Genomic DNA, 72,089 nt, shown 5'->3' with positions numbered 1-72,089 from the left:
AGACAATAAAAAGATCAGTGGTTGCCAGTGGGGCTGAATGGGTGCAGTACAGAGGATTTTTAGGGAAGTGACTATTCTAGATGATACTCTAATCGTGGATACTTGTCACATTTGTCAAAACTCATAGAAAGTACAACACAAAGAGTGAACCCTAATGGAAACTATGGCCTTTGGGTGATAATAATGTCAGTGTAGTTTCATCAGTTATAACAAATGTACCTCTGAGGTGCGGGAGGTCGGGATGTCGACAGTGCAGAGGGTTGTGCATGTGGGGGGCAGAGAGCATATGGGTACACTCTGTACTCTCTGCTCAATTTTTCTGTGAACCTCAAACTGCTCTGAAATGTTAAATCTATTTTCTGCAGATTGAATAGCGAGACCCTCTCTGCAGACTGATGCTTCTGAAGCCTTGATTCCTGGATGATTAAATTATGACCGACTGAAGCAGCAAAGTGTCATAGCACGTTGCAGAAAATCTTTCAAAAGTCATTTATCTGCTACTTCGCCAACCAGTTACTGAGGCACTGGACTAAGCTCTGAGGGTCTAAAAATAATACAACCCTGAGCCTGGCCTTGAGGAGCTCACAGTAAAGTGGGAGAGACAGACCTGCCAACAGTTGTACTGAGAAGTAGTACTGCCTTAATGCAGTCGATGTAAATTGCTGTGGGAACTCAGAGGACAGATAAAAATTGACCTGGAGGAAACCTCTGGTTAACATTCAGTGACCCATCATTCACCAGTACCTTCATAGGTGCATTTGGTGACAACTCTGCTGGGTATCATACAGGGGAACAGGGGAACAATAGGTGAGCCAGACGACACAGCCCCTGCTGGTCAGGGAGATTTCAGTTTAAAAGGCCCTATTTTAGTTACTGAAGAACATGATATTTAAGCTGAACCAGGAGAGCCTTTCCAAGAAGTCGATCTAATAAGAAAAAAGTTCTGTATGTTCAAATCACAGACGATTAAGAGGAATATCAGGGGTGGTCTGTTACCATGGTTCTCAGACCTAGTCACACATGAGCACTGCAGGGCAATCTTTTAGTAAACACCACACCCAAGTTTCAACCCAGACCAATTAAATCAGAACATCAGGCAACTGGAAGTAGGTATTGGTGTTTCTTGAAATCTCCCTAAGTGATTCTGGTGCATAGTTAGGATTGAAATTGTCTACTAACCTAATCCTGCCTTTCTACTGATTATGAATCCATGTCCAAAGGTTGAGGTCAAGATTACAGAGCTAGTCAGTACAACAAATCCATGATCCACTATACAACTTAAGAACTACAACATCTATCTAATTCACTCCTCCTGGTCCTGGTCCCCCAAATAGTAACCACTATGCTGAATTTTATAATTGCCTTTTTTGTTAGTTTATCCCACACATATGCACAATTTACCTAAATAACACACTGCTTGATATATCTTGGTTTTGTGCTCCATAATGAAGGTATTTACTATATGTAGTCTTAGGCCCTTGCTAATCAAAAATGTGATCTGCAGACCAGCAGCAACAGCATCATCCAAAATCTTGTTAGAAATGCAGAATCTGGGGCACTAGCCCAGATCCACTAAATGAGAATCTTCATTTTGACAGTATGCCTGCATAACAAAGTTTGAGAAGCACTATTCTAAAGACTTGTTTTGTCACTGACATTTATCCAAGCTGTTACATGTAGGTGTAGTTCTGGGAATGAGTACCTAAGATATGTCCAATTTTTTTTATATTATGAAAACTACTGCTATGAACAATCTTATCTCTCAGTGTACATGTGAAGAGTTTTTATAGGATATACACCTCGGAGGGGGATTGATGGGAAATAAACTACATAAATGTTCCATTTCACTGGGCCAATTTGTTTTCCAACGTTCTTTAAGATTCACATACCCACCAGAGTGTGTAAGAGCTCCTATTAATTTACATCTTATCTAATATTGAATATTGTTAAATGTTTTGATTTTTGCCTAATGAATGCATTTATTTTAGTCTTAATTTATGTTTTTCTGATTTACTAATAAGTTTAAAAATAATTTTAAATGCTTTCTCACCATATTTTCTTTTCTATGGAATGCCTATTCATTTACTTTGCTAGGTTGTTTATTGGGTTATTTGGGTTTTCTTCTTGGTGGCTTATAGTTTTTTATGTCTATAGATACAAATGCATTTTCAAGTATGTGTTGCAGATAACTTCTGCTAGTATATGGCTTGTCTTTCCACTTTCTTCATCATGACTTTGATGAACAGAAATTCTAAGTTCTACTGTAACAAAATTCATCAATCCTTCTACCTTGGTTAGTGATTTTTGTCTTTTAAAAAGATATTCTTCTACACTGAGATTTGAAATATATTTTCCCACATTTTCTTCTAACAGTTTTAAACTCCTGCTTTTGAATTAAGTCCTTAATGCATCTGGAATTGATTTTTGTGCTCTTTCTACAGTCGAGATCTTATACCATTTTTTTGGTGTGGAAAAATCAATTGTCCCAGAAAGATTATTGAATAGTCCCTTCTTTCCTTTTTCCTCCAGTTGATCTAGAAGCTTCTTGGATCATATATATTTATCAATCTGTTTCAGGACTCTTTCTTGTTTCATTGGACAATGTGTCAATCCTCACACCAATAGCACAGAATCTTAATCACCATAGTTTTATAATAAACTTGATATCTGGTAGGGCAAGTTCTTCTACCTTATTCCTCTCCTTTAGTATTCTGACAATTCTTGACCCTTTTAATTTCCATATAAATTATAGAAGCAATCTGTCATGTTTCACTCAAAACACTGTTGGGATTTTTATTAGGATTGAATTATAAATTAATTGGAAGAGAATTAATATCTTTTTAATATTGAGAATTTCTTTCCATGGACACTGACCATTAATGTCTTTCAATCAAATGTTATAATCTTCTCCACAAAGTTCTTACAAGTTTGGTTAGATTTATACCTAAGCATCTTCTTAAAAAAATTTTGTTATTGTAAATTTTATTTTTAAATATTATTTTCTAACATTTTATTGACTATATGTAGAAATGTAAATAATTTATAGATACTGTTCTTTAGACAGTCACTTAGATAAACCCTCTCATTACTTCTAATAATTTGTCAATAGATCATTTGAGGTTCCTATACTGACAAGTCATTACATCTGAAAAGCTAAGAGTTTTGTTTCTTATTTCCAATCTACATGTGTGGTAGAGACAGCTAACTATACCATCCTTCTCTCTCTCTCTCTCTCTCTCTCTCTCTCTCTCTCTCTCTATATATATATATATATATATATATATATATATATATATATATATATATATTCTGTTTTTAGTAATAGGACACTATGAGTTTTATCTGGGATCATTGTTACCTTGCAGCTAGGTGTGACCAAATGACCAACTTCAGGGCAACAGGCTATGGGGAGAAATAATATGTGAAACTTCCACATCATAACCTTAAAGACAGGCTGCAATCTGGTTGACTGAAACTAGGATTTGGGGTTGGGCTGTCTTAGAAAAATCAACTGACTCTGTATCCCCAAACAACAGGCAATAAGATTGCTACTCAGAGCCTTTCTCAAGAATCTCCCATTAACTGTTCTCACCAACTGGAGAATGGGAGATAATCTAGTGGCAACACTCAGACTAAGGATGATGTCTTTCCACACCAGACCATCTTTGCAAATGGCTTTAATACAGCTACCATTAAACTGACTAAGAGAGTTATGAGCTGAGCACAAAAGCTAGTAACTAAAAGAGATCTGAAGGATGTAAAAACTACAAGCTGAAACGATCACTGGATATGTTTACTTTTACGTGGAGCTGATAAGAAATGCAAAGATTGAAAGCTATTTCGTTCGTGAGGCATTATATTAATGCAAAAACCAAACCCTTGCCTTTAGAAGTGTAAGAATGTTCAATCCTTAAAGGTACAGTTGGGCCTGAAAACTGTGCTAGCAGGAACTGGGCTGTGTAGATAATGCAGTTCCAAAAAGGCACATTTTCCAATACCTTTTCTAGATACATCTATGGAGAGCAGTGGGAAAGGAAAAAACAAAAGCAAAAATAAAAACAGAGGACAAAGACAAGGAACAATGGAAACTGGACTTACTTCCAGAGAGTAGAACCAAGGGCAGCCAGCTGGGCTAGGCAAGCACCAGCCCTACTGCCAGGGTGGGAGCTGTCACAATTCATGCCCAGCAAGATCTGATGACCTTTGGTGTTCCCCATTCTTTGCTTTCCAAATAGGAGTTTCATTCTAATTATCTTTTCTTATTTGTATTAGTAAAGATAAAGGCTAAGCTGTTATAGAAAAAAGATACCAAAATAGAAGTTTATTTTTTTCTGAGCTAATACTCTAAAGAAAGTGGACTCTAAGAGGCAACCCAAGGTCTCAGGTTGGCAGAGTAGAGCTGTCATCCTTAATACATGATTGTGGCCTCTTTTTCTGATTCTACAAGGAATCTGTCAATTCCTTGCTAGTTCGAAGTCCAGAGTGAGTAACCTGTCTATAAGGAAGTAACACATAAGGTGCACACATCACTTTTACGTATATTGCATTGACTCCATGTTTGTCATATGTCCACACCTCCCTGCAGGGGAGTTTAGAAACTGTGGTCTGTAGCCAAGCAGCCATGTGCCCAACTAAAACTGCACTACTGAAAGGAGGAAAGGGAGAACAAATTCCTGGAGACAATTAGCAATCACATACCCATTATTTTATATTGAATGGGAAGTACTGGCATGAAGGTACTTTGCCTTTTATTTTCTCATCAGTAAACCACAAGAAACTAAAATAAGACCTGATGGAGAGGAATAAGCATCATCCAGATACCTGGATTTTGAACCAGGTGCATTACCTGAATGGGACTTTGGGTTATTAGAGAAGAGTTTTGCTCTATGTGGGGGGGGGGGCCTGTGGCAGTTTTCTCACTTAAGTCTAGGAGGGAAAATGTACAAGGATACTTGTCATTGCATTATTTGGTGATAGGATATGGAAGGAAATCTCTCCTTATCTCTGGGAGAGTAAATACATGAATGTGTTAGATGCATACAATGGTTTACTACATAGCAGAAAGCAGTAATAGATTAGATATATGCATGGTAATATAAATGAACCTTAAAGACATAGTGCTAAGTTAAAAAAAGTGATTTATGCCTTAATACCATTTGTATAAATGTAAAATACACAAAAAATCCAACATACATATTTGCATGAACTCCAACAAAAATATACAAATTAACTCGTTAAAATAATTACTCGTGGTAGGGGAAATAATGAGAGTAGGAGTCAAAAGAAAAATGTGGAAAATTAAAATAGAAGATCCTTATGTATACCAATGTTACCTGCCATGAATTGCAAAGAATGATGAACCACCCTCTGCATCTGAGGTCTGAAAAGAAAAAAGAGTGACTTATGAAAGAGGAGTGGGAAGCAAGTGGTAATTCCACAACTGAAAAAGATGGAGTAAGACGGGTCATATCTACCCTCCCTCCTGAAATAATAAAACCAGAAAAAATGTGTGAAACAATGTCTTCCAAGACACTGGACATTAGTCAATAAAACAAAGTGATCCCTGAGAAACAAGAACAAACAAGGTGACATCTACACTCGCTCTACTAATGAATGGCCTAAAGAGGATTTCCAGGCCACACTGCAGACAAGAACAGGTGGTCTGAGTTGAGACGATATAACTGGAAGTCTCAAGGCCAAGATGGCTAGAGCTTGCAGGACAGAGTACTGGAGAGGAGAAATCTGGACAGAGAACACTGAATATCTGCAGAGGATCCCTCTATAATCTTCAATTTAGTACTGATCAATCAGCACATGCAAGGGAGGACACTCCCCAAAACCACTGGGGAAACACATTCAAAAGGAAAAGAAGAAATGGTATCCAGCACTGCCATGGGATGAGAACGGTACTATTTGCTACCAGCCAGACTAGAAAATCTAACAATTCAAAAAACATCAGTTGTGGTACCCAGAAGGATTTAGCCTAAGTAGTAGAGCAAAATTAGCCCCAAACCAAACATTGCTCTGGTTCCACCCAACAACGCTGACACATTAAGACCCAAAAGAATCAATTGTTTCTAAGTACCTTAACTGTGTCTTGGAACAAATCTCAAGAATATTTATAGGAATAGAAAATATCTGGCACACAACAAGATAAAATTTACAATCTACGACATCCAGTATAAAATGACCAGCCATGCAAAGAAGAAGAGAAATATGCTAAACATAATAAAGAAAAAAATGAATCTCAATAAAAACCATCCAGAAATGATACAGGTGACAGGATTAGCAGACAAAGACACAACTGTATTCTACAAGTTCCAGAAACTAGAGGAAATATTTAACATGTTAGAGATGGGGAAATTTTTTTTTAATTCCCAAATTGGACTTCAAGAGATGATAACTACAATTTCTGAGATAGAAAATACAGTGAACAGATTAACAGTATATTAGATATCGCAAAAGAAAATATTAGTGAATTTGAAGACACAGCAATAGAAACTATCCAACACAAAACATGGAGAGGGGGACTTCCCTGGTGGCGCAGTGGTTAAGAATCTGCCTGCCGATGCAGGAGACAGGAGTTCAAGCCCTGGTCTGGGAAGATCCCACATGCCGTAGAGGAACTAAGCCCATGCACCACAACTACTGAGCCTGCATTCTAGAGCCTGTGAGCCACAACTACTGAACCCACGTGCCAAAACCATTGAAGCCCATGCACCTAGAGCCCGTGCTCCACAACAAGAGAAGCCACCGCATTGAGAAGCCTGCGCACCGCAACAAAGAGTAGCTCCCACTTGCCACAACTAGAGAAAGCCCGTGCGCAGCAATGAAGACCCAACGCAGCCAAAAATAAATAAGTAAATTTATTTTTTTTAAAACATGGAAAGGAAAAAGACAAAAAAAATGAGCAGAGGCTCGGTGAGCTGTTTGGCAAATTCAAGAGACTGAATATATGTATTTTTGGAGTCTGAAAAAAAGAGGATAAGGGGCAGAAATATAGGTGAAAATAATAGCCAATATTCCCAAAACTGATGAAAACTATACATCCACAGACCCAAGAACCTCAATAAACCTCAAGTACAAGAAACATGAAGAAATATACAAGAAAGAGCATCATAATCAAATTACTAAAAACCAGAGCTTAAGAGAAAAATTCAAAGCAGCCACAGATAAAAGGTATGTTTCATCAGAGGAACAAAGATAAAAATGATAACAGATTTCTCATCAGAAACAGTGGAAGCCAGAAGAAAGTGAAGCAATATCCTTAAAGAACTGAGGGAGAAAAAGAAACTGTCAACAACCTTGAATTCTGTCCCCAGAGAATACACCTTTAAAAGGTGAAATAAAGACATTTTCAGGCATTAAAAAATGTGGAAGTGTTTATTACCAGCAGAATGGCACCACAAAGGATATTAAGGAATCCTTCAGGCAGAAAGAAAATGATTCCAGCAGGAAATATCTTCTCTACCAAAGAAATGAAGAGCACCAGAGATGGTAACTACATCGGTAAATATAAAATATATTTTTATTACTTAAGTTCCTTTAAAAGGCAGTTCACTCTTTAAAGCAAAAATAACAAAATGTATTTTGGGACTTAAAAAATATGCTGAAGTTAAATGTATGACAGCAATACCACCATGGTCAGAAACAGAAAAATGGAAGTAGACTGTTGTAATATTCTTAAATTATATGTAAAGTGGTATAATATTACCTGAAAGTAGACTGTATTAAATTAACAATGTGTCTTATAAACTTTAAATGAAACACTTAAAAAATTATAGCAAATGAGGCAATAAAGAAGAAAATACAGAATCATTAAAATGTTCATTTAACCCAAAAGAGGGAAGAAAAACAGAAGAAAAGAAACAAAGAATAGATGGGACAAATGAAAAACAAATAGCAAGATGGTAAATTGAAACTCAACCATATAAATTGGCACATTAAATACAGATGGTCTAAACATCCACATAGATAAAAAAGCAAGAACTCTATGCCTACAAGAAACCGAATTTAAACATAACACAAATGGGTTAGAAATAAATGCACAAAACCCACATAATCATTCCAACACTAATAAAGCTAGAACATAGCTTGAAAGGGATCTTGTTAGCCCAATTTTTAGCAGAGCATAAAAAAGAATAATGGCAGAGAAATGGAAAATAAACAACTTCTTCCCAATTCATTCTTTAAGGCCACTATTCCTCTGACGTCCAAACCTAAGACATTACAAGAGAAGAGAACTACAGCTATACATATCCCTCATAAATATAGATGCAAAAAGTCTTAACAAAATTTTAGCCAATCAAATCTAATAATATTTTTAAAAAGAATGATATATTGTGACCAAAAGGGGCTTGTCCCAGGAATCCAAGGTTGGGTTAGCATTAGAACATTAGTCAGAGAAACTTATATATTAACAAACCATATGATTATTTCAATGGATATAGAAAAATTATTAGATGATGTGAATGTTAGTTTTGATGCCTTGACTTGGCTAGGCATAGCGCCCAGTTATTTAAGCTACACTAATCTAGGTGCAGCTGTGAAAGTATTTTGTAGGTGTGGTTAACATCTACAATCAATTGACTTTAAGTAAAGGAGACTGTCCTTGATAATGTGGGTGGGCCTCATCTCAACAGTTGAAAGTCCTTCAGACCAAAATCTGAGATTTTCCAAATGAGAAATTCTGCCTCAACACTGCAGCATCAATTTCTGCCTATGATTTGCCCTACAGATTTTGGATATGCAAGCCCCTGCAACTGCATGAGACAATTCCTTGAAACAAATCTCTAGACAGATAGATAATTTATACATATATACATTTATTATTTAGTTAATATATTCATAAACATATATTATTTAAAATAGTATAATAAATGTATATTTTTAATTTAAATTCTCTACATATGCAGGACATATATAAAGAAAGAGAGAAACAGAATCTTTTTTTTTTTTTTTTTTTTTTTGCAGTATGTGGACCTCTCACTGTTGTGGCCTCTCCGATTGCGGAGCACAGGCTCCGGACGCACAGGCTCAGCGGCCATGGCTCACGGGCCTAGCCGCTCTGCGGCATGTGGGATCTTCCCGGATCAGGGCACGAACCCGTGTCCCCTGCATCAGCAGGCGGACTCTCAACCACTGCGCCACCAGGGAAGCCCGAGAAACAGAATCTTAAGTATAAATTTTCTGAATTGGTTTGGGATATCTGGAATTGGTCCTCTAATCAGACTATATTTAAAGGCATTAATGACATCACTTCCAGTGGTAAAAAGCACTGATAGTCTGTGGTGTGATGTGGCAAAAAATATACAAAATATCATCACTGGATACTCTAATCAAATACTTATAAAAAGCAAGGTGCTGGGTGACTGTATTTGATACCTAGTTTAGTTAAAATAACAAGGATAGTGAGATTGGCTGGTTGCTCCTAAGTGCACTGGAGAAAGTAGGAAAAGAAAAGGAAGAGTTCAAGGCCTCAAGTTCCCAGCTCAAACACAGCGTCAATTAACTGAAAGTGTCTATGCCATCCGTGAAAGAAAACTGCACCTCCTACAGCTGCAGAACTGAGATTTCTGAAAGCCTAACTCAGAGTCTCATCCTACGAGTAGCTGAATTACAAAGCAAACTGAGTTCTCAACTTCACAGGGTATATACTCTGTTAAACAGAGAGCACTGTCTGGGAAGGAACAGGACCCTGAAGATTGGAATGGGGACATATGGGCAGATCCTGATGCAGCTGGGGATACTAAACCCTTAAATCCTGCTGAGTCTTCTTTGCCAGGAGAAGCAGCCCTTCTCTCCCCGTCTGAAGAGGTTAGCCCAGCTTTGCCTGAGGAAACTGTAATAACCCGTCCTGAGTAGCTGCCTTGCAAGATACCGCTGGCTCTCCTCGGGGCCCACCCCCCAGCATGACCCATCTTTGTTTCTAGACCTATAGCAGGATTCAAATCCCAGCAGGCCTCCACTGGTGAGACACCAAGTGTCACCTGTTAGGAGGTGTACTACACTCGAAAAGAACTGCATGATTTTTCCAATTTATACAGACAGAAATCTGGAGAATATGTGTACTAATAGACATTAAGGGTGTGGGAAAAATGGTAGAATTGGATCAGGTCAAATTTATTGATATGGGCCCACTAAGCAGAGATTCAGGATTCAATGTTATAGCTTCAGGGGTTAGAAAGTTCCCTAACTGTTTGTTTGGTTGATTAGCTGAAACACGGACAAAAAGTTGGCCAACACCACGTGAAAATGAAATGCCAGAACTGCCTTGGTGTACTGTAGAGGAAAGTATCCAAAGGCTTATTAGGGAGATTAGAACATTACAATGAATTTATCACATAAGACCTGCTCGCTCTGTGTGAGAGGGTCCAAGTGACATGCCTTTCACCACAACCAGGGGAAATAAATGGTGAGGGGAGCCCTGGCATCCTTAACTGTGGTCACTCTTCTCTGTAGCCCAGAAATGACAGCAGGATCTACTGTCTCTGAATAAGATACTTAAACGCAATAGAGATAGTGGATCCCATGGTAGCAGGGGTCAAGTGGGGGCACTTAACCGTCAAAGACAAGGTGGGTGTGATTACCATAGGACAGCCGGGTCAAAGCAGTAATCAGAATAATCTGACTCACAGGGACCTATGGCATTGGCTAGTTGATCATCATCCCTAGAGGAGAAATAGATGGGCAATCTGCTAAATTAAGTGGAAGAACTCTAGGTCAAGTGTATAGAAGTCTAACTTGAATCAACAAAACAGAAAGTGATGCCACTTCAATCAATTCTCAGACGTGAACGTGTTTCACCAGGGTGACTGTTCATTAGGGGAAAGGAAAATAATCAGACTTTGGGGGATTACTGGACACAGGTTCTGAACTGTCATTAATTCCAGGAGACCCAAAATGTCACTGTGGCCCATCAGTCAGAGTACGGGCTTGTGGAGGTGAGATGATCAATGGGGTTTTAGTTCAGGTCCATCTCACAGTGGGTCCGATGGGCCCATGAACCCATCCTGTGGTTATTTCCACAGTTCCAGAATGCGAAATTGGAGCAGACATACCGAGCAACTGGCAGGATCCCCACACTGCCTCCCTAGCCTGTAGAGTGAGAACTGTTATCATAGAAAAGGCCAAGTGGAAGCCACTAAAACCACCTCTTCCTAGGAAAACAGTAATCCGAAAGCGCTGTGTTCCTGGATGGATCAGAGGTTGGCGCCACCATCAAGGACTTGAAGGATGCAGGGCTGGTGATTCCCACCACATCTGCATTCAACTCCCCTATTTGGTCAGTGCAGAAAGCAGATGGATCTTGGAGACTGGCAGTGGATTATCATAAACTTCATCAGGTTACATCTGCTGTTCCAGATGTGATTTCACTGCTTGAACATATTAACACATCCCTCCTACCCGTTATGCAGCTGTTCATCTGGGAAAGGCTTTTTTCTTGATGGCTATTAGTAAAGACCACCAGAAGCAGTTAAGCTGGCAACATGCCTTCACTGTCCTAACTTAGGGGTACATCCATGCTCCAGCCTTACGTCGTTAAGTTCGTCCACAGAGACTTGGCTGCCTTTACCTTCCACAGAACATCACGCTGTTTCATTCCACTGATAACATTAATGGCATTGACGAGCTAGCAGGCTAGAACTGGCAACTATTCTAGACTTATTGGTAAGACATTTGCACATCAGAGGGTGGGAAATAAATACAAGAAAAATTCAGATGCCTTCCACCTCCGTGAAATTTCTAGAAATCCAGTGCTGTGGTGCATGTTGAGATATTCCTGTATATCCCAGGCACAATGCCTAGTGGCCCACTTTGGATTTTAGAGGCAACGTATTCCTCATTTGGGTCGTTACTCTGGCCCACTTCCAAGTGACATGAAAAGCTTCCAGTTTTGACTAGGGCCCAGAACAAGAGAAGGTTCTGCAACCGGTCCAGGCTGAAATGCATGCTGCTGTGCCCCTTGGGCCACGTGACCCAGCAGATCAATGGTGCTTGAATGTCAGTGATCAATAGGGATGCTGTTTGGAGCCTTTGGCAGCCCCCATAGGCATTTTTCTAAGAGAAATGAAAGGATATCTCCATACAAAGACTTGCACACAAAAGTTCACACCAGCTTCATCTGTGATAGTCATAAACTTCAAACAATCCAATGTCCACCAATAGGTTAATGAATAAACATGCTATCATATATCCATACAGTGGAGCACACTTCTCAGGTATAAAAAGGAAAAAACAATTGATCCACCTCAAAATAACTACGCTGGGTAAGAAAAGCCAGACACACAAAAATCCACTGTGTATGATTTCATATATGTGAAGTTCTGCAAAATTCAAACTATTCTAAAGTGAAAGAAAGCCTGGGGGAGGGGCAGGGCAATGCTGACAGGGCAGGAGGCAACTTGGGAAGATGACGGATACGTTATCATGACTGTGGTGGTGGTTTCATGGGTGTAAACGTCTGTCAGAGCTTATCAACTTGTGTGGCTTTAGTATGTGCAATTGATTTTATGTTAATTAGACCTATTAGACCTCAGTAGACCTGTTAACATATTTAAATATAATAATTGCATGGAAAAAATGCTTTTATGTTTCCCATTCAGAATGGTATTGTAAGTCAAGGAAATACCTTCCTATCATGGTTTGCTATGCAGTTTCTTTGTTTTGCTTTTAGTTTAAAGTCATGAATGAATATTGAATATTATTACATGCTTTTTCTGCATCGGCTGAGATAATATGAATTTTCTCTTTTAACTGTCAATGTAGCAGCTCATGACTATGGAATTTAATGGAGTGGGCCAAGACAGTGTACCTTGAACTCATCATCTACTTCTCATCCTCTTATGAGCCCAATGCATCAGAAAGTGTCTTCTATTCAGGATCTAGTTGTTCTGCCATGGGAGAGACTATTAGAACACTTAGTATTTTGTACAGCCAGATGTAGAATTTAAGCCTAGGTCTCGTTAACGTGCAGGTCATTGTTATTTCCATTTTTATGTGCCATGAAAACAAATCTTGAAAACTATTAAAATTATCATTGTCGGGCTTCCCTGGTGGTGCAGTGGTTGAGAATCTGCCTGACAATGCAGGGGACACGGGTTCGAGCCCTGGTCTGGGAAGATCCCACATGCTGCGGAGCAACTAGGCCCGTGAGCCATAACTACTGAGCCTGTGTGTCTGGAGCCTGTGCTCCGCAACAAGATAGGCCGCGCCAGTGAGAGGCCCGCGCACCGCGATGAAGAGTGGCCCCCGCTTGCCGCAACTAGAGAAAGCCCTCGCACAGAAACGAAGACCCAACACAGCCAAAAGTAAATTAATTAATTAATTTTTTAAAAATTATCATTGTCTCTTTCAGTATCTTGATCATCAAAATGTGACCATTCAGAGAACCCACAGATAGAAAGGAACTGTTATGGACTGAATTGTGTCCCCCTAAAATTCATATGTTGAAGTCCTAACCCCGGGTACACCTCAAAAGTGACTGTATTTAGAAACAGGGCCTGGTGACAGTTAATTTTATGTTAACTTGACTGGCTACAGGGTGCTCAAAGTAAACATGATTTCTGGGTGTGTCTGTGAGGTGTTGCTGGAAGAGATTAACATTTGAATCAGTGGACTCGGTAAAGTAAAGCATCCTCCCAGACGTGGTGGGCTTCGTCCAATCCCTTGAGGGTCTGAACAGAACAAGAGGCAGAGGAAGGAGGAAGAATTTACCCCTTTTCTCCTGCCTCACTGACCAAACTGGGACATCTCATCTCATCATCTTCTCTGGCTCCTGGACTGGGATTTATACCACAGCTCCCTGGTTCTCAGGTTTTCAGGCTCAGCTTAAATTACACCACCAGCTTTCCTGGGCATCCAGCTCACCGATGGCACATCCTGGGACTTCTCAGCCTCACTGGCAACTCCTCGTAATAAATGTGCAGCTACGTGTACATATACGTATATGTGTATATGTTCTGTTTCCCTGGAGAACCCTGACTAATACAGGCCTTTAAAGGGTGACTAAGGTTAAATGAGTGGACCCTAATCCTACATGACTGGTGTCCTTAAAAGAGAGGGAGACACCGGGGAGGCACCACAAAGGAAAGGCACATGTGAAGACACAGCAAGACCGCCATCTGCAAGCCAAGGATAGAGACCTCCATAGAAGCCAGTCAACAGCTTAACCTTGGACTTCCATCCTCCAGAACTGTGCGACAATAAATTTCTGTTGCTGAAGGTCTGTGGTATATTGTTATAAGAGTCCCAGCAAACTAGTTTGGGAGCTTACTCAGTATTCCTTATTCCTGAAATGACCAGTTCCTCTCATCTTCATGGGAAATTTAGCCATCCTCCAAGGCCAACTCAAATGTCACCTCTTCCATGAAACACCCCCCAATTCTCTGCATGCCCATGTTCTGACACATGTTTTTATAGAACTTTACACATTGTGTCAGTGCCCATCACTAGATTGTGAATCCTTTAAGAAAAGCAACCATATAAAATCCATCTTTAAAGTCTCAATATCTGGTTAATGTCTGTTGGATGAATGGATGGATGGATTTATGAATAGAGAGTGAATGAATAAATAATATGCAATTTTTCCCTGCTGACTTCTGGTGGCTATTTATTTTTCAACACTGTGTCTAAGGCAGGGTGTGAGATGTCACAGCAATGTCCCAGCCCTGCATAGCTTCTTTCAGACGACTCATTTTCTAATTTATGCAAAATGTCCTCCTCCTTTTTTGCTATTTCCATACTTTACTCTCCTCATTATATCATCCATCAACCTCCTGGCCATCCTCCTCATTCATTAAGAACATGTGTACCAAGACCATGGTCCCTCTCCCTAGCTTAGCAGTAGTGACTGCCAATCCTGTGTGGATCAGCCTCTAAAAAACAGATTCAGAGTTTCTTCCTCAGCCCTAATACGTTATCCATACCCTACTTCAGGAACTCACTACTTTGCCGTACCCAGACTTCACCATCACAGAAACGTTTTCATCTGTAGATACGAAGGTTCTGTAGAAAGTCAAATAATGGATCCCCAAAGATGTCCTCACCTTAATCCCCAGAACCTGTGACTATGTTACCATACATGGCAAAAGAGATTTTGCAGGTGTGATTAAGGTAAGAATCTTGACATGGGAAGACTCTCCTTGGTTGTCTGGGAGGGCTCAATGCAATCACAGGGGTCTTTGTAAGAGGAAGTCAGGAAGGTCAGAGTGAAAGAGACGTGACAACAGACGCAGAGGATGATGTAACATGAGGCTGTGAGCCAGGGGATACAGACAGCTGGAAGGGGCAAGAAAGTAGACCCTCCCTTAGAGCCTCCAAAAGGAAGGCCGCCCTGCCAAGTCAGCCTAGACTTCTGACCTCTCGCACTGTAGGAGAATAAATGTACTGAGTTTGTAGTAATTTGGGAGAGCATCATCAGCACACAAACCCAGGCTCCAAGAGACAAATCTATAACCACAGACTCCTGTTCTTCTGGCTCGCTCCCTCTCTCCCAGGACCCCTAACCCTGTTCTCACAACTCATTTCCCTCTCCTATTGCGTTTCCTTCCCTGGACACCCAGACACTGTGAATTTAAATCTGAACAGCTCTCTCCTCAGGATGTCAAGGTCTGAACAACTCATCCTTTCACTTCCTCTACCCAGACACCTCAAATATCACAGCAAACCAGCCTCCTTCCTTCTTCTCTCCTATACTGAGAGGGCTAAACACCTCGGGAGAAAATAGCTCAATAACACATACTGGCACCACTACAAAGTCGTGATACTTAACCTCAGCTTGGTCCTTGGTCCCCCTTCCTTTTTCTCCATGACCTTCATTACTTCCTTCTAATTCTCGTAGCAACAATTCCGAACCATCAGCTCTTCCCAAGTCACCTATGCCGTCTCTACCCCTCTTTTCCCTGCATTACCATGACTCCTCTTTTTGAGAGAAAATCGAGGTGGGACATGAGCTGCCTCCGTCCTGTCCTCTTGCTACAGCACCCCTGCCTTGTTCCTGCTTGTTTCTCACGGCTGCCTCTGCCTAAAAGAACCCCCCCCATTCCCCTTGCTCTCTGTACCCTCCATTCACCTAAAATAACTTACTTCTTTTTCTTTTTCCAACTGAATAGTAAACTTTCTATGAAGACGTTAATGGCACCACGCAATTCCCCAGTTGACCACCCTCCTCTTAGTTCCCAGGTTATTGTACTTCTACTGCAGCTAGCATACCCCACGGGATAACATTTAGTTATATTTATCTACTTACGTGTCTGTTCTGTTTTGGGGGAAAAATTAAGCTCAGAGACTGAGCTTGTCTTTGCCAATAGTTTATTGAACACAGGTTCACCGTGGGAATTGCACAAGCAAAGAGCATACAGGGTAATATCTATTAATAAGCCCACAAAGAAATAACAGACACCAAACAAATGATAAATTACACTCTTGTTCCAGGCAAGGGGAGATGAAAGAAATAAAGACCAAATGTAGTTCAAGCTGTACCTTTATATGAGCTGGTACCTGGTAAAGCCACCGAGAGCTGACTTCCAGCTGCCAGCTCACAACTAGAGTCTGTTGTCACTAGCGTACATTGCTAGGGAACGAGGTGTGGGTGCTGGGGGCAGGCGAGGCTGCTCCAAGGGTTATCACTCCAGGGACCTTCTCAGTGCTGGCGCCACTGCCCAGAGGAGCACCCCTCTGGCAGAAATGCTGTCCCCTCTCTGCCTGAGACCGCTGCACAGTTTCCCACCACTGCCAGCCCAGAGCATTCTGGCCACGGCAGGAGCAGGTGTCTCAGGATCTTCAGAGACCTAGATCAGCAAACGGTGGCTTTTGCCCATGCAGAAACTCTCAGATATTCCTCTAAACTCTCAGTATTTAGAGTCTCAGTGCCCCCCCCCCAGGGTTGCTTCCCCACATGTTCTTATCGATAAGCCCCCAGTGGTCCCTCAGCAGCCGAGCTGCTAAGTGCTTATCAAGGTCAACTGATGAGATGATGTCACAACATACTTTATTCTTATATCAAAACAACTTTACTTCCTAAAACAACTTTTTTGGGTCTTTTGTCATAAAGAAGTGGATTAAGTCAACTTAAGTCACAAACAAGTGGATTTGAAACCATACCAAAACAATACACATGAAAATTACTATACTACCCAAAGCAATCTACAGATTCAATGCAATCCCTATCAAATTACCAATGGCATTTTTCACAGAACTAGAACCAAAAATTTTCAATTTGTATGGAAACACAGAAGACCCTGAATAGCCAAAGCAATTTGAGAAAGAAAAATGGAGCTGGAGGAATCAAACTCCTTGACTTCAGACTATACTACAAAGCTACAGTAATCAAGACGGCATGGTACTGGCACAAAAACAGAAATATAGATCAATGGAACAGGATAGAAAGCCCAGAGATAAACCCATGCACATATGGTCACCTTATCTTTGACAAAGGAGGCAAGAATATACAATGGAGAGAAGTCAGCCTCTTCAATAAGTGGTGCTGGGAAAACTGGACAGTTACACAAAAAAGAATGAAATTAGAACACTCTCTAACACCATACACAAAAATAAACTCAAAATAGATTAGAGACCTAAATGTAAGGCCAGACACTATCAAACTCTTAGAGGAACACATAGGCAGAACACTCTATGACATAAATTACAGCAAGATCCTTTTTGACCCACCTCCTAAAGTAATGGAAATAAAAATAAAAATAAACAAATGGGACCTAATGAAACTTAAAAGCTTTTGCACAGCAAAGGAAACCATAAACAAGATGAAAAGACAACCCTCAGAATGGGAGAAAATATTTGCAAATGAAGCAACTGACAAAGGATAAATCTCCAAATTAATCTCCAAAATATACAAGCAGTTCATGCAGCTCAATATCAAAAAAACAAACAACCCAATCCAAAAATGGGCAGAAGACCTAAATAGACATTTCTCCAAAGAAGACATACAGATTGCCAACAAACACATGAAAAGATGCTCAACATCTCTAATCATTAGATCAAATCAAAACCACAATGAGGTATCACCTCACACCAGTCAGAATGGCCATCATCAAAAACTCTACAAACAATAAATGCTGGAGAGGGTGTGGAGAAAAGAGAACCCTCCTGCACTGTTGGTGGGAATGTAAATGGATACAGCCACTAGGGAGAACAGTAAGGAGGTTCCTTAAAAAACTAAAAATAGAACTACCATATGACCCAGCAATCCCACTACTGGGCATATACCTTGAGAAAACCATAATTCAAAAAGAGACATGTACCACAATGTTCACTGCAGCTCTGTTTACAATAGCCCGGAGATGGAAACAATCTAAATGTCCATCGACAGAGGAATGGATAAAGAAGATATGGCACATTTATACAATGGAATATTACTCAGCCATAAAAAGGAATGAAATTGAGTTATTTGTAGTGAGGTGGATGGACCTAGAGTTTGTCATACAGAGTGAAGTAAATCAGAAAGAGAAAAACAAATATCATATGCACATATGCTAACGCATATATATGGAATCTAGAAAAACAGTACTGATGAACCTAGTGGCAGGGAAGGAATAAAGATGCAGATGTAGAGAATGGACTTAAGGACACCAGGGGGGTGGAAGGGGAAGCTGGGACAAAGTGCAAGAGTGGCATTGACATATATACACTACCAAATGTAAAACAGCTAGTGGGAAGCTGCTGCATAGCACAAGGAGATCAGCTCGGTGCTTTGTGACAACCTGGAGGGGTGGGATAGGGAGGGTGGGAGGGAGGCTCAAGAGGGAGGGGATATGGGGATATGTGTATACATATAGCTGATTCACTTTGTTGTACAGCAGAAACTAACACAACATTGTAAAGTAATTATACTCCAATAAAGGTGTAAAAAAACAAAAAAAAATACACAACAGCGTCTTTCTGGTGGTCCAGTGGTTAGAACTCCATGCTTCCACCATAGTGGGCATGGTTCGATCCCTGGTCAGGGAACTAAGATCCTACATGCCACATGGCCAAAATGTAAAAAAAACAAAAACAAAAAAACCCCACAACAACAGTGTCTCTGTCCTGTAACTAGACTGAGTCCCCTTAGGTGAATTACAGTGTCTTATGTGTCCTGTTATCCCCAGCACTCTGGCAAGACGCCTAGAATATTTTGAGAAATGATAAGAAGGAAAGAAAGAAGGATCTCAGAGATAGTGAATGATGTGGCCAAACAGCCAGCCTCCCCCGCCACGTCCACACACCATCACCACCATCAGACACCGGTCATGCTCCCACCTTCCCCCAGTGATTAATCTGTTTGGAGACTGAGGCCCTTCGCCCCAGACCCCCAGGCAGCAGCTCACACCAGTCAAAATGACAAGTGCGCTGGCATGTTCATTTGCAGATGCTGCTTCATCGCATCCACTTCAAAATCAGGAAGGTACTCTCGGCTACCTCAGTGCTCCAGACCATCTGGTCAGGTGGCACAGCGCCCACTTACAAGGTCAGTTTCTTGCTGCCCTGAGCATTCCAGATTCTGCTGCAGAGTAAACTTCCTCTCTGAACCATCTTGGGGAAGTCTTCAGACTCATCCTCAGTCCCTCCATCATCCATTTCTTTTTTTTTTAAATAAGTTTATTTATTTATTTTTGGCTGTGTTGGGTCTTTGTTGCTGCACGCGGGTTTTCTCTAGTTGCGGCGAGCGGGGTCTACTCCTTGTGGTGAAGGCTTCTCATTGCAGTGGCTTCTCTTGTGGAGCACAAGCTCTAGGCACACGGGCTTCGGTAGTTGTGGCACACAGGCTCAGTAGTTGTGGCTCGCAGACTCTAGAGCACAGGCTCAGCAGCTGTGGCACATGGGCTTAGCTGCTCCATGGCATGTGGGATCTTCCTGGCGCAGGGCTCGAACCCGTGTCCCCTGCACTGGCAGGCGGATTCTTAACCGCTGCACCAACAGGGAAGTCCCCGTCATCCACTTCTTATTTTAGTTCTTGGCTCGGTGGCAGGGACATTTCTGTGTGATCTTCTAGCTGCCCCTGAAGACAATGGAATGGTCTGGGAGGACAAAGACAGCAGCACTCACTTCTGAGGCTCCTTTTCTGTGAGAAGGAGAGCACCAGTGAAGTGGCCAGCATTCTGGGAGCTCAGGAATGTGCCCAGTTCGCTTTGTGGGCACTTTGATGCTAAATCCAACTTTTGCTTTAGAAGTGATAGTCATGAACTATGCCCCACATCTAAACGATGGTTCCCTTTGCATTCAAAAGAGATCTTTACCCCAATAGCAGAAAAGGAGATGAGAGGAGAAGCCATGATATGCTTCCTGTTGGCACAATTTGGGGTTGGAGTTTGCCTGAAGAGTCCTCTAAATATGTGGGGACTAAGGACATCATGATGAAAAGCTGCTAACAGCACCGAGAGTGCTGAAGACAACCATGAACAGCCCTGTACAAATGATACACGTCCCGTGCCAAAATAAAAAGGAAAGCCACATGCACACAGAGCTCCCGGGGACCAAAATGCAGAAGGAAGCTGGCTTCACATGAAACTGGCACCAACACTCTTACACCTGGTCTGTACTACTGTCGGATACTTAATTTTCCCACAGGTAATTCCGTCTGTGTGGACAACTGAAGGCAAAAAACCCAAAACCAAACAGAGCACATTCCCAAGCAAATCTATCAGAAGACTGAACATACATCTCTACCTCTGCTTTCTTTTCCTATATATTTGGGGAGGAAAAGGGAAGAAAAGATGGAGGGGAATAGAAAGGCAGCAGAAAGGCTCCCTTCTCTTTGAGGTCTCCCTTAACCACTACAACCCACGGTGACCTTTCCTTCCCCTCATACGTATAATAATTTGCATTTGACCATATCCCATACTGACGTGCATTATTAAATATTCACTCACGACCCAAGAACTCGTCTCCGCAATTATCTGCAAGGTCCTTGAGGACAAGGACCGCTTCTACTCCTCCACACTACCTATCACTGGGATTGAACCTAGCAGATGCTCAAAAGATTTGATTGCTCGGGCAATGCCACCAGCAAATAACCCCAAATCACAAAAAAAAAGATTTTATTATACGGTATTATGAAATGTTAGGAATAAATCTATCTCTGTGTTAATGTTTTATGCCTTGTATTCAGCAATTCCTGAGCACAAGTTCGCTGAGCTGAGCATGGGTGTTGGGAGAGGGGCGCTGGGGAGTGGGGGGTGAATGTTAAAATGTATCACCAGGCCAACTAAAAAATGCCCACATGAGATTAAAGTAACTGGACTACTACTAAATGGTACCCGGTGTTTGCAAACTTCATTTAATCCCTGGAGCGGGAAGTGAGTCTCTGAGGGTCCTTACCTGCAAGCCTGCTCGCAGGTCCCCACCTCTGGGAAGTGGGCGCACGCCTGACTGGTTCGCGCTGTGCGGTCACGGCGGCTCCTCACCACCAGAGGGAGCCGGGCCGCGCCGGGCCGTGGGGCGCGCGGCGCTCTCCCAACATGCCTCGCTCCCGCCGACCCGGAAGTGGTCGCCGGTTCCCGGCCGGACGGCCGCTTAGAGAGGAGCCGGGGTGCGGAGCGCAGGCGCCCGGCGGCTCCAGCCCGGCGAGGGACCCTGTGAGGCCGCGGAGGAGACGCCGCTACGTTCACTGCAGGCGGGACTCAGCGGGGCGGGGCGCAGCGCAGCGCGAGCCGTTCCCGGGCGCCCCGGTCCTCGGCGTCCGTGAGTGTTCGGTGGACCCACGGCCCTGCCCACCCTCTGAGGCCTCGGGCCGCCGCCCAGGCACCATGAAGTCCGCAGGGTTTTCCTCTAGGGCCGCTCCCCGGCCGGAGGGGGCTGCGGCGAGGCCGAGCCGCCGAGCCACCCTTGTCACTGGACCCTACCTGTAGGACGTCGGGGCCCGCCGCCCGGCTCTCGTGTCCGCGCCGCAGTCGGCGCCCCATCGCCGGCTCTGACATGGAGGAGGGGGGAGCTGGTCCGGGGAGCCCCCTCCCGCCCGCCATGAAGGCAGAGACCGCGACCGCGGCGCAGGAGCCCCCGACCGGGCCCAGCCTCAGTCACCTGCTGAGTAGCCGGAAGCTGGTGGCCCTGGGGGCCGTGCTCGGCTGGCTCCTGATCATCCACCTCCTGGTCAACGTATGGCTCCTGTGCCTTCTGTCTGCGCTGCTGCTGGTGCTGGGAGGATGGCTGGGTTCCGACGCCATCGTGGGGCCTTCGGGTCGGCTGCACCTGGAGCGCTTCATCCCCATGGCCATCTGCCCCCCAAACCCCGAGGCCGAGAGGCAGCTGGAGCAGGAGATCGACCGCACCATCCGGATGGTCATGCGGGACTTCGTGTCGTCCTGGTATCGCACGGTGAGCCAGGAGCCCGCCTTCGAGGAGGAAATGGAGGCAGCCATGCGAGGGTTGGTCCAGGAGCTCCGGAGGAGGATGGCCAGGGTGGACAGCCATGCTCTTGCCCAGAGGGTTCTGACTCTCTGTGGTTGTCACCTGCAGAGCTATCTTCAGGCAAAGGAGGCCACGGCAGGGAAGCAGAGTGGCACAGATGAGCCCTCCCAGCTCTGGGAGGCTTACTGCCAGGCCACCGCCCCACATCCTGCAGTACAGAGTCCCAGGGCTGAGGTCGCCTACACACGTGGCATCGTGAACGTGTTGCTTCAAGGCCTAGTGCCAAAGCCCCACTTGGAGACCCGCACCGGCCGCCACGTAGTGGTGGAACTCATTACTTGCAATGTCATCTTACCGCTGATCAGCAAGCTCTCAGATCCGGACTGGATCCACCTTGTGCTCGTGGGCATCTTTTCCAAGACCAGAACTGGCCCGGCAGGAGGGGGTAAACCACTCTGCCCAGCCAGTGCCCGGGAACAGCCCTCAGTGCCCACATCTCTGCCACTGATCGTGGAGGTCCAGAGTCTAGCAGATGCGAGAGCCCCTTCTCCAGCCCCAGTGCTCCTGAACTGTAGTGAGCCTTCACACCCCTCCCCAGAAGTTGAAGAAGGCCATGAAGCGCTGGAGGGGGATTTGGGGGGAGTGCTAGAAGAGAGAGAAGTAGGAAGCAACGCGTCTCACTCCCTGCAGCCTCTGTTCTTGTCTGAAGATACGGAGCTGGAGTCTCCGTTGTCTGAACTGGGCAAAGGAACCATCACGCTCATGAACCCAGGCACCTTCCTCTCTGCCAGCATTCAGGACTCCCTGTGTGCCCTAGGGGGTCCCCAGGCTCTGGAGTCTAAGGATGACGGGGGATCCGAAGGAACTGAGGGGGCAGAAGCTGAGGAGGGTCCAGGAACAGAACCAGAGACCGGCCTGCGTGTCTCCATGCTGGATTCCTGCCCAGAGATCCAGATTGACGCAGCAGACAAGGACGTAGAGCAGGGAGATGTCACCTCTCTTACAGCTTTGCTGGCCAGTCCGGAAAGGATGTGTCCCCCACGACCCTCGTGCTTAGAGAAAGATCTCACCAATGGTGTGAGCTCCCTAGATCCCGGTCTCCCACAGGTACTACTCTCCTCCTCTCCACCCGGTCCCCTCAGCTCAGCCACCTTCAGCTTTGAGCCCCTGAGCAGTCCAGATGGCCCCGTTATCATCCAGAACCTTCGTATTACCGGCACCATTACTGCTCGAGAGCACAGCGGCACCGGATTCCACCCATACACGCTCTACACGGTGAAGGTAACAGGGTTGGAACCGTGGTCGTCCACTCTGGTCTGGGAATGAGTTGGAAAGCAGAGTCAGTGAAGCTAGTGTTTTGAGGGGGAGAGGCTACTCTTACTTAGTTTGCCATGGTTAATTCAGCCAGCATCTGTATGTGAATGGTCTGAAGCTCATTTGTGAAGCAGAGTAGGCATCTGTCTGATGCCCTCACAACCAATGCTAGAATCGTGGTATACTGAGAGTCATATTTTTCAGTGGTTCCCAATGGATACAGTCTTGTCCAGAGATTCTTTCCAAACTTCTTCCCTGCTAATTTCTTTCTTTTTTTAAGTACTAGTATCTTTCATACTTTTTGTTTTAGGAAGGAAGGTTATTTACCTATATATACCTCAAAAGGTAGCAAGTTCTTCATTCCTAGAGATGTTTAAGAACAGGAGTAGGAACTGCTTGGCAGAAATGATGTGAAGGGGGTTCATGGATCAGGTGGCTGGTTCGGTTAGAGCAGCAGCTCCCTAAAGCTGGTTTTGGGATAGGCTGTCTCCAGGTCAACTGGAGAGTTGTATTTTTAAAAAATACGAATCTTGGGGCCCATTCTTGGGAAATTCTCATTCAGAATCCGTCAGCGCCTTTCTGAATCCGTATTCTGACAGCAGAGTCTGCAGCCCAAGTGATTTTGAGGTGCAGCCAAGCTTGGGACCGTATCAGTATCAAATAGTGTCCCTCAAGGAGCAGACTGTTCCACAGAGAGCATCATAACTCCCAGGTGCTCCAAGTCTGAGAGCGGTAACCTGAATTCCACCTGCATGTCTTATCTAGACCCTTCCTTCTCAGTACTGGTCTCAGGGACTACTTTGCTCATTTCAGCTCATAAGGAATACCTCTCTCTGCCTCTAGAAAAATTTTAAACACCAGCCTCAAGTCCCACCAACAAGGAGATCGTTTCTTCCATCACTTGCCCACAGTATAATACCTTAATCAAACAATAACAGTAACTCACTCTTAATGAAAACAAGCACATATATTGTTCTTCCACAGAATTTATTATATCTTAACTACTCTGTCAAAAAGTCTTCCCCTGTAGGTATGAAGTTGCAGCTCTCATGCTGTTCAGGGTGTTCGCTCTGGGGGAACTTTCAGCACCGTTGTCTTTTCCCACATACCAGCTCTCCAAGCCTAGGAAGACAGCAGACTCTGACCCCTTAAAACATCTCTAGTCTCCACATGACTTCTCCTCATACAGATGATCTGTGCTCGGGAAGAAAAATTCAGCGTCACTCCCAAGAATGATAATTAATTTGCCCAAGGCAAAATAAAAACACATGTTCCTTTAATGCACTCCAGGCAAACAAATGATTTTTGTTAATCGGCTGTTTTGGATTATTTGTTTTTCCCCCAACTAATATAGATAATCACTGCTTGCGTATAGTGACACCACGGTTATCCCCTTATAACATCCAACCCCGTAATTAGGGATGAAAGAGGCAGTGTCATTTTTATCAGTGCTGTACCTTCTTTTTTATCCTTTGTCTTTGGGATTTGAAAATAGTTATAAGTAAAGAGAGTGTTTGCAGGGAGAGCTTTGAGATGGAAGAAGGAGTGGAGGGCAGTAAAACTCATTTTTCACTTCCTAGGCCTCGTCTGTTGGGAAATGCATCTCGTTCCGTAATTCACTCAGTTTGAGTTATTCATTACAACTTAGAGCAACAGACAGATCTAATACGTTCGGGAACAGAATAGGAACATCTTGCTCCCTTTACCCCTACTCTGCTCTTACTGTGTGGCCAGTAAGCTGATGCAGTAAACAAATTTGTTCACCCGACAGTATGAGACGGGCCTTGACGGCGAGAACAGCAGTGGCCTGCAGCAGCTGGCCTACCACACCGTGAACCGCCGTTACCGTGAGTTCCTGAATCTGCAGACCCGTCTGGAGGAGAAATCTGATCTACGAAAGTTCATCAAAAGTCAGGAGTTACCCCAGCCCCAGAATGCCTGCTTGCTGTTCACATCGAGCCACCCTGAGCTGAGAGGCTGGAGGCCTGTTGGTTTGTGGGGAGGGTGGAGGGGGAGAGTGCAGCCTCAGGGATCCTGTGCTCCCCCAGTTTGCTTTGGGTATTTTGGGTTTTAGTGCTGGAGAACGCTAATGACATTCTTTCCGAGGTACTTCTTTGCCACCGAATGCTTTGTTCTGGGGCCCCATCTAATTTAAGCTTAGGAAGGAAACTTTCACAGTCTACTTGTGCCTGTGAGGTAGTGTGAGGTGTTAAATTAACTTTTCCAAATTTATAGATCGATTGCTCTTAGATATTAAAATATTCTCTAGAAATCCTTGCCAGCTTTCCTTTAACAACAGGCTTTTTGGTGTGCTGTTTGGTACTTGTGAGGCACAGGAACAATAAGAAAACAAAGTTATACTCGAAAAATAAGCTAGTAAGCAGCTGCTTTGTTTTTTAAAAAAATGCCAGCGATCACTCAAACATTTTAATAAGTTATGGCATAAATTGTGGATTTCAGTTGCACATTTTCTTTCTTCATAACAATAATTGATACCAAAAATATATGCCCAGTTCTCTACTAAGCACTTTATACTTATCAGCTCATTTAGTTCTCATAACAGTCTATGAGATAGCTACTATCATTATCCCCATTTTACAGAAAAGAAACAAAGAAAGATTAAGCAAGTTGCCTAAGGTCATTATTCTAGTAGGGCTTGGAGCCAAAATTTAAACTTCCGGGCCCTTATTCATAACCACTATAGTGTTTGGCCCCTTATACCTTAATATTATCATTAATAATGAAAGTAGGTTGTCTGTATTATATCCCTGGAGTATATGTGGAACTCCTGAAGTAAAAAAAGTCCGAAAGAGGGGAGGACCCAGGGGAGGGACTCTGAAGGGATGAGCCCCAGGCCATGGGACCCAGCCCCCTCGCCAGCCTCGGGCCGCCTCTCAGCTCCAGCCCGCAGGTGAGGGAACACAAATCCCTGGGAAATGCATTCAACAGTTCTATTTCGTTTACATACAGGATGCTTTTTATATACAGTGGCTATTAGTGAATGTTAATGAATTAACTTTGGTTTTTTTTTAAGATGTGAAGGGTCCTAAGAAGCTCTTCCCAGAGCTTCCATTTGGAAACATGGATAGTGACAGAGTGGAAGCCCGCAAGAGCCTCTTGGAATCATTCCTGAAGGTCAGCACCCTCTGCTCTCGTTCTAGCCACCAGACAGACACCCAAGCCAAGGTGGAGAGAGCTGGGGACCAGAATTTCTCTTTGAAGTCCTTCTTGTGTCTCTTGCAGCAACTCTGTGCCATTCCTGAGATCGCTAACAGTGAGGAGATGCAGGAGTTCCTTGCTCTGAACACAGATGCTCGTATTGCCTTTGTCAAGAAACCGTTCATGGTCTCCAGAATAGACAAGGTACGAGCGGGGCCGCCGTGCTCAGTCTTAGTTTCTCATCAGTGTGGAGGCGGGGGTGGGAGACGCAGCACCCAGCAGTAAGTGGAACACGCACTGGGATTTTCAAGACCTGTTGCCAATATTGGTTGGGTCGTCTACTTGCCGAACGACAGTGAACAGCTAATGAGGATACGATACCACTCCACAGTCGGTGTACACACGTCTCCCAGGGATGTCATGGTGTTGCGATTCCAGGGGAGGGATGTCAGGGTGCTTCTGCATCTCCACAGATAGGTGGGGCAGGAAGGTCTCTCCCGGAGACGAAGGTCATTCCCAGGGTCCGTCACTCAGGAAGGAGCCCTAAGACAGGCACCGAGCTGGACTTAGGTTTGTGTAGTGATTCTCTGCTGGAGAACAGAGTGTGAAAGAACTGTACCTTCTTCAAGATGGTAACTCAGAACCTTTGGAGACTGTAGGAGAAGGACATTTGAGCACCACACTGGAGCCTGTGAGGAGAGGTTGCCAACTGATCTTAGCACCTCCAGGGCAGAAGGCTGAGGTCTCTGCTTATCAGAAAATGCATATGTTTTAAGAGGTTAGAAAACTGACTTTTGTGGCAGAAGAGGCCTCTCCCTCTTCTCATCTAGACTTCAGGGGATAAAGTGATACAGTGGAACTTCATGTGGTGGGAGTTAGGAGACATTCACTGCTGTGAGGAAAAAACTGCAAATCAGAAAGGGATAAACGAGGTCAAATCCCCAGAGTTCCCTGCAGGTGTGTTCATCCATGCTGACGTGTTCCTTCATTGATTTTTTCAACATCTGCCCCGTGCATGCCTACTTAAAGCCACGTACTGTATGCGTTGCTGAGGATACAGGAGTGAACAAGACAGATATGGACCCTCACCACAGACTACCGTCCTGTGAGCCGAGAGAGCGAGTTGTATTTTCTCAGCTACATTATCCACATTCACGCGGTTCTCTGTGTTCTTTCCCTGGGGTGCTGCTTGACCATTTCAGCCGTGCCTCGGCTGTGCTGGCTGCGCTTGTGGAGGACTAACATGGAATAAGGTCAAGCAGGTGCTGGGCTGCTCTGAGCCAGCAGGGTTCATTAATGGGCCAGAGGCGCCAAAGGAAAAGTAAACGTCTCCTTCCATTTTGAAATTTTAGGGTTTCATTCGTTTGTTCTTTTTTCTTTTTAGCAAATGTCTGCATGTCATTTTCCCATTCTGAGAGATAGAAATAATTCTTACTCTTCAGTGAGGATTGTTTCATTTCATCCTTGTGAGTAGAGAAGTTTATATCAATTCCAAATTCCTTAACTTTAACCTGAGTGAGTTTTGTTATTCTTTCTCTAGTTAAAGAAGAGAAATTGTTCGAATTAAGTGAAAAACCAGATTTTTTACTCTGTGTGAATTGCTCTGAGCATTTTTATATCACATATGTTTCTAGAGTGTATTTCTTATTTTGTTAATCTTTTTCACTCTTTCTTTTCTCCATATATTCCTATCTATATTCCTTTCACTTAATCACATCTTGGTGAAAGTATTATCAGTTTGGAAATGGAAAATCATTCCTCTGTATGAGGACTTCCCTGGTGGGTCAGTGGCTAAGAATCCACCTGCCAATGCAGGGGACATAGGTTCGAGCCCTGGTCCGGGAAGATCCCACATGCCGCGGAGCAACTAATCCCATGTGCCACAACTACTGAGCCTCCTCTCTAGAGCCCACAAGCCACAACTACCGAACCCTCGTGCTGCAACTGCTGAAGCCTGCCTGCCTAGAGCCTGTGCTCTGCGACAAGAGAAGCCACCACAATGAGAAGCCCGCGTACCGCAATGAAGAGTAGCCCCTGCTCACCACAACTAGAGAAAGCCCGCACGCAGCAACGAAGACCCAATGTGGCCAAAAAAAAAAAAAAAAAAACATTCTTTATGAAAAGAAAAAAATTGAAAATGAAAAGTATTTCACCAGCCTGTAGAACTTCCAGATTATTATTTATCCCATTGTTTTGGCTTCTTTTCCCATGACATTGTTTGTCTTAACTCTGTGAGGAAGAAGATTTTTATAGCCAGAGAGAAAAGGGGAGAGAGTTTCCACCAAGTCATTAGCTAGTGTCTGTGTGGATAGATAAGGCTCTGCTAGATAGGCCAACCGCCTCCTTGTCCTGGGTGCAGAAAGCTCCTTTGTGGCTTCTGTCTGACCCCGCATCTCTGACCCCACATCTCTGACCCCGCATCTCTGACCCCTGCATCTCTGACCCCTGCAGGTGGTGGTGAGCGCTATTGTGGACACCTTGAAGACAGCATTTCCTCGCTCTGAGCCCCAGAGCCCCACAGAGGAACTGAGTGAGGCCGAGGCAGAAAGCAAGCCCCAGCCAGAAGGCAAGAAGGCTACCAAGTGAGAAACCATTCCCAGTTCTCAGGCTTATCCCCAGTTTTCAGCCAAAGCCCATTCCCACTCTTAGGCCCTAGAAGAGAGGAGATGAGTCATACCTACCAATTTTTATACAAAGCCAGACCACAGACTGAGCCTGAGATCCTGCACAGGCACACTTGGTGAATGTTTGTCTTGCCATGAGAACCTAGGGCCCAAACTCACCAGGGAATTTTGATTAGAAGGAAAATTCTAGAATATGGATATTCTCCTTTTTTATTCCCCTGGAAAGTTGTGATGTTTCTTTCCCTTTAAGAATTAAGGCTTATGACTGATCTCTGTTTGTCATCGTTTCTGGAAATCTTGGCTCAGAATTTGAGTGTATTAGCAGTAAACAGAAATGGGCTAGAATGGACACCTACAGGGCCGATTTTAGTCACTGGCTATTGCTGCTACTCTCTCCTGCACTAGGGTCCCAGGTGCTCTCTGGCAGCGCTCAGAGCCAGCATGTGGAGAGGAAGGGCACCACACTTCCCTTCCTGGACACTTCGTATCTGTATCTGGGCCATTATGAAGGGAGAGAGAGAATGGGGGATGGGGGGTTGTAGAATGTCTGTCTGTCTGTCTGTCTTTATGTTCATGTTTCATGGGCCAGCAATAACACTCACAATTCTTAGCCTTTTTTTTTTTTTTTTTTTTTTACTGGGCCCATATTTGAAGGGTAACCATGGTGCCTGTGCTTATAAGAACCCTATTCCTTGAAACATTGAGGTTAGCACTTGTGGTTTTTTCCCTGGTTTTATTTGGAACACAAGGGGAATAGTGGATGTGCAAAAAGGTGTGAACAACAAGGACAACCTTGGTCTGTGCCACTTGTCTGTTTAATCTTCAACAAATTTTTAATGAGTGCATAGTATGTGCTAGCCACTCTTCTAGCCTATGGGAATACAACCATGACAGACTGGTCCTTATTTTACATTAGCAAAAGTCCTTTCACAAATGCAGGGTAGGCATAGCTTAGTGCAAGTGTTGCACTGTATATTAAGTATTGCAAGAATATATATTGTTTGGGGGTTTTCAGGGCTAGGTCTCTCTGACCCTGAACCATAGTAAGCTCCTAAGAATAAGTATGGGTGTTCTTGGTTTGAGGTATTAATACCTGTCAGCCCTTTTGTATGGGGATCAAGACCATGAATTACATACTGTTTCTGCTCTTTGTTTCTGTACCAGGTCCAGACTGAGGTTCTCATCCAGTAAAATTGCTCCAGCACTGAATATAACTGAGGCACACGAGAAGATTCTCTATCGTCTCCGGGAAGGCAGTGTGGTAAGAAGTCCCTGCAGAATTCTTGGACATAATAGCTGGGATGTTGAACCTGCAGTTATAGGCAGCTGAGACAGTCTCCAAAATCAGAAAGGACTTAGGTGCCTTCCTAAAGGACTTCACCAACATCTGGCTCTCTGATTTTTATTCTAGGAGTATTTTCTCAGAGTGGTTTGGAATTCCTACTAGTTCTGGGTTGGCAGGTTGGCTTCTCAAAAGTTGTGGGCTTGGAATAATGGATGAGAGAATGAGAAAGCCAGTTCCTGGAAGAAAACCCAAAGTTTTTGTGTCAAGTGAGACTACAGAGGCATTGTTTTCCTTGCAATTTAGGTTAAAAACAAAAAAACTTAGGTGGTCACAGAGTCAGTGGGTCCTCTACTCATGACACTGCAGGGAAGGAACAGAGAAACCACAAGTGCTGCAGTTGGCCTGGCGCTTTCTGCATGTTTCATGTGACGTGCCACTGGCTCTTTCTTCAGGAGTCAGAGATCCTCTCCATGTCTGGGATGGAATCCTTTATTGAAAAGCAGACAAAGTTACTAGAAGCGCAGCCAGCAGAGGCCCCAGGAAAAGATTCTGAACAAATCTCCAAGGGATGTGTGGATGACTGCATGTCAGGTGCAGCCGTGCCAGCCCAGGACCTCAGCAACAGCGATCCAGGTAAGTGACAGAGAAGGGAGCCAGGGTACAGTCCACCTGGGACCTGGGACTGTTGGGATTCATTGCTTCAGTTTCTCATCTGTTCAGCTAAGCTAGCCAGGTGTTGAACACTAATGCTTGAGGTACTCTGCTGGGATACGGAGAGGAATACGACACAGTCCCAGAGCTGAGTCGAGCAGAGGAGTGTGGCACGTAAACAGGGAGTTGCAGCAAGACAAGATCCACGGTTATAATGCCATCCGTATGTATTTTCGGCACGCTTTGGCGTACCTTTGGACGACTCCCTTTATTTAGAAATCTTCTTCCCTTGCCGTCTGTGGTGCCACTTCCCTGGTTCTCTTTCTGCCCCTCTTGTGGCCCTGCCTCAGTCCCCTCTGCTGGCTCCTCAGCCTTCCAGAGCTTTACTTTTGACTCTCTGTTCTTACTCTGCGCACTCCTGGGTGATCTCATCTGTTGGTTGGTTTCAGCCCTAACACATAGGCTGCTGATGCCTCAATACTGGAGGTGTATTTCCAACTGCCTACTGGAAACCTACACTTAGACGTGCTATAGGGCAGCTGAAATACAGCATTCACAGAATGGAATTTATCTTTTCCCCTGGATCTGTTCCTTCTGGTTTACTTACTGCTGTGGCAAACGACACCACCAAGTTACCCAAGGAAGAGCAGAGAGGAAGCGGTGAGGACACCACTCTCGCCTCGTAAGCATTTAAGGCAGGGCAGGTTTACTTCCCAGCAGTGCAGATGTTTTCTACAGAGGAAAAACTGGGAGCCCTGGATATCAGTCGGTTTGCAGAGCTAGAACTTTTTATAAGAAGAAAGTTTTTCAAATCCCCCAAAACAGAGGCTCCTGCTGAAAATAAAAAATCACAAAATCTTGGGTTCAGAAAAGGAAAAAGGACTGATTTCACCATTGTTTCTCAGGTGCCCACAGTCACCTGACCTCTGCTCTACGGACCTTAGCTTAACTCTGTGAAAAATGGAGTTTACAACCCCATCTCTGTTCAGAGAGCTTACATCTCACTGGTTAAGTAAATGAAGCGTTACGACAGCAAAATCTTCAGAGAGCTCCAAGAAATTATAAATAAGATGGGATGGGTAAAATAATATAATTCTAGCCAAAATCAAGTCTTTAAATTTTGAACGTTATATCTCTAAAGGGATAATTTATGCCTGAGCCCTTCTACCAGCCCTGAGAGACTCAGCATGCTTACGTGGTAGATAATTTACCACTTTTATCAAGAGGACCTCGTGCCTTGTTTGCTGTCGCTTATTTTTTACTGCTATGACTAATTGTCACCACGTGATGGCAGCTCTGGGTAAATGCTAAACCTGAGAAAATGATAGAATTGAAGAGGGTGAATAAGGAATGCTATTTTCCAAGGAACTGAATATCCCATTTTGAGCAAATGACTAGAAAGCAGACACATCAGCTCCCATGCCCCCTTGAAATACAGTGCAGAAAAAAGAAAATATATACTGGATGGGATTAAGAAGAAAGTATGGTTCAGTTCTAGCAGATTTATCCAAATTTGAAATCATTCATGTTCTAAAGAACCCTTAAGCAAGGAATGCTGGGGCAAGCTGGTGCAGAGAATACCCATTGGTCCTAGGCTAATAAAATGATTGTTGGTGATTAATTGTAACATTAATCACAGCTGTAGCTGTGGTTATAGCTGAGATTTATTCAGGAACAGTATGTATTTCTGGGGCAGTTTCCTGGGAAGCAAATCAGAAGTGACATGGGACCCCATGAACAAGGTTAGGGAACAGTGCTTGCATCCATAAAATACATCTGTTTAAGAGAGTTCAGCTCAGCATGGGTATGAGCGTATTTGTGGTCCTTCCAATCTTTGAAACAGGAAAGAAACGAGTAATTGTCATAGCATTTTACCAAAGGTGTAGTGTTTTTCCTACAACCACATATTATCTCAAAATCAAACTGAAGTCTCCTGGATCCTAACCCATCAGCTCTGTGTAATGGAGATGCTTTCAAAGCAACTTTTTTACGGAAAAGTGAATCCCAGATCTGCTCACAGCATTTCCTTGCTACTTTGTGGAGGCTAGTGGAATACAAGGATGGAAGGGAGTGGACCTTACCAGTTCCCGTTAGTCACCAGTTGTGAGCACTTCCTTGGAACAAAATGTATTCAGCTTCCTGGGGGAAGTACAAAAGAAACAGAAGCTAGGGAGGCAAAATAATTATATGCAAAATCTTTTTAAAGATAAACAATACTTACTAAGTGACTAAGGAACATAAAAGAATTGTAAAGAAATACAGAGCCTATTGCTGAACTTTGTAGAAATGAAGTAAACATCTCTTGACTTGAATACAGATAGATTACAAAAATTTAAGATGACTGATATAAAGATGGAGAAGACCCAGTGCACTGAAACGTGTTCCTCAAGTATGGGTCTCTTTTGAGTTACTCTTGATGCCTTTTCATTCCCCAGGAACAGAGACAGAGTTGGCTGACACAGCCCTGGATCTGCTTCTCTTGCTGCTGATGGAACAGTGGAGATGGCTATGTACGGAGAGCGTGCAGAAAGTTATTCATCTCATCTTTGGGACCCTGATTCAGAGGTAGGACTGCTTCACATTAGAGTCTCAGGTTGGACAGGGGTTGGATGTGATGCCTAATTCTCCACTAGAAAGGGAAAGTATAGAGTCCAGGAAGCCTGTGGCCATAAGAGAAGATAAAATCTCTGTTCTAGGGGTACAGGGATGAAGAGTGCCTGGAGAGTATCCCCTTGTTGTCTAAAGTGTGAATGGGTCTGCTTCTGTAAGACTTCTGGCATCATCCACTGAATGACAGGCACCACCTGTGATCTCAGATACTTCAGCTGAACTCTTCCTCCTCTAGGATCAATTCTCCACCCAGTTTTACCTCCGGGTCCTATACCTTTCACCTTGTTACAGTGGATGTGTCTCTTAACTAACAGTGTATAGTCACTGTGACGATAAGCAACAAGAAAGACAAGGAGAAAACTGGTCAGTGCTCAAAATAAAGATGATTTTCTCCAGGAGGGGTGTACATATTCACTACTGAAGAAGCACTTAGTGACACAGGATGATAAGGAATAGAAGGATACTTAGATTTAAAACTTGGATTTTATAATTCAGGCTTTGTGATCCCAACACCGCTTGAATCTCCTGAAAGATTTGTACATAGATGGAGTTTTTAGCTACTGACTTCCTAACCATGAAACTGATGCAAGCTTTGCTGAACTGAAGGCCAGAGACACTGTCTCTGAACCAGACAGACACAATAGTGCTTGAGCTTTGGCCACTCTTGCATGAGACATCCTGGAAGATCCCAGGGTAAGAAGAAGCCAAATCCTGAACTCTTCTGTTACCATGCGGCTCACGCTAATAGGCCACTCCAAAAATAAAAATAACAACTTAAGAAAAGAATTATGTATCTATTCTGCAACAAGTAGGAAATCCATTAACAACAAGTAATTAAATTGCCCCTTCCACACTTAAAGTTACATAGGATCAGGGAGTCTTAATAAGGTTTCATCGTTAGGAAACTAAGTGAAAGAAGAGGATGCACGTTTATATTTGCTGAGTGTTTATCATTTCCAGCACCTGACCTCTGTTGACATATTTTCTTACAGCAACCAAGTGAGGTAGGTAGCCCCATCTCACAGAATAAGAAAGTAGAGCTTGGCAAGGTCAACCAACATACCCAAGGCCATAGTTAATGACATAGTGGAAGTTGAAACTGGATGTGCACAACTCCAAAGCCAACGTGCTTCTTCCTGTGTATCGCAGCCTGAAGACTGGTCTCCGTGTGAAGCCCACGTATAAAATGCTGACTGGTCTTTGTGCCTCGCTTTCACCCTTGTCCCTCCTCCATACTCAGCTCTGCCTCGAGGCCGCTTTTTCTGAAAAGCAAATATGAACATATATTCTGCACTTAATATCCATCAGGGTGCTCTGTGGCCTACAAGAGTGATTTTCCCAACATGCTTTCCAGAGTTCTAGGGTTCCACAGGGGCGCTTCAGAAGCCAACTTGGAAGCCACGGGGAGAAGCAAGTGGACCATTTTGATCAGTTTAATAGACTGGGGGTCTAGGTAAGGTTTTGTTTGAAAAAAGTTTCCACTGTGTTTAAAATATATATTCATTTATTATAGTAAAATTCCAACTCCTTTCTTACGTGATCTGGTCCCAGCCTTATTTCCAGTTCTCCCCATGCACACCACCCACCGTGGCCTCAGTACTCTGTGGATGCTCTTCCTTCAGGCCTCTCTTCATCCTCTTGTCTCTGCCTTATTGTCTTCTCTACTCGTTCTTTTCCTGCTCTCTCCCTGCATCCTAAACTTCCCCTCTTCTTGTCTTGGCCTACTGCTAAATATTTTTCAAACATCAACATTCAGTGTCATTTATTCTGTGAAACTTTTTATGGCATCCTCTCCCATTTTTCCCTGGATCTAAGGAGTCTTCTCTAATCTCAAAGTTTTGATAATAATACTTAACACAGTATATTAGAGAAATGGTCTACTTTCCCAAAACTAGTGATTCACCTAGCTTATCAGTTTTCCCCCACGGTATTTGGCGATATCTGGAAATATTTTTGGTTGTCACAACTGGGAAGGGAGGCAGGATATGGCTAGAGGCCAGGGATGCTGCTAAACATCCTGCACACAGGAGAGCACCCTCTCCGCTCCAAACAACAACAAATTATCCTACCCTGAATAGGATGTATCTACACCCTCAGTAGTGCAGAGGTTGAGAAACCTTGCCCTAGACCAGTGGTTCTTTAAGGGCCAGAACTGGCTTATGTCCCCAGCAGCTTCCACAGGGCCTGGGATATAGTAGATGCTCATTAAATATTGGACAAAAGAATAAACATTTCCCTTCTCAATACCTTTATACTGGAAAGTAGAGTCTTCGTATGTTTTGTTCAGTCACGTGTGAATGTTGCTGATTGAGGCTTCATTTCTCTTCCTTTGTTAGGCTTACCTTTGCTCACCTTCCCCCAAAATGGGAACATCCTAAACGAGCTAGTGTGTCGTCGTTGACTCCCCACCTCCTGAAGTCATTTACATGATAAATTGGTTTCAGACCACAAGAAATTATTCAGTAGTAACAGAAAAGTACAGATGAATCTGGAGAAATTCAAAAAGAATTGAGATTCATACATAAAAAAGGTAGGAAGGTTACCTGAAGTTTGAATAACTCAGAATATTAAAGAGCTTGGGCCAGAAAGGAGAGAGAAGTGTATTTGGGGAATTACAGGAAGGTCATTGAAGAAATGGTATTTTATGTAGCTAGGGAGCTTTAATACAAGAATTAAATCCAGGGGAATTGCAGGCTGTGAGAATTCCAAGCCGGGCTGCATTACCTCCGTGGGCGATGATCATAAATTGCCTCGTGATAGGCAGGAGACAGTAAGGTGGAGGGTGGGTTGTGAAGTAAATAGATGGTGCTCTCTAGTGTAAGCACTGCCTTGACCTGACTGTAGACATGGGTAAGCCTGCATTGTGGCACACATCCCACTTTACCTTAAAATACTCCTCTCTCTCTCCAGCAGGGTGATTGTTTTGGTCTTATTCCTTTATTCACTGAAAAAATATTAAGAGCTGGTCAGTATAAGACATGGTGCCTGCTTTTACATATTTTACCGTTTAGCGGGGGTGAGAATTGAGGGCTTTATCCGTGATCACAAAGTGAATGCTTGGTGAGGGTAGAAATCAAACCCAGGTATTCCAAAGCCTGAGTTCTTACCCACTTCAGTGTACACGACTCTGCTGTCTTTAATCTGTCTGAGCTTTGGAATAGTAATGATGTCTATCAGTAGGTATCTGGGTGCATAGAACATGTCCAGTAAACATTAGGTCTTCATATTTGCGCTTCAGGAAAAGGAAAGCAGGGTAAAAAGTGCATTCTGTTTCTGATTCCTCCAGCTAGTGGCCCCAGATTCTCTGCCCTGTTCAGGATGCCCCACGCAGATCAGTCTCCTGCAGCCTCCGCTGCTCCTACTGTGCCTGTCTCTGCGGTTGCACACAACCCCTGTTCTTCTAAACAGGACCGCGTGTGAGGCCTTTCAAGGTGACTTTATACCAATGGACTCATTTGCAAAGGCGACAACCAGAGCATCCCCGCGTCTGACAGTAGGCGGCAGACCACCTGGTCTCTCTGCAGCACAGACAAGCACAGGTTCTGTACAGGGTGCGGCACTGTTCTCCAGGTTTACTGGTGCTGCTGGAATCAAGTCGCACCTTTCCTCACGAGAAGAACTTGGAGTCAGGCTAAGTTCCTCCCCTTTCCGTCCCCATACCCTGACAGTTCCACTGGAACCACACCTGATTAGCTGGGTAGGTGGCTGTCTGGTGAATGTAGCTCATGCCGTAAACAAAATCAGGGAGAGGGCTTGTGGCTGAATTTCCCTTGACTTTCTTCTCTTTTCACTTTTTTTTTTGAATTGGGTGGCATCTTTTTTTGTTGTTAAAGGGAGAAAATTCTGAATGTTTATAGTGAATTTGAATGAAGCCAAAATGAATACTGTGCAAGAACAGAATTTTGTGGCTAGTTACTTTTGGAAAACTCTCTGTAACTGTGGTCTGTTAACCTCTGTTCATCCTAGGTATTTCCAAGTGATGATATTTTGTACTTGTTGAGTTGCCCCATATTTCTTCCTGTCAGAAAGTTCTTACATCTAATAAAACTTTATTCTTAAGTCCATTTTGTTTTGTATGAGCTGCAACAGAAATAGGAACACAGATGTTGACACCCTCCTTGCCCTGAGCCTCTACAAACTAGAATTACATGAAGAGTCTCACTCCTCCCTCTTCAAGGTTTTTCACCTTTCTCTATAAATCATTACTCCCAGCTTTTTTAATGATATACTTGGCCCTCTCCTCAACTATCTTGTGCTGGGTTCACATTGTTCTTGAAGCTTCCTTAAGATAGCAGTCAAGAAGTCATGGACATCGGAGGAGGAATCCCAGTGCCCCCTCCAGGGCTTAGAGGATCTGATGCCTGTGGCCCATGGTCTGTACCAGCAAGTTCCATGTGCATGGTACACATGGAAAAGACAGGGCTTAGTTCGGGGTTCAGAGTATAGACATTAATAGTCTTATCAGCTTCAGGGTTTACCATCCAGCAAACTTTTGTTGAGAGTTTACTTTGTGCAGACACTGTGCTGAGCACTACAAGCATATCACTGAATGCTCGCAAAAGCCGTGTGAAAGACCTCTTATGATCCCCGTCTCAAAGATGCAAAGGCTTACGAAGCATTGTGGTTATTCATTCAAGATCATAGAGCTAATAAGTATACTACAGGCACAGTCTGAACCCGGGTTTGTCTGATGTTCAGCTATAGTGACTGTCTCTCAGGATCAGATGTTTGCTCTATGATTTGAAGGGATAAAAGCCAGCCCCCAAATCTTTGACTCAAAGCAGTATACATTCCCCAAGAGGAGACTGCCAGTCAGTTTGTAAAACAAAAACTGCGTTTCCACATACGCCCACTCACATATAACACAGAGTACTCCGCAGCACCCTCAAGTCAGCCCATGTTACTTGTCCCCTGGACAGCTTGCATTTTTATTTTTAAAAAGAGGTTCATGCAGTGCTACATTCTTGGGCGTTATTTGCTTTGGTGAGCAAATGCGCTGGAACGTGATACCGCCCCAAAGCTGCAGCACCTCCTGCCCCACCTGTCCTCGCTACGCCGGAGAGGTGTGGGTGGTCCCAGCCGGTTCAGTGCTGGCCTCTCCACGACTGTCCCCGTGACTGCTGCTCAGGAGGCAGCATGTTTGTTCTCTCCCTGAAACCACTTGTGTCTGAGCCGTATCCTTTTGCAGAACACTTGGGTTCTCTTTCTTTAAGTTCGAAAGAGAAGGAGGGTTGGTGTTGATGCCACGGGTAGCTACCGCCACTTCTCTGGTTATCCTGAGCACACTGCCATCCCTGATGGCATCTAGACTTAGACGCATCTCCTTTTAAAAATGTCATTTTCCAACCTCCAGCATTATCATCTCCAAGAAGATAAGTTAATTTCTTCTGCTTCCAGCTTTCCTTATTCTCCTCGCTCCCTTAAAAGACCTATATGCATAACTAACTGCCTGGGACGCCAGGGACCGCCAGGGACCGCTGCCAGATCAGAAGCATGCACTCTCTCGCTTTTTCTCTCTCCTGCACAGGCTCAATCTCTCTCTCTCTCCCTCTCTCCCCTCCCCTCTTCCCCCCTCCTTCTCTATCTCTGGCCTGCAAGCGAAAAAGAAGAGAGAGAGTAAATTCAACCTTCTGACCCCTCTTTCCAAGCCAAGGTTGGAAGAGTTCTGATTTGAGCCAGGCTCCATAAATCTCCCTTGATTGTTGGTGGTGTGGAGAGAGAGGGGGCAGGGAGCTGAAGAGAAGTTAGATGCCCAAAAAAGGCATCGTTAAGTCAAAGGGAAGTCTTGCACACATGCGCGCCTGACCTCGTGTGTCAGCTTCTGTGCTGGGAACATCCAATTATGTAAGGAGCACTCCTTATTTGGACTTAGAGTCTAAGGGAGGGGAGAGGAGTGGGGGTAGCAGTCTAAGCCAAGGAGTGAGTCCAGCTCGTGTAGACTGCTCATGTCCGAAAACAGGAGAAACCGACAGTATCCCTGCATGCGTGAGAATCAGGTTTAGGGAACTGGACAAGTACTCAGACATTGACTGGGTTGGAGGGAAAGAGGAGAGATGTACTGTGCTCCATTGATGGTAGAAGGTTTGGGGCAGGAAGACCCAGCCAAGGTGAGGGGTGAGATTATTATGGAGTCCCGATATAGAGTGAAGGAATGAGAAGAAGCTGGCCTGGTTCCCTGCCTGGATGCCCAGAGCAAAGCCACGATAAAAATACGAGCCAGGCTAGCAGCAGAGTACACGAATGCCACGTCCTGTGGCTCTGCCCTCCGCATGGCCCCGAAGATGGCATCAGACTCTGTGTCAAAAGGACAGCAGACACATTCCTGGCATCTGTGTGAGGATTTCTTAAAGAGTGAGTGTGGTTGAGTGAGCATGTGTGTGTGTTGAGGGCACGTGGGACTGGAGTAGCATGGCAGAAGAGCTGGGAAAAAAGAGAAAGTCCTGCGATCTATGGGTAGAAAAGTACATGAAGTCAGGAAGCAGACAGAGAGGAAGAAGAAAAAAAAGAATATGTCAGGTGAAGTTGTTCAGCAAGCAGTGGGTCCAGGAGAAAATTAAATGGCAAGCTCTGGACCTCGTGCCAGGCCATGGAATCGTTCCCTTAGAAAAGAGGTCTCTACAAACCATCTTTCAGGAAAGGTCAGAAGAAGGTTTGTGGACAGGGTATGGGACCATTGGAGAGGGCTGTGTTCGCAGGTGGGAACATTCATTTTCCTGAAGGGCAATTATGAATGGATGACCATGGGCTCTTCTGCCTCTGCCATTTTCTTGGGTCACTCCAGAATCTTAGGTGTTCTCTGAGTGGAGTCCGTTCAAGGGCCTCTTTCTCGGTGGGCACGTCTAAGTAGCAGATAGTTAAATGGTCTTTCTGACGATGGTTATATCTTACGGGAAGCTCCGGGCCCACCACTGAAAGGTCATGAGCAATCACAACAGAAAAGGAACTGACATTTATTAAATACTAACTATATCAGGTAAGCAGCTGTGTACTTTATATACGAAGGTGCAGTTCAATTCTCTGAGGTAGACATGTATTTTATAAGTGAGGAAAATGATACTCAGATTAAAGAAGCTTCCCAGAATCATAGAGCTAGTAAGGGCCACATCTGAGATTCCACTTAAGTCATCCTGGCCTGCAAGCCTGTGCCCTTCCTACCACTGCATGTGGGCCTCCCCACTGAGCAAGCTTTCTCACGAAGCAGCGGCCACTAGAATTGGCCTCACCTGAAAGTCCCTGTGCACTACTTCCATCTAATCTCTCTTACTTTCCATCTGTCTGGCCTCAGAGACACACGTATTTGATGGTAGCATATAAATTCATTTCCATCTGTATTCTTAAAGCACTTCTGGATCAGAAATTATATAGTCTCCCTTTGGTATCTCTACTCTAAATCCTATTCCCAATCAGAAAAAGATTATCAGAGTTACGATTCAGAGTTTCTCAGGAAACATGGATTATGGTTTCTTCCTTTGCTCCATAAAGTTCTCTTTCAATTCAGCTCTGGTGCCTGTGGCGTCTTACACCTGATCTCTTTCTATGCATAGCTTTTGTAGAAAAATGCATACTTTTGCAAGAGTCCCAGATACAAAATTATCTCAAACTAAGTCTTCCAGTTTTCCTGTCCGATTATCTCCTGGCCCTCTAGTTCTAGCCCCGGGTTGGTTTTAAGGGGCTGAAATCTATGTTCTGCAGCAGTGCCTTTGTTCAGGTTGTACTGTGCTTCCTGGGGAAGAGGAACACTACTTGTCCTGTGCCTCTTCCACTAGACCTTGAAAAAGGGAAGCTCTTCACTCCGTAGACTGGGTCAGGATGGGCCCCAACAGTCTCCAATTGTATGAGTGACCTCACTGTCATATTTCTTAGGGGTCTTTTATTCTACTCCCATCTTAGGATAAAGGCATAATGCCTTTCCTGTCGTGTACTGACAGTTTCTACTTGAATACATCTTTAAAGTTGTAACAGGTAGGTGTGCATTTGCACTTCTGTGTGTGGTGCATGCTCTTACACTCTCATAGTCTCAAACAAAGGTACAGAAGTGGTAGCAGTTAAGAAAAAAACAGAATAGAATCGATGTATTTAAGCTTTAAAACCTTTTTTTCCAAGTCAGGTTATTGGTATCTCTTGCCTCTCTAACTACAAAGAGGAACCTAAGACACTTTTTGAGGACAGTTTCAGACTGTAAGCATCTCGTGGGCAGGGACTCTGTCTTCCTCACCATTCTGTTGTAGGCACTTAGCCGCGCAGATGGAAGGCACTTAGTATTTGTCAGATGAATGAACATCACATGCCCTTCCAGTTGAATCGGTCCCTGTCCTCATCACTGGTGAGAATCTCAGGGGTTCCTCAGTGCTGCTGGGGATGAGAAACACAAATGTAAACGGAAACCCCCTTCCTGGCCTGCCCCACAGGTCTTTAGTTGGGCAGCTCCCATTCCCAGAGCCGTGGTTGGGCCTCGGGCCATCTCCTTTCCAGAGGAACACAGTGCCCTCTGCCATCGTGGGCCTCCCACGGTGAGGTTCCATCTAAGCTTGCCCCCTCTGGAAGCATCTGTTGCTGCTTTGCCTTCTCAGCCTCTTTGCTTCCACATGGGGAAGTAAGGATGTGGGCTTTGAAGTCTGGATTCAAGTCATGCTTTGAGGCTTGTTCTCTGTGTGACTTAGAACAAGTCACTCAGCTTCCCTCTGCCTCAGTTACTCTCCAAGTGGGAGTAACGGTGCCTCGCTCATGAAGTGACTGAGGCCTCTTGCTGCATGCCTGCCATGTGGTGACACTCAATAAATGGGAGTCCTCCTCCATCTTTACAAGCTCCACCTTCCATTTCCTTGGGTCTCTTATTTGCTAGGGCAGTCACATGTCTGATGTAGGACAGATAATGTGTTTACATTGCAGTGGTTTTTTGGCGAGGTCTTTATAGTGAGCCTGCCTTGTGATCTGTTAGTAGCAAAGACCCCGTGAGACAGATGGCCTTTTCTGCATCCTTCAGGTCAGGGTCTCTTCCTTCATGTTAGCTATCTCTGAGTGCCATCCTGTCCTCCTCACATACTTACTTAACATCTCCCCAAGTCATACCCAGAGCAGAAACTCAGAGCTTCAGAGCCAGGGAGCTGCCCCTTAAGCCAGGTACTCCCAGCCCTCTTCCTTTACTTTCTAGGAAACTCACTTCATTTGGTTCTTGTATGGTGATCTCTTTACAGATAATCTTTGAAAAGTCTGTGTAAGATTTGATGCCTGTGTCTGCTTAAGTACTTGTTGGGAACTAGCTCTTCAGACCTCCTATGGCGTCATTTCTATGTTAGGGTCCTTTCAGCCTAAGAGAAGAGGTAATCCGTAAGAGTCAGAAGTACTGAACAGTGTGAGGCCAAATGACACAGTATAGACCATAAACACAGAAAAAAAAAAAAAAATCATAAGGATTCTTGGGGGTAAATGTTAGGTAGGCTTTAGAGAGGAAAGTGTTTAAAGCTAGACCTTGCATTATAGGAATCATTTAGACCGGTTTAGGGTAAAGAATGTTCCAGGCACTGAAACATTTTTAAAGAGGGAAAGGGACATTATTTTTACTTTTACAATTAAAAGTAACCTTTAAACATATTTTGAATATTTTCAGCCAGCCCCTTTCTGAGTGTCTGTGTGCAGAGAGAGGGATCCTTTTGTTTTGTTAAATACATTATGGAAAGCCCGCCTGCCACTGCTGCTTGGGGGAGTTAGGGTGGGATTTCTCCCTGGGCACCAGGTGGCGCTACAGGTTAAACGATACCTATTTGCCTTCTTTGAGGGAGCTGTTTATTCTGCAATTTTAGGTCCTTGCCCTGGTGGTGATAGTAATGAAACCATTCGTTGTCCCGCTCCGTGATTCAGAGGCAACTTATCTGCCCTCTCCTTCGTGCCCTTGACTTTGAGACCAGCCCAGTTTCTTTTATCCTTCCCCTCCTCCTGTTTTGATTGTCCTTCAGCATGCACTTCTCTGAGCAGTGTGTGCAGCCAGAAGATGCCCCTTGGAGCAGCCCCTTGGGGATTCTAGAGCTGATTTGTTGAGAACCGTTTTGACTCAGGAACCCAGAGTGAACCAGGGTTTTTATAGCTGATAAAATCAGCTGGACATCTGAGGTTGAAAAATTTTGTCAGTACTCTCTGTAAGCTAGTTGGTCCTATGCTCAAGAAGGCCTTTCTAGGATACCAAAGTCCTAGATACACATGTCACTGAGGTAGAGATTATCAGATTGCACTGATGCTGGGAACCTTATCAGCCTGTTGCTTTCAGCCACGGGTGGAGATCGTTTGGCTTTTTCCTATCAACTTTGGTTTGGAGACGGAGCCAATGTTAATGCCTCAGTTTTGACCTTTACCTCTGTCTTGAGACAGAGACTTCACCAAGTGTCCGGCAGCCTGTCTGGTACTGGAGCAGGGAGGGAGTCGAGGTGAACTGGTGGGAAACATACTTTTATCTAACACTGATATAATTATAGGACCAGAGGTTTTCTTGGGGTGATTTAACCCCCATAAATACAGAATCTATGTAAACACAGTGTGCTTGCTGTGTAAATACAGCTTCAAGGGACTCTCTCTGCCACCTCCTCCTCTCTCCCTCTTGTTTTCCAACCACAAGTCGGGCCCCCAGAGTCTCTGCTGTGTGGAGGCTCTGGCGTTGTCACTGCTGTGTCCTGTATTCTAGTGTCAGGATGGATAGCCTTCTGTTTGGAAAGGTTTTCAAATTCTGCCTGTAGACAGTTAACTCAGAGCAGATACCTTCGGGTCGTTCTCCTCCCCAGGGTGATTCTGTTCATGATACTCGCTTTCCTTCTTCCCCAGCTCCTGCCAGGGTTTGTCCTGCTTTCTTAACTTCGACATCTGCTTCTCACGTGCATCCTCTGTTCTCTTCAAGGCTAGTCGTTTCCAGCTTACTCTCGCCGTTTTCACGGCATAATTTGAAACTCTGCCATGTCTGCTTGTTTACATACATCCCTAATTCTCATCCACATCGTGGCTGAGCGTACTCTAAATCTGTGACCTCTAATGTTTGTGGACGTTGGGAGCCGGTGCATCAAGTGGAGCACATACTTCCTCATCACCTCTCCCTCCTCCAGGAGTCCCCCTCCTTTCTCCCCTCCTGTAGTGACCGTCTTTGCCGGCGAGGTAGAGTCACTGAGAACAACAGGGGTCTGGTTGTCAAGACAACCACTAAATTCCCGCTGCTGCCCTCCTTTGTGTCTTGCCCTTCTTCCCAGTGCTCCAGCGCTAAGTGTTTCTCTCCCTCTCCCTGACCTTTACCCTCCACCAGACACAGTATTCTTCTGAATGCGTGGCCATTTGAATCAGCCTTTCCTTTCCCCACCCACCTCCCTACCGTAGGTGCTGAGAAAGAAAAGGGTCAGGATAACTACCTGGTGACTGAGAACGAGCCAGGCGTGCTGTTCACACGGGACCAAGGAAAGAAGGAAAGGGAGTCATTTTGGATCCTGCAGTCCCTGTGGTGATTGTTTCATCGTTTAGTGTAGATAGGTCTCGTTTTAGGAAGGATTCTGAACTAGTGTCCTCGAGTTACCCATCACCCCAGGGAGCCCCTCCTCAACCTTTGTAAACAGTACCAAGATGGTTCGCCCTTCTAATGTTTACATTCCTGAACCTGACAGGAGGAGAGTAAGTCTTACAAAAGGAAAACTAAAGCATGAAATGCAGAGTTCCCTCAGCATCCTGCCATCATTTAGTCCCTTGGATCTGGTAGAATTTTTCAAGAGGATCCAAAGGAGTCTTTCTCTGACACATACGCAAACACACAAGCACTTTCAAAAATGCTTCCATTTTTCTCCTTTCGTCTCGATAACTTTGTGAAGGAAGCAAGGCAAGAATCAGTCTTAAGAAGGAATCCAGAACTCAGAGTTTTTTCCACTTCTAAGTGGCCAAACCAGGCTCAATCCTGTGTGTGGCTTTTCAGTGCTGTTCTCACTCATTACAACACGCTATGTGAAGCCTTTGTGGCTCTTCTGGCTACCGAGTTTTTTTTCCCCTGAAGGGTATGGACCAGTTTTATGTGCAGTGTTGGGGTGAAAACTGTGATGGCCTCTTCTGGACAGGAATCTCTCAGACTTGGAGGAGAGACATGGTGGTTCCAGAGACTCGGAGGGAGTTACTGATTGTGAGAAAGATGTCCTGCTGCAGCTTTTACTTGGGTCAGATGAAAAACGGGCAGATATCCAAAACGTGTGACTGATTTTGCCCAGCTTTGAGGTCTATCGGTCCCGATTTTTCAGAGCTGGTTTATGGTACATTTATGGCCACATAGTGTGGGGCTGAGAAAAGTTGTCCTGAAGGCCTTCAGAGGGGCATAGATTTGTGTAATCATCTTTAAAATTGGAATCCTACAAGTGTCACACTGCTCAAGTCTAGAACAGATTTGTAAACATTTCCACTTGCCATCCATCTCATTTATCCCATGAACACAGAACCCCCAAGCGGCTCCCTCTCATTCTGTATTTGTTAGGAAGGTAGGCAGACCTTTGCTTCTGGCCGTTTGTACCCAGACATTCTGCTACCTTATATTCTTCTTACTAGCTTCAAGTACTGGGTTGGAGTCAGCCCGATGCTGCTCCATCCATCAGGAGTGCTTCCCAAAATACAAGTGTGACTCACAGCCCTCACAACCCCTTTGCTTTTGTTTGACTTTCAGTCTCTTCTATCCTCTGGGCCTATTTGCCAGGAAAACTAACAAAAACATAGACTGCTGGCAGCTGTCTCTCCTCTCTAGGATTTATGGAGTGTGCCAGACATGAAGCCCAGCTGACCCACTCCCTTGCCTTCCACCTCTCTTCCCTTCCGGGGGAGTACATAACCAGGTGTGAATTGCATGGATTATTCATGACGAGTTCATAATTGTAGCTCAGCTGACTTATTACCCAGTATACTTCTTAGAACAGCCACCCTACAGCTGGTGTATTGGCACACAGTTCAATTGTAATATTAGCCTAAACAAAAAGTTCTTAGGAAAATAAATCTGCCAAATGTTTATATAAATACATCTCAAATGCCAAATCAAAGGATTTCTAGATTGTCTACTTTTTTTTTTAATTATTGTCCTCCTCCATAAGCACAAATAATTAAGAGCTCACTATTCTGTTGCTGCTTTAAGTATTGGAAGGTTTGCCTTCTGCACAGCTTAGTTTGATCTGTGCGCCATGCTTTAAGACCAGTGTTTGTCCCATTAATTCACGTAGTAACTAATATTTATTGATTACCTACTATGTGCCAGACACTATGTTAAGTGATTAAAATACAAAAAAAGACCCCAAATTCCTACCCTGCAATCTTATAAATAAAGAGTTATAGTATGATGTTAGGACTTTAAAAAGAGCTCTAGGGCTTCCCTGGTGGTGCAGTGGTTGGGAGTCCGCCTGCCGATGCAGGGGATGCGGGTTCGTGCCCCGGTCCGGGAGGATCCCACATGCCGTGGAGCGGCTGGGCCCGTGAGCCATGGCCGCTGAGCCTGCGCGTCCGGAGCCTGTGCTCCGCAATGGGAGAGGCCACAACAGTGAGAGGCCCACGTACCGCAAAAAAAAAAAAAAAAAAAAAAAAAAAAGAGCTCTATACATGATTAAGAGAAGGGACTAAGTAAATTATGAGAAGCCCAGGGAAGGCTTATAAAGGAGATGACATCTGAGATAGGATTTAAAGGATGAAGGGAAATCGAGAGCTGACATTGTAGACTAGAGTATTGAAGGCAGAGTTGTGAAGCAGTGTGGCGTATTTATGGTACTCGAAGAAGTCAGGTACGATTGGGAATATACGACGTGCAACCAGAGTGGCCAGAGATTACACCGAAGAGTTCAATAGGCACCGACCCATACAGAGCCCTGTGCGCTATTCAAAGAACGTAGGATTCGACCCCCGTTTATTAGGAAACCGTGTACAGAATTTAAATAGATGATGACATGATCAACTTTGTAACTTAGAAAAAGCACTTAAATAGCACTGTCGAGGATTAATGGAAGGAAGAAACGTTAGAGCCGGGGAGAGAAATTAGGAAAGAGTTACACTGACAGAAATGACAGGTGATGGGGACCGAAAGTAAGATGATTGCTGCAGCGATAGTAAAGGGGTGATGAGTTTATGAGAAACTGAGTACTGAGGAGGTCGCTCAACTAGCTTCAGTAATTGTTGCAGTAATTATGTGCTGTTGCGTGGGGCACATGGACTAGGGATGGAGGAGAGGAGAAGTCAAGGGTGACTCTGTCTCCTACCTTGTGGATTGAGAAGCATAACTAACAGAACGGCATAGTATCCTTCTCAACAGGATGTCTGACTTGGGATACTGCAAGTTTCTTGTTGCTTATTAAATCAATAGATTATTACCTACCTTTGTGTAAAAAGAAATAATGACACATGAGGAGGCATGAACTATATCTCTAACAATTTTGAGATTTTTAGTAGAAAACTTCAGGACTTGGAGGCCTAGATTTTCATCCTTTCTTTTATCCGTAAGCTGTCTTTGGAAGAAAAAGGAAAATGTGGAATGAATAGTTAATTGTGTAGCTGGTACAGAGGAAAGGTTTTTAAATTTTCTTCCTCTGGCGAATGATGCTCACCTGGTGGACTCCTGACTGCAGTTAAAACATAACCCAAGGGGAGTAGGAAGAGTATACTTGACAGGAGACCCATCAACTCAGCAAAGGGGAGGAAGCTGCAAGAAAAACTCAGATACAGCTACAAGTGGATGTAATGGAAAACAGCTGACAGAGAGGAAAGTAGAGGTAGGTGAGAGGTACTAGAATTCACAGAAGAACATAACTGAGAATCCTGTCTTATATGTCATAATAACAAGTGAACTTAAAGTTTTAACACTGGAAGTTATCGCTGAGAGTTTTGGAATAAGGTTGATTCATTCAGTATATATTTGATGCCTTATTATATGAAGGGTGCTCTTACAGTAAATGCTGAGGAATATACCAAAATGAATTGAGATGCCTCCCCTCAAAATTTTACAGTCTTATTCTTTTGGCACTTTTAAGAAGCTCAACCAGTATGTACTGAGTAAATGTAATAAACAAACACATGACTCCAGTAAGAAAGAAAAAGAATCAGCATCAAATGAAACCAGAGTAGTTAACTGAGATCAGACTATAGATGAACATATATAAAAAACAGAGAAAGGAGAAACATACTGAGTAATGCAGAGAACAGAAACTAGAACTGGTAAGAATGGTGTCCAAAAAGCTTGACTCAGAAGGAGCTGACATTGTGGATAAATGCTAGTGGAAAAGATTAAAAAAAAAAAAACGCACATGTTAAAAACAAGAAGAACAAAGAAAATACAGGTAAATTGTTTGGAACAGATGCTGTAGTATTAACTGGTTACATTGAGAAATCATTTATTCAACAACGAATTGGTATACTTTTTGCCTAGGGTATTTAATTTCTGTTTTTTTCTGTAAAGGAAAAGGGTCTAACAAGAAGAATTGAGCAAATGTGTTTAAACTAGAATTGAAGACTAAAATAGGAATGAAAATAATAAGAGAGCATTCAGTCTGCTTTAAAACTCATGTACCTGACCCAGATGAATTCTGTTCCATGGAACTGAAAGAATTTGTATTTATCATTGAAGACCTAAGATCATTAAGAAAATTTCCATATAGAGATGTGTTGGGTTGGAGATGGACAAATATCTGGCCTTATAAAAAGTGGATACAGGCTCCTGACCCTGACATTTATCTCTGGAAATTTCTGAAGTAGATTATTAAGTAGATGTTTTGTGAACACTCAGGAAGAGAAACAGCAAGCCCTGGAACCCAGTGTGCATTCAGTGGGAATGCACCCTGCCTGATTAGCAAGGTTTCTTTCTTGGCTTAGCAGGACTATCAGACCATTAAATGAAAGGAATACATTGGTTGTTATACTGTCTGTGAATTTCAACAAGCTTATGCCATATTTTCCTAATATCCATATGGACACACATGGTCTGGACTGTGGTACTTTTAAGTGGTCCATGGCTAACTGAGTGTCTTTAGCCCAAGTAGCTAATAGATTGATAACCTGGAGGGCATTTTCTAGTGACAGAGCATTGAACTTACCCTGTTCATCAGAAATTTGCAAGTAACTCTAATCTTAGAGGTAAAATTAATACTCTGGGTGACAGAAGTCAGGATTCAAAAGGATTAAAAGAATTAGAATGATGTCTAAAGCAAACAAGATGGAATTTAATAGAAATAAATATTATAAATCAGCATTTAGATTTTTTTAAAAATTACACAAGTACAAAAGGACAAGTCTAGGCTTAACAGGCACATGTGATTTTTTGTTAAAGTACATACGTGGACTTAGGGTTCTAATTGAGTGCAAACTCAGTATGAGTCAGTGCTTTGATGTGTGTGCCCAAAAAGCCAACACAGCCTTTGACTATATTAATAGAAGTATGGTGTCTGGGTCAAGCAAGGCACTAATCTGCATTTTTTGCTGGTCAGGGCACATCTGGAAGTTGTGTTTGGTTCTGGGCACTCCATTTTAAGAGAGAATAACAAAGCAGCCCACACCCAGAGGAGGGAACCAGGATGAGGAATGATTCATTTCTCTCCTTCATTCATCTGATGTTGAGTGTCTTCTGTGTGCTCAACCTTGACGTTGGTAGAATCAAAGATGTATATACCTTGTGGAGGAGACTTAGCACAACAGCTGAATTTAAAAATGCATAGTGTTATCTTTTGAAAGAGATTTGACCAAGTAACTTTAATACCTCCTGTTAAACTTCTGAGGGTATAAATAGGAGCAATGGCTGGAAGTTACAAGGAGGCAGATTTTGGTGCCAGTATTTAAGAAGCATCCCTAATGAATTGAAATTACCCTTTTCAGGAATTAAGCAACTTCCCCAAAGTCACTTTCCTCATTGGTGGCGAGCTAAGATAAAAGCCCAACTTTCTGGAGTCAGAGGCCAGAACCCTTGGCTCTGCCATGGTATCACACAGGGGATTTCTACTTTGGGAGGAGGTTGGATATGGTAACCCCTTTCCTTCCAGCTCTCAACTTGTATGTTTCTATAAGCCTCTTGCTGTGAAATGCTTGTTTTTTCCCCAGTGTTTTCATTCGTGAATTGGTGAGATTGGAAAAGATAACCTCTAAGGTTCAGCAGAGGATTTCTTTAACCTCCTTGGTTAAAAATACTTCAATTATTAAAGCATATTAATTTTGTATCTGCAACTTATATATTACTAATCAAAAACAAAAACTGTTTGTGGCTAAGTTATAAAACTATAGAACTCAGATTCTTAAATCATGATGTTCAGTCAGTAGTCTTCCTTTGAAGCACATGTTTTAAAGATGTGGATCCATGATTTAAAACATGAAAGCAAAAATCAAAGAAGAAATTGTGTGAGACTCTACAAGCCACTTTAGATTTCACAATAGTCACTGGGAGGAAGAAACAGGAGTTTCTTGCCCTTGAAGTTCATTTCCTCCTCATTCTTCTCCCCACACAGGGCAGGAAAGGATGGTGACCTAGATACACAGTCAGAGGGCCTGAACTCTCTCAGGCACAGCCGAGCAACCTGGGTCTGGCTGCTGCAGGACTGGGAAGCCTAGAGCTGAGCACAGACAGGGAGGAACTGTCTGTAAACACACGAAGGAGCCGTAGCAGGAAGGCAGAGGCCTGGGAAAGGAATCAAAGGGAAGGGAACTGTTACTTTTATCAGGTGTGAAGTTGGCAAAAACAACTTGTGTAATGGGAAATACCTTGGATCCACACCGTCATCCTCAAGATCTCCTTTCTCTCCACCCAATAGATTGGGCCTACTGATTTCATGAGCAAATGCTCAGAGCAGTGTTCTAGGACTGTATACAGAACACGATGTTGGGGTTTATGCTATTGTAAACATTTCACAGGGTGCTTGGGGGCGGGTGGACGTGGGGACTGTCTCCAGGAGGCTAAAACTGTGGCTTGAGCTTTTTCCTCCTTCTCTTGGAACTCTTAATTCCTTATACCATATCGATGTTTTTCAAACTTTTTTAAAACTTCATCTCACAGTAAAAAATACATTTTACGTCATGACCCACTGTGAACACACACACGCGCACACACACACAAATACAGATCTGCTATATCCATATATACATAAGTAAAAGGGTCCCAAAACTTGAAGTGCACTTCTATCTTTTCTGTTCTTATCTATTTACATTTAGGTGTTCTTTTAAACGTTGTCACAAACCACAGAGTAGACGCCATGACCTCTAATGCTGTTCAGCCACAGTTTGAAAAATACCCTGTACCCAGCAACCCATTTAAATGACCGTTAACCCTGCTCTAAGGGTGACAGGATGAGTGGACACTTGCAATCTGTAGATCTGTTTAAAGTGACAGAAGCTTTAACGTCATCTTCTTTTTCTCTCTCTTTCTCTTTGACCTGTATTTGGTACTTCCGGTTGGTTTTAAGTGGCTGAGGCGTCATCGCCCTTGTGTTGGATACAGAGGTACAGCCCAGTGGCTGAAGAGGATTCAGGAAGCAGTCTGTTACTGTCTTTCATTTAGCCTGCACCAGGCATTTTTGTTAGAATATTGTTATTGTTCTTGTGAATATTTTCTGTTATTATTTCACTGTCCTTCTCCCGCTCCCTCCCCATTAAGTCATACTTGTTCAGGGCCTTCCTACTCAGCCATAGCACCGATCTTAGAAAAGAAGTGAGGGGAATTTGGCTAATTAGATGTGGTCCCTTAAAGCTTTCTCCCCTTACTCTTGAGATTTGATTCTGCTGTTTTGATGGAAAATGACCTTCTGCTAACCTTGAAGTGCCATCTTAAGCCCTAGTGTTAAACTGTATCCTTTTTAGCCACTGCTTCATCCCTCTACGTATAGCTGTTTCAGACCAGGTTCCTTTGAGCGTGGACTGGACATGCGCGCCCGGTGGAATGGATGCGCTGATCTCTGCATCCCACGTCTGGCATCATAGAGGCTCTTGCATGTCTCAGTGTACATCTGTTGTTGTTTTTTTCTCATTTTATTGCGTATTCTGGGCCCCCTAGTAAGGCTTCTTTGTGCTCTGAATCATTCAGAGATGGCCAGACGGAACAGATGTGGTTTGGCTTTTTTTCCTCTTCTTTTCTTTGGGAAAAAGGTAGGATGGTAGAAGAAGATATCTAAATCAAATACCAGAACTAGAATAGTAGTAGAAAATAAAACCAGTGCTATTTGAGGCTATTCTCTACCATATTTATTTTAGCGTATTTACCTCATGCATCTTGTATTACGTAAACAATAACATTTGTATTTAGTAGATGATTCCTTATAAATAATTTGTAAATAGTAAATAGTCCGAGGGATATGTGTGTGTATATCCGCCTTGAAACTTGAGCTGTCTGTTAGCTTAATAGTGATAGGAGCAGATTCCAGAAACTGATGCTGGAAAAGCTGTTGTGACACACTGGACTGCAGACACATAAGTTCCATTCCTTTTGCTTCAAAACACAGATTTCTTTTTAACCTTCCCACTCGTAGGTTAAGAACAGCTTACTCTTACTTTTTCACACTTTGATTCTTCTTCCCAATACCCCCATTTAGAGTTTGATGAGGTACAGTCTAGTATATTTGTGGATTAAGTTTATATTTTGCCACGTGCACACATTTGTTGTGCATCAAGCATGTGTGCATGAGACACTCAGTCACTGTGGAAGGGAACAAAGAGGACCTCCTTGCCCAAATGCAGCTCGAGGTCCTGTTCCCATCGAGTGAATGACTGTTAATTCAAAACCGTGAGACTCATATGTTGTAAAACGTGCCGTGAAGGTGACCGAGGTGCCCAGGTTTGCTGTCGTATGTTATGCTTAGCCGAGGAAGGGTTGAGTGGATGTTAAGATCTCTCTGAAGAGTTGAGTCACAGGTACTACTGACTCCTGAGGGCAAAGAGAAGGGCAAAGAGAAGGGCAAGCCAGCCTATTGTATGCGTCTGTGAATGAGAAGCTGAGCTAGAACTAATGCTGACTGAAGCCTTCTTGTTAAGGATTCTCCTGGCTCCTTTGGAGGACTTAAATTTTTTGACTCTCAGGTCCTTGCCCCTCTCCCTCAAATCACTTAGGTGAGACGCTGGTGCAGGTCCTTCACCTTAGCTAAAGTCAACACTTTAGCTACACCTTAGTTTAGTCAACACCTTAGCTAAAGTCAACATCAGGTCATCGCATGCACCTCCCTTTGGCGACCCTCTTCTATAAACAGGAACAGGAATTCTTGCTACTGGATCCCTTTCATTGGGCGTCTTAGACTCACTGAATGAAAAGCCCTGTAAGGAGGAGATGCAGCCCTAACAATAACAATACAATTGTGATGGCTATTTTGGGCAGGAGCAGCTCTGTGCCGCTCTTGATCTCCATGGACGTCTGCCATTCTTGCCCTGCCATCACCTTTCAGACTTCCTATTCTTAGAATCATCTGTGAGCCCTGGGCTTGGGGGATTGCAGCCCCCAAAGCTGGAATGCCTAGCTTGAGTGGAATGCAGACTGTCTGGCAGAGTGGAGGTTAAATAAAGTTTGCGTTGGCAGCCCCCTCTGCTCTTGGACGGGCGACAAGTAGCTCGGGTTGAGAGTGGTGGCATGAGCTGCATGTGGTGCGGAACCAAATAGAGTCTTCTGTGCGTGAGTAACGTGGCTGATGGTTCATTCATCACAGTCACAGCCATGCCAGTCTCAAAATGGGACCTACTAAGGAGGCCTCTGCAGTCTTAAACCTCAGCTAGTGACCGTATCACTCTGAAAAAACGCAGAGACAAGTAAAGAATTAACGTTGAAACGCCTTGCAGGAACTGCAGGTTAGGCATACCTGCCCCCTCAGAGTTACTGACTCGTTTTTGAAAGCAAGACAAAGGGGTAAATTTTCACTGTAATAAGAACAATTGCCAGTCAATCAACAAATTTTTCACCTTGGGAAATTTTTGTTATGGGGAACTCTTGTGGTGCTTACAATTTAGTTGGAAAAGTCAAGCTATAGACACATGAGAAAATAATTTATGTTCCAAAGTGAAATTCTGGTGCTAAATCTGTGTTCTAGAACTGAGTGCCAAAGGAGACCTGAGGAGAGAGAGCATTTCTGGCTGGAATGCTCTGGAAGGATTTCGTGGAGGAGGTGGAGTTTGAACAGGTTTTGCCAAAGGGACAGATTTCTGTTACTGGAACGGAGAAGGCCTGGTCTGTAAGGAGCAAAGGGCAGACGAAGGGAGTCCTCAGGACAGGTCCTGGGGGCTTGAAGAGCAACTGGATACGGACAGGGTGGCCAGGGAGAGGGATTTGTATAAAATCAACCAAACCCTGCACTCTGAAGGCTGTGTGTACACGTTACCGAGAAGTTCTGGTGCTTTCCACTGGGGGACAGTTGGAAAGGTGCAGCCTTCCCCAGAGCCAGAGGCCCCTTTCATGTTCTGTTCTAAAGCCCCTAAAACTACACGTGCCTCATAGCAGAGCTCAGTGAATAATTATGAGAGTATTATTAGTCATCTTCAAATTCTGTGATCCCAAGTGGTTGATTGGCTTGGTTTCACCCGTGAGAGTCGGTGCTCACTTGGCTTTGCTCTGTTCTGATTGCTCACATGACTCACGCCTCGCTGCATCCTTTCCTCCAGGTTGACCTGACCCTTCTGTCTTCGACCACAGGTGGCTAGAGGTGCAGGTAGCTACTCTGACGTGTCCTCAGCGCTGGGTGCAGTACCTCCGGCTTCTTCAGGAATCCATCTGGCCTGGCGGGCTTTTGCCTGAGTATCCTCGACCCGTAAGGACCCAGGAGCAGAAGGCAGCTGCTGAGAAACAGGCCTTGCAGAGCCTGATGGGAGTCCTGCCAGGTGACTGGACAGTGAGACTGATTATGCCAATAACTGTTCCTTCCCCTCCTGCTTCACCACCATTACCTACACCCTTCCCCGTTTTTTAAAAGGGCCTTGACTGTGGCTGAACTCAAAAATTTGTTGACCCCCCATTTCTGAGGCTAACAGGAAAATGGTCAGGACTTCCAGGGATGCTGAGGGAATGGGCAGGCTCACTTTCAGGCAGGCCTCTTCATTTTCCCACCAGATGAAGACTTCCTGGTCTCTGCCAATTTATGGCATTTTGGACCAGGGAAGAAAATGATATAGGTCCTGCAGAAGCTGAGCTTGGAAGCTTGGGGCCAGTGAGTGAAGTGTATGGTCCTTAGCAGTAGATAAAAACAAACTCTGAAGAAGGTTTTTTCCCTTTGCTTTATATGGTTTTTTGGGAGGGCGGGGAAGGCAGTTTGTTGCCTGTGGTTGTGCTGGGGGAAGCAGGGTACAGTAGTGAACTCTTAGCCTTGGACAGTGTTATTCACTCTTAGTAACCTCTGTTCTCCAACCTAAACTGTTGTATCAGAAGTACCTGCACTTTAGTGACGGGTTACCAAATTGTTTCTTGAGGCCCATTCTAATTTAGATATGTAAAGTTAAGAAACATTTTTCTTGGTTTTTCCCTGTTTGCTGATGATTTTAGTTTGGCTGTGTGGTTCAGAGGTGTGCCAGAAGTACCCAGTATGATTAAAGACAGCAGATATCTTGAGGAGACAAACCCCTTAGAAGCTAAAGCTTCAGCGGTGACACTAAAACCACATCTGTTTTTCCTCTTCAGATATCGTCGTAGAAATCCTTGGGGTGAACAAATGCCGGCTGAGCTGGAGTCTTGTCTTAGAGTCGCTGCAGCAGCCCCTCATCAACCGGTAGGCACGGCTGAAGCCGTCTCTGGTCTGAGGCACCTCGGGTTTCTGGGTGAACAGCCTCACTGAGAGGAACGGCGCTGCCGTCTCTCCTCGCCCTGGGCCCTGGGCCCTGGAGTGTGATGACCAGGCCCACACACACTGGGTAAAACCCACTCCGCTGGCCCCTGAGCAGGTGTCAGGTGGTCGGAAGCCGGTGGGACCAGCCACTGTTTGCATTTGGAAGAACTCGATGCAGGCCCCGACGTGAGCTACTGAAAAGGCCCTGTCAGCCCCCAGGCCTGTTCTTCCTGACACCTGCCTGCCCCTGTGAGCATCTCGAGAACAGCCCTTGGCCTGGGCAGCACTTCCAGCGTGGGCCTTTGCCTGATGTGAGGTCGACAAGATGATGAGTTGGCCTCTGACAAGGGGACCAGAAATGCTGGTGCACCTCCTTGAATAGTACAGAGAGGTCAGTGGTTCCCTGGCTGGTGCCTTGGGGTGGAATCTTTTGCACGTGTTGAGTGCTTGTCCACTCCCCTCTCACGCCCCCGTCCTGCAGTACGCCGTGTCTGTTAACTGTCGCACCCCAAGGCTCCTGGCTTTACCTCATCACAGGTAACCTGAAAATTCTTAGTAAGTTGTTATCACAAGGATTTTTCCCTCCCTTAGAGTTCTTCAGAGCAGTGCCAGTGTGCTAATGTAGCTAGCTATAAAGCAATGCGGAATTTCCTAACATCCAGTCTCAGGTACCATCTCCACCTTTACTGGGGTCATAGCCTTTATGAGTTCAACAGACTTTTGTTTCATGGCAGAGGCTTTGTCCAGCTGTTGATGTTTGGAGTCCACTAAGGATATCAGTAGAGGGGAAAGGGAGAGGGAAGATAAATGTCATAAACAGGATCTGGTGTCTCTAGACGGAGCCAGACCCTCCTCTAAGTTGTTTTGTTCATTTGTTTCAGGCATTTGATTTACTGCCTTTGGGACATCATCCTGGAATTCTTGGATCTCAGTGCCTCTGCTGAGGAGTCCGCCATAACCAGCTCTGCTGCAGACACCCCAGGCAGCCCCAAGAAGATGGGCATCTCCCCTTAGCCGGAGGTTATTTCACCCATTTCTCGAAGGTTAGGAAGGGAGCATTACTCTGCCACCCAGAGACCAGTCAGAAGGGCTGTGCCTCTGGAACTGAGCTGTGGCTCAGAAGGCCTGGGGTCTCAGTGGCACAGTTCTCCCCCAACTTACACTCCATTTGTAGCAGGCAATGAGGGGGTATATGTACCAGTTGCATGCATACCCATTTCCATGCCTCTTTGGTGGTGTTTGGACTGTTGCTGGTGGGTGGATCCTGCTTCCTTTGGAAAAGGAAGCTGTGAGGTAGAGAAATGAGCCCCTTTTGCCTCTCCTTTGCCCTCCTCCCTAAGGTTGTTTGCCGACAGCCTGGCCCCGTGCACACGTGTGCCTCACCCACCAGTGCAGGCTCTAGGTAGACCAGGAGAAAAACCATAGCCAGATTTTCTTAGAGGAGAAGACAATCTTCTGAGTTCTCTTTCCCACCAGGAAACTGAAAATTCATTCGGGACCACTCTTGAAAGCCAGACCCCTGGTCCTACCTAGCTTTCCAACAGCCCCGCAAGAGAGAGGGAAACCTTTCTCAAGGCACTCCTTCCAGCACATCGGCCCCGTAGAGGGGGTCACTGCAGGCTTTCTCCCTGGGTGGCTGTACTCTTCCTGTCCCAAAGACCTCAGCACAGACTGACAACACTTCTGGTAGATCCACCCGACCCTCCATACCCTCTCCTGAAAGCTGCACCACAGGTTTTCTTTACTAGCTTTCTAACCCCCTCCCCAAGAGCAAGTGAGTTTTGACCTTTGTGGCCTCCCCTGTCTTTCTTCAACCCAGTCGCATGGCAAGTTGCACATTCAGCCCAGAGAGCTGCCCGAGGGAAGGGAAGCACTTGCTTCTTGGCTGAGAACGCCCAGAGGAGGGAGGGTTCTCTCTCCACAAGTCTCTGGCAGGGATCTTTAACTCTAAACCAAGAACATTAGCAGCTTACCCAGAAACAGCTTTTTACTTCCTGTTCCTTCAGGATCTAATTAGTCTTGAAGAGCACTAGTGGTGAAAGCAAAGGCATGGCGTCCATTAGAAAGACAGACAATTCGTAGAAATTGGTGGAAGGAAAGGAGGGACAGAGAGCCAGGAGGCAGGCGCTGCACATAGGTCTCGCCGCGGGGGGTTCGCCCACCCTCGTCCCTTTAGCTTGTGCTCGCTGGGGAGTGCCTGCTGCCACTGAACTGGGACCCTTCCACTTGGAGGAGGGTCTTGGGGTTGGACTGGTGAGAAAAGGGTGGGTCTAGGACAAGCGTCAAAGTTCTCTTAGATTAAAACGTCTCACGGGAGAAAGCTGTGAAATCTTTCTGCTTCCCTGCACCCCACCCTGGAAGGCTTTTAACCATCAAACATGTAGTGAGGTAATTGGGGGCTTAAGCGGTACTGTTAGTGCCTAAAGGCAAGGGGATGAATAAGGTCATGTCACTTGGTTCCTTCTGCCTTAAAAAGTTGATTGTTGGGCTTCCCTGGTGGCGCAGTGGTTGAGAGTCCGCCTGCCGATGCAGGGGACACAGGTTCGTGCCCCGGGCCGGGAAGATCCCACATGCCGTGGAGCGGCTGGGCCCGTGAGCCATGGCCGCTGAGCCTGCGCGTCCGGAGCCTGTGCTCCGCAACGGGAGAGGCCACAGCAGTGAGAGGCCCGCGTACGGCAAAAAAAAACAAACAAAAACCAAAACAAAAAAGTTGATTGTTACAGTCACTTTCTGGCTCCAGAGTTCTCAGGGCGTCTCCCACCCGGGGCACTCACAGGAGAAGCCGCTCAGCATTTCTCCCTGTGGTAAGTGTGTGCAGGGTGAGGGACTGCAGGGGGCCCAGCGACACTGCGCCGCCCCTCCCTCCCTCCGCCAGGGCCAGGGTGCTCTCCAGGAGAGGCTCTGCTGCCCGTCTCTCCCCGTGCTTTGCTCTCGTGTGTACTTGCCACCTATACTGCTTTGAATCTCTGCTACTGGTTCTGGCTCAGATATGACACAAAACCAGTACACAAGCTGACACACCGTTAAACCCCTATAACGGTAAATTCTAAGCAATCTTCTGATACTTCCAGCCCAAAGAACACTTCCTTGTATTTCGTGTTCTATAAGAGACCCCACCTCCATACTCTCTGCCCCAAAAAGATCAGCTGTCTGCAGACCCTCCTTCTACCCAGAAGGGAAATAATGGATATCGTCAAGGAAATAATCAAACCCCATCTGGCTCTGAAACGACCTCCCGTGTTTAGGTAGTAGGTTCAGACCACGAGGGAGATAAGCATTTGGGAGCGAGCCACGGGTCTCAGGAAAAGATACTCCAGCTGAGAGAGTGAGTGATGAATGAAGAACTGGACCTACGCTAACCTGGAACATCCGTGGTTCCCCGTTCGCCCTGCCCAGCCCCTCCATTTCCAGCTTCCACTCTTCTTTCCTCGTGGCACCCAGCAACAGTTGTTAGGTCCTGGGCGGAGTAAAATAGGTGTCAACATGGTCCCTGGCTATATGAGTTAGGTTGCTTTAGACTGAAATTAAATTACTAGAAGCATTTATTGTCTTCCCTCAGATCAGTACCTGAGTGGGTGAGGCCCAGGAGTGGATGGATTCAGCAACTCTGACCTCACAGAGGGCCCCGATTCTTCCCATCTTTGTGCTTTGCCCTTGTAAACATGCTAGCTCGTCCTCAGACCTCCTATCTTCATAGTTGCTGCGGTTCAGGGCATCACATTCACATATAACAATATCCATGCAAGAACGGGGGCGTCTCTCCCATGTTTTCTTCTAAAGAATGAGGACACCGTTTTCCAGAAGCCCTCCAAGATTGCTCTTCTCCTGACTCGGCCAGAACTGCCCGCCCCTGAGCCAGTGCCCTGACATTGAGGACGTGTGACCACGACTGGTTCGTAGTAGTGTTTGTCGCCCAGAGAGGAGGTCACTCTCCAGGAAGGTTAGATATCTGAAAAAATAATTAGATGTTAGCAAGGAAGAAGCAGAGAAAGGGTGTTGATAAACAGGGTCAGGTGCAGGGGCCAACCTGCCAACATCACCAAAGTCCCCGGTGCTCTAAAAATAACAAACCAGCTAAGGGTAACGTTTGCGGAAGGTGCCATGTGAAGCACTTCACGTACGTTACCTTACGTAACCCACACATCAGCCCTGTAAGGTAGTTCTACTCTCTGTCCCCATTTTATAAGGGAACATCAGGCACAGAGAGACGTGACACTTGAGGGAAATGGCAAAGCTGAGATACAAGTCTTGTCAGTCTGCCCTCAAGACCACACACATAACCACTGTGCTAATCTGCCTTTCTTCTTACAGAGCAAAATAAGACGGGTTCCCACTTTGAAGGAGCCTATGGTCTAGTAGACGTCTGTGGTAACATATTTTAGGGAACACATATTTTAGGCTGTGTGGCCACGTGGTGGTCTCTGTTGCAGCTGCTCAGCCCTTCCACTGTGGTGTGAAAGCAGCCACAGGCAATGCGTATTCAGATGACCGGCTGTGTTGGCATAAAGCTTTGTTCACACAGAGGGCGGCTGGCTGCGTTTAGCCCAGGAGTAGTTTGCAGCCCCCTCGTCCAGTGAGAACAGTGCTTACTGAACCTGAGTGTGTGCGTGAGTGACCCGGCGCCCTGGTAAAGGCCTAGCGCACTGCATTCTCACAAGCTCCCAGACGTAGCCAGTGAGAATGCAGGCCTTCAACCGCACCTCAAGTATCAGGGGCTTAGGACTCGGACGCCACCTCCAACTGGGTGCAGCTAATGCACCACTAAATATACAGGAAGGGAACTTAATGGAGGCTGGGGAGCCAGGGAGAGCCTGCGGTGGTAACATCTGAATTGACTCCTAAAGGATTAACAGGAATCAGCTGGTGAAGGAATGGAGGGGTGTCCAGGTGGGGGCACAGTGAACCAGGTGGGCAGAGGTACGGAGAGTAGACCGCGGCATACGCGTCCTGGCCGGCCTCACTTATCTGAGGCGCCCCGAGTGGCCAGGCCCACAGGACAGATGGAATGGCGGTCGAGGGCCAGGGGTGGCCGTGTAGCGGGCGCGGAGGTTCCGCCTCACGAGAGGAAACAGGTTCCGCCTCACGAAAGGAAGCAGGTTCCGTCTCACGAGAGGACGCAGGTTCCGCCTCACGAGAGGAAGCAGTCCTGGAGACCTGTCTACACCAGTGTGTGTGACCCTGCTGAACTGCACACTTGGAAGTGGCTGAGACGCCACATTTTGCGTGTAAGTTACAGCAATCCAGAAATTTTAAAGACAGCTGCGTGCGGCCCAGCACGGGGCCAGCCCGGTGTGTGGGGAGGGAGGGACGAGAGCCGAGGCGGGAGCCCCGCGGGGTCAGGCGGAGGGGGCCTGTGGGCACTAGGACCCGGCAGGTGAGGGACCTCGGTGGGTTCCCTCTGCACGGCGGGGGTCAAGGAAGAGTCCCCCTGACAGCGTCTCTCATCTGCAGGCCTGCTGCCTGGAACGGGGGGCTCGACCACACGCGCGCGAACCGCCGGCCTGGTCCTGCCCCTGGGACTCGGCTCCTGCCTCAGCCCCTCCTGACCCCCTTGCTCCCTCCCAGCCTGTTCCCGCCCCTGCCTGCATATGAGGTGGTGGAGTCCTCGCCCTGCCACCTAGTCGGCTCTGAGGATGCCATGTGCTTGGGTAACTCACCTGCACCGAGACTCAGGTCTCTAGTAGAAAAAGGGGCGAAAACGTTACAACCCTTTTGAGAATCGATCGAGATCACGTGTAAGAGCAGGTGTGTCAAGCGCCGGCGCCCTGCTGGGACGCAGCGGTGCCATTACTGGCCCCTCCTCAGCTCCTGGATGGAGCCGTGGAGCAGCCTGGCTCCGGGCCCCCGGCGGCCGCGCTCCGGCCGGCCCCCGCCGCCGCGGCCCGGGAGCCTGTTGTTGCTCCTCGCCGTCCTGCGCGCTGCAGGGAGATGCGCTTTCTGAGGGTGAGGACAGGAGGGCTAGCCAGCCCTGCGGGCTGCAGACGGGAGCAGGAGCCGTAACGGGGGGGAAGGGAAAGCATGATGCTGCGCTCATTGAAGCCCCGCTGGGCGGGCTCCGCCGTAACGCGGCTCCTCTGTCCCCTTTCCACCGGGAGAGCCAGACGTCACAGGGCAGCGCTTGCTTGCCCTGCCTTGGCGGGCCAGAGAACAAAGCGCCGAAGGCGGAAGGGTTTCCAGCCCGCACGCCTCCGTCGCTCCTCTGTGGCGTAAAGGGTGAGGAGGCCAGTGCTGCTCGGGAGAGAGCCCGTGAGGGGCGGCTACCCTAAACGCCCCTCCCGCACCCTGAGACTGGTCTGCTACTTCGTAGTGCACAGAGACGGCAGGGTCTGGTTTTCTTAAAAACAGGCAGGAAAACACGAACCCGGAAGAATGTGTCAAGCAAGAAACAAGTGAAAATCATCCTAACGTTTCCCTGCCGTGAGCCAGGAGCAGCGGGGTTGAAGCAGAGGCAGCACGAAGCGGTGGAGGAGGTTCGGGCGCCAGCAGCCCCCGTGGCACGTGCGCTGCGCTCTTCTCAGATTCGCTGAGCCCTCCTGCCGCGTCCCGCGCGCTCCCACCTGTCTCTGGTCTGAAAGTACCTGTGAACTCGGCTCTTCTGGAAGTGCACACAAGCAAGTGATAGGATACAGAGAACTACTCCTGGCTTTGATGTCTTCACCAGCAGGACAGAGTCTGGTTTCCCCACACATCTTGATACTGCAGACCTCACCCACAGGCGCTTGCTTCTCTAAGGGCCACTGGCGCACTGTTTCTGGGTGTGGAGGGCTGGAGGGGGATGAAAGAAAAGTGATAGAATCAAGATCCAAACTTAGCAAACATTTCCTAAGTGACATTATCTACTCATTTTAATCCCAGATAGGCCTCTTTCTCACCAATGTTCGTTTAGGAAATGCAAGCTAATTTTAGTGTTAAAGTGTCATAACAGTTAAGGAGGTAAATCTGCGGCTTATGTATAAATAATCCACACTTTGACTTTTTCTCAATTGAAGTATAGTTGATTTACAATGCTGTGTTTCAGGTGTACAGCAAAGTGATTTGGTTATACGTATATATGCGTATATCCATTTTTTATGTTTCGATTATTTTCATTATAGTTTATTTCAAGACATTTAATATAGTTCCCTGTGCTATAAGGAAGTCCTTGTTGTTTATTTTACATGTGGTCACGTGCACACTTGGACTTTTTTTTCTTCCCCATATGTTCCCTGTTACTGTTGCACTATATTATTATGACCAATGGAGAGTGGGTCATACTTACTTCCAGACACTTGGATTAATCAATGGGGGATAAAGACCAAGACAGATAAACTACAAAAGTCTGAGGTTGCAGATAAAGGCACTATCGTGACCACAGAAGCTGTGACTTCTCTGTGCTGGGTGTAGCATTGTGTGGTGATCTGTAAGCTCGGGGCATCAGCCCTTTTGCCTGTGCCGCTTGGTAAAGAATCATTCTGCCCTTGTAGCTGTCAGAAAGATTTACCATGATTTAGCAAAATGTCTGCATTTCATTTCATATCTTGCCATTAGGGAGGACAGACCTTACTGAGGAAAAAACCAGCCCTTTCTTTAGAGTTTATATCCTTTACAAATGCATGGAGTCCAAATTCAACAAAGTGATGGCAAACCAGATTCTTTCCAGAACCGTGAGAGCACCGTTCATTAAGGCTTCATGTGTCTCTAGGAGAATCATGTGGGCTTGGTTGGCAGTAGGACTTTTACTTGGGGACAGAATGTATTATGGAGTTGGTTTAGCCAGGAAGTTGGATGAGATAGTTTCACAGAAGTCTAGGGGCTTGTGTTCTGCTCTCTCCTGCTTCTGTCCTTTGGCCCGTGCTCTCTCTCCAGGTAGATTCCCTTCCTTCCTCTCTCCAGGTAGATTCCCTTCCTTCTTCCAGCTGTGCGTGGGTGGGCACCCTCTATCTGTCAGAGCCATTCAAGTTCAACCTTCTCCTTAAAGCTTTATCTGATGGTGCCACTCAGAGTTATCTATCAACACGCTGCCTCTCGGGTCCTTGTGCACACATGTGGGGTCTTCAGCAAGAGGTTATAATTCTTCAAGGGCAACGAACGTTGTATCTGTTCTACTCCCGTTATACCCCGGTGCCTTCTCAACCCTTTTATCTACCTAGTGCAAAATAAATACTGAAGCTCGTTTAATTAAAGACTATTATGCTTATCGACTCTTAGGAGGTAAAGTATGTGAATAAGTTGACTGAAAGAAGAATTTGCTGGGGACAAAAGATGGAGAAAGGGGTGAGGCGGAGCCAGATTTTCCTGTTTGGGACCTTACATCTTTATTCTAAAGCAAATATCAAATGAAAGTTCATTTTTCTATTGCCAAAACCCACACAGTTTTATAAGAGTGCTGTTTGCCATCTAAGTATGTAGGCCGTAAGGTTCTAAAACTATACGCTTTTTAAAGAAAATTGGTCCTGATTTGAAAATGGTTTCTAAAATGATCCAGCCATAAAAACACCCAGCGTGCCCTGTTTACTTTCCAAGTCCCCCACCTTCACCTACTCTTTACCTCACTGAGATCATAAGACAAAACAAAAATCTGCCTGCAAGAAATATTCTCTACTTCTTCCTGCCCCAGACACAAATTTGTAAGGAATGCAGTTTCCATGAGGAGAAAGACAACTTTTTCTCCCATTTGCTTTCTGGAAATCCTTTGGTCCCAGATCCAAAATTCTCTATTTCACACCTTCTCTAATAGTTTAAGTCATGTCTAAGATACGGCAAGGAAAACTCTTCAAAGACACAGTAATAACCCTGAAGAAAAGGAAACCTAGCATAAATGCCTCTTCACTCTCACAGGTGTTTGCTATCTTCCCCCACCAAGTTTGCTGCTGCAACTATTTGCCCAAACACAGATCAAAACTGGACAGCTGCCATCAGAATGAAAACTTAGGAATCTAAGACATCCAAATTAGCTGCAGGTCAACATGAAAGTTGCCTGCTGTTTCTGGGCCCCAGAAGGAGCCTCCAGGCCATGACTTGAAAGAGGGCAAGTGCAGGTAAAGGAGGAAGAAGTTCAGTCTGAGAATTAAGACAGTGATGCATTTCGTGAAAAGTAGGAAGCTCTAGACAATGTAGTGCTTGGGTCATATATTATGTTAGAGTCGGCCCACGGAAGAAGGATCCCATCTGCTGTGGAACGAAGTCCATTCCTGTGCCAGTGCACATTTGCACAACACATGATGTGGAATAGTCTCTGGAGCCAAGATTGGTTGTGTATCCACCCCGGGGCAGGTTGGTCAGTCTCCAGTGTAAACCTCCTTGGGATTAAGCACTTATTCCAGTGTAGAACACTAGGTAATTAATACCAGATCCCTTCCAGACAGCTTTGTATATCCTGCATATGGGTGAGGACCCAGAAAGTTTCCTTTGCAACGATCTGTTTGGATGAGATAGAAGCTGTTGTTTGAATGTTTGAAACAGAATTTGCCCCCATGTACAGGTGTGTGCCTTGCACAGATATGGGCTTGTGAGTGGCATACGGCATTTGCTTACAAGGCAAGAGCTTGTCTGGACAGATAAGAGGGGAGATAAGTATGCATGTGTGCAGACGGCAGTAATACTCGTGGCCTCAATGCTTGAAGAGCAGGGCTGTGCACCTCCTTCTAGCAGTCTGGAGAGGATTGAGGTGAGTGAGAGCTTGTGTTTCAGCAGGCTCCGCGTCCTGAGGTTTGGGATGTGGAGAATGCCCACTGCTGGAGTGGAGTGACCTGAGATCTATATAAGATTAGGGTTTCTGTAGATGTTTCCCAAGTGATAGAAATTTTCCTCATCTAGTCTTGTTCATAGAAGGCAGCCTTGGACCAATAGTTTGCTTCACCCAATCCTTTCCTGTGTTTATTTCTGAAACCCTTTTCTTAAAAACCAAACTAAGTAAATAATAACAGGAAAAAAAATTTTATAAAGACTTCATAGCTCTGTCATTTTTCCTTTCTTATGCAACTCAAAAATTGCTCTCTCTTTATTCCTTAAATTTTCCTCCTGTATCAGCTTACCAGTCTTTGTGGGTTGACTTGGCTGTCCCACTAGTCTAATTGTCTCTATGATAAATTAATATGGACATCAACTTAATATTGCAGGTAAACCTTAAATGTATGATATTTCTTATACTTGACTCCATATTTGATATTCTATGAGGAAGATTGCCCTAGTATTCCCTTCTGTGAAATCAGAATAACCATCAACCCTAAGATTAAACATTTTCATAAATGCTTTACATGTTCCAAACTATTCACACAATGTTGTAGGCAAAATGCTTGTGTCCCTCCCACCTCAGAATTTTTATGTTGAAGCCCTAGCCCCCAGTGTGATGGTATCAGGAGGTGAGCCAGGGGGAGGTAGTTAGGTTTTGATGAGGTCATGAGAGTGGAAGCCCCCATGATGAAATTAGTGCCCTTGCATGAAGAGGAAGAGACACCAGAGCTTCCTCTCCTCACGCACATGAAGAGGTCACGTGGGCCCCCAGTGAGAAGGTGGCCACCTACAAACCAAGAGGAATGGCCTCAGGATGAAACCTACCTTGCCAGCATTTGATCTTGGACTTCTCAGCCTCCAGAACCATGAGACATGAATCTCTGTTGAAGCCACCCAGCCTGTGGGATTTTGTTATGGCAGTCCAAGCTGACAGGACACACGTCTAGAAAGGTTAGCCATGGGAATCTCTTCCCCTGACTTTAAGTCTGGGTTCTGAGACTCAGAGACTTTAGTGAGTTGTTGAGTTTTCCATGGAAAACCTGTTGTAAAACGTTCAGACATTAGAAAATGCAAAACAGCCTCTGGAGATACTGCTGAAGCTTTCCTCTCCCTTAAATCATCTCTGTAAGTTCAACCTCCTAGAGAAAACTTTCTGAAAACCAGGGAGAAAATGCCAAATAATTAATGCTCAAGTGGGAAAGATGCCATGTAAAAGCAGAAGTGGTTGCTGATTGTATCTGTTCGTAGTTCTGTGTGTCTTTTACCTGCTGCCCTGAGAAGCAATGTGTAATGAAGAAGTTCCTTTTTAAGAAATGAAACGTAATGAAACAGAAGTTTCCCTTGAATTGGCTGGGCTCAGCAGATCTTGCTTGGACTGTATCCAGCTGTGCTCATGGAGCTGCACCTGGAGTAGGGCTGTCCTGACCTGCCCCTGAGGACGTGCCCATCTGTCCTCTCCAGCGGCTGTAGAGCCCTTGGGGGCAGATTGTCTTGTGTTCTGTGATTTCTCCAACTACTACACCGTGGCATCTCCCTAGTTTCCCCTTAAATATTCTGTCGTCTCACAAATTCTCAGAGGCCATGGCTGGTTCCTTCATCCTCTCACACAGGCTCGGAACAGACTTTGCCTGCACACAAAGGCTTGCTCTGTAAGTGGAGTTGGCAGCCTTCTTGTGTCAGTGAGTAATGTCTTTCTTTCTCTTCTGGTAGGCTTGGAATCCTCAACGCCATCTGGCAATTTTCTCTCCATCTTCCTACCCACAATGGAACCACACCCCTGAAACCCCCCTTAAAAGCCAGATGACAGCAGGAACCTTCCACTGAGCAGAGGTGAAGCCTTAGACATCTGTCAGCACCCCCGCTGTAAAGATCTGCCAGCTTCTCAGATCAGTATGGGAGGAGGCTGGCTGAGTGGGTTTCATAGCTGCAGCAGTAACACCAGGCCCCGCCTCCCATGCCTCTCAGGCTGACCATCTCATCGGAGGTGCTTCTGGTCCCCAGAAGCAGGCCCCAGACTGGCGGCCCTTAGCCAGGACCCATCTCAGAAGCACATGCCCAGCTGGAGCCTCCTGGTTGCTGGGGTGAAAGGACCTCTGTATCACCATAGGAGGAATCTGATGAATTCTGGACTAAAAAGGGCTGTTGTTTTCCCCCAATGACAGACATACTCTCTAGTCCCCAACCCAGCCCCTGGTGAAAGGTGTTTTTGTTTGTCTTTTTTACCTTTTGATTACATTTTGTCTTGTTTATAATGCTGAGCTGAAGTGGGAGGGAGCAGTAACACCAGAGGATGTGAATTATCTTGCAGTCAGTGGGGGAGATTCGGCCACCAGCACGTGAGAAGGGAAGGTAAGAGGGAGAGGAGCGGAGAGTCAGCTCCACGGGGGCTGGTTAGGTGTTCAGTGGCCGTAACTGACCGTTTCATCTCACAGGAGCACACAACTCCGTACGTGGGTGCTGAGCTCAGTCTTACAAGGAAGCACTCCTTGACACGGGAAAGCAGGTGATCGATAGTCCATGAGACCCCTATATAGATTGTTCCTATTTAACTCTTCAGGCATATACAGGCAGAGAAAGAACCATTTCAAAGATGAGCTTTAAAAAAAACCACCCGGCATTCTTTGGAATTGTTGTCACAGAGCAGTATATGGATTGGGAACAAACTCCCCCTCCCTCACCCCAAATCCACCCAGAAGGGAATGACTGAAATGGGGAGGAACACACATTGATTTGCCTGGGCACGGTGACCTTGAACAAACCTCTTCACTTCCCTGGACTTTTCTTTCTTTCTTTCCATACAGAGGATGGGCTGGATATTGGATGAAACCCTGTCCAGCTCTGTCACATAAGTTAGAGAGCAAAGACGGTGCCTTCCAGTTCCTGGCCAGTTTCTGGAACAGTGATGAGGGTCTCTGAATGTTTGTCATCCAAACGAATGAATGATTATATTTCATCGTGTCTCTTATCTCAGTAGAGATTTTCTTCCACTTCATTTGGGTCTCAGTTTGAGGAAAGAAGGAAGGAGCGAAGCATGATAAAAGTGAGGGAGGACTCTGGAAGGATATCAAAAATGGAATTTTCTTATACAACCTACCTGTTCAGATTAGCATACAATCATTTTAGCCTTTCTAAATAAAACTTTGGGGTTTTTTTTTAAAAAAAAAAAGTGAGGGAGGAAAGAAGGTAGCTTTGACTCTGAAGGACTGTCTTGACTTTCTCTGGGCTCCTAGAATAAAAGTCCCTATCCTCCATTCTCCCTCTTTAAGCCTGCCAAAATCACATGGATTCAGGCTACCATGCAGCTTTGAGGAATAAGCCACACCCCCAGACTTCCATGGAGTCCAAGGACCTGTTCATCTCCCATTAGCCTGTCTCGGGTTGATCATCAAAGTACACACTTTGGGTTTTCATCTTCCTAGAGTCTTTTCCATCAGCTCTGCTTCCATTTTATCTTTTCCTCATTCCTCTGAGGAATGTAATACTTTACCCACGTATAGGACTTTCTAACTTATGAAGTATTTCATATCCAATATTTCATTTAGATCTTGACCATCACTTTTTAAGGTAATTTGGGGGAGTTAGTAGTGTCTTCATTTTACTGAAAAAGGAACTTTTGCCCAAGATCAGTCACCCATTTTCTCAAGCGGCGGCAGCACAGGGATTAAGAAATAGTTCTGCCGACAAGACAACCAGGGGTGAATCCCAGCTCTACCGCTGATTAGCTCTGTGTCCTTCAGTAGGTGATTTAAAATCTCGGTGCCTTAGTTTCTTCATTCATTAAATGGGAATAACATGGAACTCTCCTCACAGAGAACAGGCGGGAGAAGGGGTTATATTTAGGATCCTTAGTACAAGCTCTAGCACACGATGCGTACTAAATGTTTGTCGTTTTCATTGCCGAAGCCAAGACTAGAGCCCGAGTCCCCCAACTTCCAGTTCAGGGATATTTCCACTGCCCCTACTGGTGTCATCCTCAGCGTGCAGACCAGAACCTAAGGCCACCCACGTTTCCGTGAAAAGCTCATCCAAGTGTCCGTTGATTGGGCCCAGAGCTAACACCTCCTGGAACTCCATTAAACAAAACTGCTCCCCGTTGCTCTGGGCAGGGTGTCAACCCTCTAAAGTTTCAGAAGTTTATAAACCAAGCTCTCTCATCCAGTATTACTGACAGCCTGAAGGCAGACACTCCCACTGTCCTGGGGAAAGGCCTTCTTCCTTCAGTCTTAAGAGACAAGGCTCAGGGTGACTTGTTGCTATGGTGATTCTCCTTCCTCCCTCCCAGCATTCGCTCAGGCCAAGTGTCCACCGGAAAAGTCTCTCTTCTCTTCCTTCCTCTTGCCATTTTCATCGGTGCCAGACTAGTTGATTCTGGACCATTGGTTTCTGACTCTCTGAGTACAAGTCTTGTCTTTTGCACTTTCATTATGTACTTCTTGCGAGTACGGCCTATGTTGTTCGTGGCTTTGTACTCTCCGTTGCACGTAGCAAATGCTCAGAACTCAGCAGGGACATAAACAGTGCTTAATTCATGAATGGACTGGCCGTCTGAGGGACTGGTGCTGGGCTCTCCGAGTAGGTGACAATCATCCCTACCCCTTGGTTGCAAGTTCAGGTGGTCAGAGAACTTGCCCAGATGGCGTTCAACACCACAGTGCTTGAAAAGGGGAGAAGTTTCAGGAGTTGTCTTGGGGAGGGGAAGAGAGTTCTCCGTGTGCTCACACCAGGCCAGCTGCCACTGAGCCCCAGAACCTGGTCTGTGCCGCCGTCTGAGAGCAAGGCATGTGCACGGAAAACGCAGACGGAACCACAGCTCAGGGAGCGCACCAAGCCAGACGTGACCTTGTTCTTCAGTTAACAACAAGTGAAGGTCATCTGCCCCAGGGTCACTTGGCACCGAAGTCCCGCCACAGAAGGGGCTCCACTGAAAGGGCAGCACAAACAGGGCATTAAAATAACCTGAATGGTGTTGTTTTCTGATCAAGTGCCTTTCCCTCTCGGGTTTGTGATTTTTGAGCCTAAGAATGTCTCCTCACAGCTCAGGTTTCTCTGCTGCCACCCTGGTCTCAGGTCTGGAATGTGCGCACTGGCCATTGAGGTCTGATGTAACTATGTCACAGTCCCAAAATGGAGAGACATTATCTCATGGCCGGTGGCAGCGGGCAGGCACCGGCGTGCTGCTGGCAGCCCCGGCTCAAGGCGGCTGGCCCCGGGAGTGTTGCACATCCCAGCTCTCAGTGGACAGACGGCCGGAGGCCCTGGGCTCCAATCCGTGCCCAGTAAGTTGGGGTCCTGCAACTCTTCCCGCCCAGAAGCAGACACGGGAAACACAGGCCGAGGTGCAGACAGGCTCACTTTTGGACAATCACACTGGTTCGCAGAAAGGCGGTCCCTGGTCGGGAGGCCCCTGAGCATCTGGAGGGCTCAGTCAGAATGCAGAGAGCAGCCGGTCACACGACGAAAGACGTGGGCTCACGGCCACGCTGAGCCGCCATCCTTCCTTAGCTGGGCCCCTGGGGGCGATGGCTTCACCCGCAGGGCAGGTGGGGCCCGGTGGCCTACGAGGAACCATCCCTTTCAGCACTTGGAGGGGCCAAGGCCTCAAGGGGGACCATGCACCTCTTGTGCGCAAGAGAGGGCAGCAGGGCCTGGCCGCTCGGTCGT

The 72,089-nt window shown here is 45.4% G+C and overlaps 1 protein-coding gene across 1 annotated transcript; it reads left to right on the top strand.

Annotated features, from left to right (window-relative positions):
• The first annotated feature begins 21,900 nt into the window (after positions 1-21,900).
• SNX19 (sorting nexin 19) lies at positions 21,901-63,590 on the top strand. Its single transcript, XM_060102974.1, is given in 13 exon segments — positions 21,901-23,625; positions 25,430-25,568; positions 26,693-26,793; positions 26,902-27,021; positions 29,269-29,399; positions 30,606-30,702; positions 31,179-31,359; positions 33,813-33,942; positions 55,595-55,779; positions 56,573-56,660; positions 57,599-57,710; positions 57,712-57,760; positions 63,063-63,590. Coding segments are annotated over 13 exon segments (3,228 nt in total). The 5' UTR covers positions 21,901-21,912; the 3' UTR covers positions 63,245-63,590.
• Positions 63,591-72,089: the final 8,499 nt, after the last annotated feature.

The sequence above is a fragment of the Mesoplodon densirostris genome, chromosome 7 (genome assembly GCF_025265405.1).
Source record: "Mesoplodon densirostris isolate mMesDen1 chromosome 7, mMesDen1 primary haplotype, whole genome shotgun sequence".
In the NCBI taxonomy this organism is placed as follows: domain Eukaryota; kingdom Metazoa; phylum Chordata; class Mammalia; order Artiodactyla; family Ziphiidae; genus Mesoplodon; species Mesoplodon densirostris.
Note: the sequence above shows the minus strand (reverse complement) of the source record. Positions and strands in the feature narration are given on the sequence as shown.